The sequence below is a fragment of the Cupressus sempervirens genome, chromosome 10 (genome assembly GCF_028749045.1).
Source record: "Cupressus sempervirens isolate cs-2001-9-10 chromosome 10, ASM2874904v1, whole genome shotgun sequence".
Classification (NCBI taxonomy): domain Eukaryota; kingdom Viridiplantae; phylum Streptophyta; class Pinopsida; order Cupressales; family Cupressaceae; genus Cupressus; species Cupressus sempervirens.
Genome location: NC_143127.1, coordinates 737,050,189 through 737,122,277, shown reverse-complemented (window position 1 = coordinate 737,122,277; position 72,089 = coordinate 737,050,189). Strand labels below are relative to the sequence as shown.

Sequence of the window (72,089 nt, the reverse complement as noted above, 5' to 3'; positions counted from 1 at the left end):
TTGCTAATAATGGCAATATAGGTCGATCCCAAGACTATTTTATATTTTATATTTTAAATATCATTGAACTCACACTTATTAAATATTTAAAAAAAATATATTTCTCATATACAATATATTTAAACTATTGGGGTTAGCAATAAAATGGTTGAAATATGGTACTATTAATGGTGTCAATAAGTTCAAGTCCCTCCTAATGGGCACTTGGCATTTTAAAATAAAAAAAAAAAAACATTTTTAGGTTATTTATTTATGTGAGCGCTCTATATTATACAATATAAATTTGTATAATGCATTTGAAATACGTTATATAAATGATTAAATTTCTCAATATGTTATAACTTTATGTATAGTTAAAAGAATTAGGAACTAATAAAATAGCAATAAAGTTACTAACATATATGCATATTACAAAATTAATCTAGGAAAAATAAGTGATGTAGATGGTGATTTAAAATTAAAAAATGACTCCTATTTTAGAATCGGATCAAATTAATGTAAAAATAGAATGATAAAAATAGAAAACAAACCAAATCCAACATAAATTATAAAATCTGATTTTATACTGTTCAAATTATTTTTACAGTAGATGTGTTAACCTATAATGTTGCACTTGTAATTTCCCACTAGGTGATGAGGAAAAAAAACTTAGAACATTCCATAACATAACTCCAAAATGTATCCCAACGCTTGCAATTCCTTTGCAATGGTAAGCACCAAAATAATGTCTGGAGTCTAAGTTTGTGTATACTTAAAAGAATTACCCTTACCCAATGTTAAGCCATATAATTTTTATCAGCAAAGAAAAGATTAACTTTAGTCTTTACTTTAGAGGAATATCAGAAATCTTTCTTATTGCTCTCATTTAATGAGAAAAAAATCATTGTAAAATAAAAAATTATAATTATATGATTACAACTTCATCGTTTAGCATCTACAGTACAAATCATTTTTTAATTTAATTAATATTTATGATTGGGCATTTAATTGCTAATAATGGCAATATAGGTCGACCCCAAGACTATTTTATATTTTATATTTTAAATATCATTGAACTCACACTTATTAAATATTAGAAAAAATATTTCTCATATATAATATATTTAAATTATTGGGGTTAGCAATGAGATGGTTGAAATATGGTACTATTAATGGTGTCAATAAGTTCAAGTCCCCCCTAACGGGGACGTGGTGTTTAAGAAATTTTTTTAAAAAAAAATTCAAGTTATTTATTTGTGTGAGCGCTCTCATGTATTCTCAAAATGACTTGAATATTATACAACATAAGTTTGTATAATGCATTAAAAATACCTTATATAAATGATTAAATTTCTTAATATGTTATAACTTTATGTATAGTTAAAAGAATTAGGAACTAATAAAATAGCAATAAAGTTACTAACATATATACATATTACAAAATTAATCTAGGAAAAATAAGTGATGTAGATGGTGATTTAAAATTTAAAAATGACTCCTATTTTAGAATTGGATCAAATTAATGTAAAAAGAGAATGATAAAAATAGAAAATAAATCAAATCCAACATAAATTAAAAAATCTGATTCTATACTGTTCAAATTATTTCTACACTAGATGTGCTAACCTATAATGCTGCACTTGTAATTTTTCGGTAGGTGACGAGGAAAAAAAAGTTAGAACATTGCATAACATACCTCCAAAATGTATCCCAATGCTTGCAATGCCTTTGCAACGGTAAGCACCAAAATAATGTTTGGAGTCTTAGAAAGGTCTCGAGTGACCTGTTCCATTAACATTAAAGGAAAATTCTAAAAACATGAGGAGGGTCTTGAAGATTGAAAAGTGCAAAGCAGAACACAATTCCTCAAATGTTGTGGTTGATAACTAAGTACAAAAATATTAGTTACTTTTGAAAAAAGGGAACCTAAAATTAGCACGTATATCATACCAAAAGCTATATAGATTGTCTAGGGTGATAGAAGGCATAATGCAACAATTATGACAGTAAAAACAAGAAAAAAAAAAGTATTTTCTAAATGTCTTCAACATGACTGACTTTGATATCTTATTACAAGATGGTGTATACAAATGTTAGAGTTGACTTCATCATAGAGCCAACCCCATATGTTTTGAAGAGTGACTCTAACTACCATTTGAATTGATGCATAGATAGGATACAGGCAACCAAGAGGAATTTAGGCTCCTGAACTACCAAAGCTAGCAAAGCCACTTTTTGAAGACAAGTATAACAACAATTAATTTTTTCTAGTTGTAGAAGGTGATAGTGAAATAAGTAGAGGATTGAGAGTATCTTTTCCCTGTAAAATTAATTGGACAACTGTAGCACACATTGTGTTACATTCTCCAAAATAGATTCTTATAAAATTCAACGTTTAGGATCAACAGGCAATTTGCCACAAAGTGGGGAGTACCCCTCTGCACCAGTTGTTGCTAAGAGGGTTAGCTCGTCTTACACAATGATGATAGATAATGATGTTGAGGAAGCGCTTGGACCTTATCAAGATAAGCACAGGACATTCCCAACCATGTGGAGAAAATCTAAAACACCATGGGTAAGATTCAATGAATATACTCTGGTATTCTAATACTATTTCACATTGTGGCTACAATTGTCAATAACAGATTTACATAAGAAGGTTGTGACCATATTCTTGACAGATTTATGATCAATTTATTACAGATTTATGGTGCTTTAGCAGTACACTACTTACCATAAAATGCTAGTATAAATATATTCAATGTTCTTAAAATAACCAAAACCTCGTTAAATATCATAACTGAAAACAATCGTGATGTAACATACATAAGAAAAACAACATAGAAAATCATCTTGTTGAAACCCGTAAAACATGAAGCTTTCATGGATTCAAAATCTGCACATGTCATGTTCAAGCGTTAAAAGTGTGTAACCGAAAAACATTGCTTAGCACAGGGTACCCCATATAACGATTCATAAATTTTACCTATTCCTATAGCCGCTCGCACAAAAGGTAGCTTGCGAATGCACCAAAACGCCCAGCAAATGAAGTAGAAACAACATAAAAGTAGAGGGGAAACTGTTCTTCTTTGCTATCTGCTCAAGATGTCAATGCCAACCATTGAAGAAAATCATGCTGCCCCAAGTTTAATATAGCATACGACATCAACTAGAGCCATTAATGGATTGTTTATCATTTTGGGCAAACATTAATAAGGCTCTAATCACTTCCACCGACCCAATACAGGTGAAAAAATTTAGGCGGTCCAGGTATCCAACAGAGCACAGAGAGGAAGCAGCATATGAAGTAGCAGAAACCAAATATTAGTGATCATTTATTACACAGATATATCTGACAAAGATTTTTGGCACCACCTTCTAATTTCAGCCTAATTTCGATTGAAGAAAAAATATTTTTTTCCTTGCCAAAATTCTTGAGAACCTATGACATGGTAGAAAAACTGTATTTTAATATGTTTTAAATATAATCTAATTGCTAAAATTTTAATACAACTTAAGGTTAGAGAAAAATAATCAAAATTCATTGGTTCAAAAAACCAAACTAATAGCATTGAATAAATGCATAAGTATTCTTGCCTTTAGGCAAGAACTAATAAATTGAAGGGTTTAGTTTCAATTCTACATTCATTCTTTGTATAAATTTAGTGCAATGTTTTATATTAAGAAACTCTAGATCAATATGAGATTCAATTAGGCTCAACTCAAGACATTCTAGATGAGAGGGTAACAACTTATCATTGTACTATAGGTTGTTTTTCAATTATCTTTATTATATATACTTATTAATGAATTAAGTATATTTAATATTTTTAAATGATAATTTTTTACTAAAAAATAATTATGTTGTTTTATTTAGTTTTTATTTTGATAAAGTAAAATATGTTTTCATTATGATTTATTAATCTTTATATAAAGTTCAAATATGAGAGTCTCTAGCACTGGTGTTAGCTCTTTGGTGAAGCAAGTCTTAGGGCTAACTCCAATAGTTTTGATCATCCATGGTGTAACGAGTTTTTACTTAAATTAATTATAGAAAATTACCTATATAAAAATCGTGTATGAAATTAAGTTCCTTTAACTGTACTTGATTAGAGTGTGTATTTAATAATATTATAATTTCTACTTTAGCTCTCAAATTGTGGATGATTAGAATGAATGCATTATGAGTATTTAAATAAAAGGAAATAACATAATATCATGTAAACTTGTGTTTACTTCAACTAAAGCATCAAAAGTAAAAATGGGATGTTAGTCAAAGTAAATATTGAAAAGGAGCTCATTATTACCATAAAAATGAACTAGAATAAGGTTTTAAAAATAGGAGATAGTTCACAATAGACAAATGTTCGACCAAACACGTGTGAACATAGAACTAATAGACAACTAGAGTAGAGGACCCATCAATTGACCACCATAAATCTGCACTTCTCAAATTCCTTCATAGAAATTTCAAATCACTCTCATTTTTACAACTTACGTGGAAAGTCCCTTGCACTTCTCAAATTCCTTCATATAAATTTCATATCACTCTCAATTTTACAACTACTTACATGGAAAGTCCCCTATTAAAAGGTAAGATTTGGAGGCCACATCATCAAAGGCAATGCTACATTAGTATTCATTTTACTAAAATGGTGGTAAATCATTTTATGCGCACTAAGTGACATTGAATGATACACACACACACACACACACACACACACACACACACACACACACACACACACACACACATATATATATATATATATATATGATTCAATTATAAATAGACATTGTTAAGAATGACAACTTTAAACTTATAACTATTATTATTATTATTATTTAAAATGTAGTCAAAATTATGTTGCATTAAATCAACAAGTGATGTGAGACACCACTTAGGTAGTAAAAGTAAATAGAGTAGACTAGCACTTGCACCAGAAGGAAGTGCAAGGGGTACATCGATAAGTATTATTAAAAAGGTGAATTAAAGATATTGTATAATTCAAGAAAATATTTATATTTGATAGCATAGGATCAAGTTTTTATTATTAAAAAGGTAAAAATTCACAAGTAAACTTATAAAGTTTAAAAATAAAATGAAACATTTAAATTAATTGCTCTATTTTTTTATTATGTAAAATTTTTATCATCTTTTCATATCATAGAAATTGCAATTAATTTTATCATGGTGAATTATAATAATTTAACCATATTCAAAGAAAAATTATAAAAATAATTATTAATTTATAAAAGTATTATAAGATAATGAATATACTTAATACTTTTTAGATTACTAAAAAACCTATGTTATTACAATAAGATTTTTATGTATTATTATAATAGTTTAATCTTGAATTTTAAAAAACATTAAAAAAATAAGTAAATATAAAAGAAACTCAGTATGTTTAATTAATTTTTCTATTAAAGAAATAAGAATAAAAATAATAAAGTATAAAATAGTTCAAAAAGTAATACAACTAAATTAATAATTATCAAATATTTGTATAGAAAATAGACAATTTAATTGATCCTATTCTAAAATTAACAATTCTAAGTTTTCAAATAGATCATTTGGTTTCAAAATTAAATCACTTTGTTTGAAAATTGAAAAACTATTAATTATATAAGTTCTCAAATAGATAATTTGGTTTGAAAATCAAATCTCTTGGTTTGGAATTTAAAAAAAAAAACTATTAATTCTCTGAGTTCTCAAATAGATCATTTGGTTTGAAATTCAAATCACTAGGTTCAAAAATCAGAAAAATATCAACAAAAAGTAATATTTACTAATATTACTTCTTTTTCAATTAAGTGTCATGCCACACTGGTTGAGCACTTGTTGCCGAAATACTTAGAAATCGAACAAATATACTCTATAGATTGAAATTTTCCTTCCCTTTCTTCTAAACCTAGTTTTGGTATTTTCGCAAGTACTTGGATTGTTTGGGTAGTTTTTAGCAATGAAAGGAATGGGGAAAAGCAAAGTATGCATGGCCCCAACAGCCACAATAATAAATGTATGGACTATAACAAAGGCAATAATGGTCATTTAAAAGCTCACCAACATTCAATTAATTTAGTATATCTCATTCGCAAATCATACTAATAAATTGGGTTCAGGAACAACAATCTCAGAAATTTCATTTTTGATGGAGTGTAAATATCTTCTATCGAGAAACTTAATCCAATTAAACATGTGAGTGCTAAAGTGACTTATACGAAAGAGATAAACATTGGCCAAAATACCTAAGTTGAAGGTTGGATACGTGTGAAAGAGTTACATTTGGTCAAAATACCACATCCAACACCGTGGATGTGATCTAGACCAACAAACAAGGCTAGTTGTAGGTACCAAGTGACTCCAACAAAAGAGAGAAACTGGCTGCTGCGTCTAAGTGGATGACATCCTTAAAGAGTTAAAGTTTGTTAAAATACTTCATCCAAACATGCTAAAATACATACAAGAAACAAGGACGAATGCAAGCACACAAGAGTTTGTGAAGGGAACATCAAAAATCAAAGATCAAGTATGGACCATTCCTTTACATCTAAAATTCCCAAATTAATATTAAAACAAATTTCCAAATTAAAAAAAACTTACTGCAATTGAATTATCCCCAAATACGAAAGACCGAATGGGGGACATTAACCTATACCTAATTTTACAAATATTTTAGAAATTATATAGACATATTTCTTCTCACAACACATTTAACTCAAAACAATGAGTGGGATATAAGTACTAATAAAAGCTTATATGTTTTAATTTGAGATATTTAACTTTATTATGACATATCTTTTTGACTAAATACTCAAAAAATAATAATCAACATCTTAAATAATGACTTCAAAAATTTGCTTCTATATTAAAGTCACCAATCTAAATACATTTTAAAATATTGAAATAACTAAAAAATTAAAAAAAGAAGCTTTGAACAACCCAACCCAACATCCTTTTGACACCATTTTAAGTTCAAAAGTCATCTCATCATTTCAATTTCTCCTTCTAAAAGAACATATTGTAAGAAAAAATAAGAATGTTGAGATTGATTTGTATAATAAAACAAGGAAGAAACATTTAGATCTCAACTAAGATGTGACTTATAGTTGCCATCTTCTGAAACTTTGAAACTTCTAAAAACCAATGATTGAAGAAAACTTAATGCGATCTCATTTTAACTTAATATAAAAAGTACATGAAACATCACTTTGGAGGAGAGCAAGTTCAAAGTGTAAAATACTGAGTAGGTATTGCAAAGAAGAATAAAGAGGCTATCATTTCTTAGGACTAGTAGCTTATGATAGTGGATTCAACATTGAGATCTCTGGTGAACATTGGCAAGGGACATAGTTAGACAATTTAAATCGTTTCCTATGCTTTCCCCAATTTTAAGTGTTGTAATATTGATCTCCCTAGAGTAATACAATAGGGTTTAGGGTACTATGCTTATGTAATAGGCACCATCATTCTACTTAAGCCTTAAAGCATTAAGTGCTCTTGTCAAGTTCAGTTCATACATAAAAAAACAATGGAGTAAATGATGGTTAGGAGGTAATGACAATAGCCAGTGGCTAACAACATTGATCTCACCACCAATTTTGGGCAAGTCCTAAGACTTTTTCCATGCATCTAACTCTCTACACCTTCCACACAAGCAATTCCAGATGACAATTTTGTTTATTTTCTATTGCATTTTTGTATTTCTATAATCTTCGAATTCATGGATAGCAACAACAAATATTTCTCTCAGCAAATTAATACCAACGAAGTGATTTTAAAAAAAAAAAATTTGGGCAAATGTGGACGGGGCCACAAACTATATATAAAAATAGCTAGTTTGATAACTCCATGGGGAAAGAACTAGGAAAAAAACCCCATTTCCTTGTTGAAATACAAAAGAAATAAGCAGAAGAAAAGCAACCCACAAAAGATTTCCCCTATGACAACACAAACTACAAAGGGCTGCAATTGGAGACATTAATTTGAGTCCTGGATAAAAAGTTCTGCTAGAACAGGAAGGGCAGACAGAATAATTGGATGAGAATTAAGATTGGGATGTGAAGCCGAGGCAACAAACTCTACATGTTGATCATCACATCCCATATTTGCTAAATAGTCGGCCACAGAATTACCTTCCCTATATATATGAGATATCTGATACTCTCGAAACGAATCCAATAACCCCCAAATCTATTTTAGGATATAAGTAATTTTCCAATTGAAAGAATTTTTTGAGAGACATGCTTTAATTATAATCATTGAGTCACCCTCAATATGAACTGAATGAAAACCATTTCTTCTTGCTAGTATTAAGCCAGCTAGCAAAGTGTGTGCCTCTGCCATATTATTTGTCCCTGGAGGTAAAGGTTGAGATTTAATTGCTAAAACCCTTCCACACTCATCTCTAATGCAAGCTCCAATTCTTGATTTGTCTGGGTTTCCACGTGATGCATCATCAAAGTTAATCTTAACAAAATCAGATAACAAAGGAGTCCACTTGACATTTGATCTATCAACTTTGCCGGATAATTTTGGATTTGAATGAGTACCCATAGGAATGTGAATAGCTTTCCAATCATGAATAATACTACTATCCCAAGCTGATAAATAGTGATTAAAACTAACAGAAGCAATTGAAGAATTAATGCTTTCAAATATAGATTTCTCAATCTGATCTTGCACCTTGCTCATATGTGAAGAAACATGATGAAAGATATGCTTGTTTCTTTCCCACCAAAGTGCCCAAACAATAGCTGAAGGAGCACACTTCCAAATACCATGAAACATTGACTTAGGATAAAACAAGGGCCATGATTGAAAAATATTCCACAAGCTGTTCGGAAGTGGCATCTCATAATTGAGTTTCTTGAGCACATGTAACCAACACTGTTGCGCATAAGGACATTGTAATAGTATGTGATCTGCAGTCTCCCATGTTTCTTCACACAAAACACACTTAAATGGCTGAGCTATTGAAAGTCTAGACAATTTATCACTAGTTAAAATCCTTTTTTTTAAAGCAAGCCAAGTGAAACAGCCTGCTTTGGGGAGCACAACATTATTCCAACAAAGATTGAAAGCACGATGTGGGGGCCTAATTTCAGCCAGATTTTGTAATGCTTTATAACCTTCTTTAACATAGTACCTACCATCTTTAGAAGGAGCCCCTCTCACTACATCCTTATCTCGAGAAAAATAAATATTTCTTTCCTTAAAAACTCCCAATAAAAAGGAACATTGATTATTGTCCAACTGTAAGGATGTTGGATTCTTCCAAATACCCTTGCCTGAGTGTAACTCAATTGCAACCACAAAATCAATCAATTTTGAGCCCCAATGTTGGTTAGTGATATGCATGATCTCTAAAGCATGGGGAGAGTTAACAAGAGGTGGGAAGCCCAACCAAGAATCTAACCAGAAAGAAACAGATAACCCGCTATGTACTTCCCATGTGATGTAGTTGAAGACCACCTCTCTTGAAGCCATCATAAAATTCCAAATTGCTGACCCCTTTGGAGGATTTGCTAAAGTGAAGATATGCAATGGGTCATCAATATCCAAATATTTCTTACGCATAATAGAACACCACTTGCTATCTAGTTTCTCATATATAAACCAAACGAGTTTGCCTCCAAATGCTTTATTTCTACTTAGAAGTTCATACAAGCCCACCCCTCCTTTAGACTTGGAATGAGACATCTCTTTTAAAGATATTAGGGGAATCTTGTTATCCCCAGACATATTATCCGACCAAAGAAAACTTCTAACTAGTTTTTCAATTTGGCTAATAATAGAGGCAGGAGCATTCAAGATAGCAAAAAAATAATTTGGAATTGCTGTTAACACTGTTTTGACTAATAGGATTCTCCCTGATAGTGATAGCCATCTTGCTTTCCAAGCTGCAAGTCTATGTTTTATCCTCTCAATGATGTTGTTCTAGTAGACAACTTTGTTTGTTCCCACAAAAAAAGGAATTCCCAAATATGTTGATGGAAGTTTACCCACTGGAAATTGTAAAATATTTTGGATTTTGCAAGCCAAAACAGACTTTGTGTTGAAATTTTTTTTTTTTTAATTTGAGCTGATTAACTTTCTGACCTGAGGCTAGTGTGTAAGCTTGGAGGGTTCTCTTTATCTGTCTCGCTTCTTGAATGGAGGCATAACCAACGAAGTGATTGTTATTCCAAAGGGAGCCATTCATTTTCTTCAAAATTTGGGTGATAGTCTAGCGAGTTTGATAGCTTCTTTTAATAGTCAAAATCCAAGGGTTGTTGTGACTCCATTTGTTAGCTTCCGTACAAATTTGGGATTCCTCTGATGATTCTTGCCAAGGTGTTTCAGATCAGTGAGGAGGATGTCGGCAAAATTAGAAAAAGTCTTGGTGGCAGCTTAAAAGATTCTATTTTTTAACTCAATTTTTTTTTTTATCGTTGATAATTTAGCCATTAATAAGTGATATTGTAGCAATCCTGTGATTCCGCTTGGTTTAACAAATGTCAAATACATAAATATATTTTCTCTTTTGATTTGGGTATTTCTTTTAATGATTGTTCAGTTGGCTGAAAATGACAAGATGGTTGATAATATAAATGATCTTAAACTAATTTTTGATATAGGTTGTGGAATCATGGAGAACTATATAAAAAAAATTTATCTAATCTTTTCTAATGAATAGTAGCTAAATCAAATCTTTTCTAACGTTATATTCTATAAACATATTATATGAGGCAATTGATTCTTTATTGCTTATGATTTTTGCGAGAAAATATTGTGCAAAAATGGCGAAGGGAAGTGATAGAAACAAAATAATTCACTATTTAACGACCTAGTATGTAACCCAAATATATTTCCCAAGTGCAAACCCGTAGAATCATAGCTGGTGTGTTCATTGAGATTAGATATGTCTATAACACTTAAGTGTATTATTAACTTTTCCAAATAACCAGCCAAATTGTTTTAAATGCTTAGATGACATCGAAAGCCACATCGTAGTGGTAGATCCAAAACAATCTCCAAATTAAAGCACACTATCCCTATCTAAAAACAAATTTTGGTTAGATTTTGTTCAGTTGATTATAATCTAAGAATTAATGGCACTAATTTCAACAGAGTAAAATTAGAGGGAAATATCATGACAGAGATGACCATCAAATTGGAGATTGGAGAGATATAATAATTGCAGATTGGATTGGATTCACCTTGATTTGATTGGCAAACCTTGATTTGCCTGGCAAACCATGACCAGAGAATAAGATGGTTTAATGGTGTGAGACAACTTCCGACTAGAGGCAACTCTAGAAGGAAAGCATAAACCCACTTAGTAAAAATAAAAACAAATAGAGTAGGATAGGAGATTGCATAAATTAAAGAAAACAACTTTAGTGCAAAATTTGACATTTGTCAAATATAAAACTAAGGAGGACCGTTTCTTGCAAGCGAGAGCCAGGGAAGCTTCGAAAATTTATTTAGTTATAATTAATGTCAGCGAAGGTTCAGTTTTAATGAAGGCTTGAATGGATATATTAAATTATATTAGTTTTGTTTCCCTGGAAGGCTTCAATTTGAAGGCAGCGGCTATGCAGCCACAAAAACCGTTTTGCCGCTTGATCTATTTTCATAAAGTCTTATTAAGCCAAGAAAATGGTATCCCCCTCAAGAGTTAACTAATTTTAAACAGCCGGCGAAGGCAGGCTGTGTTGTGGGTTGACTTAATTTTTAATCGGAGTTTTAAGGGGTTGCTTAGGCCCTTCCAAGTGTGGCACTTCCATAAATATTTGCCCCTCTCTAATTTAAGATCATCTGAAAATGAGGAAGCTCAGAAATGGTGAGGAAACGATGTGGTCAGATTTGCCTGAACATCTGATGGAGAGAATATTTGAACTCTTTCCAGTCGAATGCTTCTTCCGTTTCAGGGGTGTTTGCAGGGGATGGAATGCTCTGTTTTCATCAGAACACTTCAATTCCATTGCAAGAAACAGCCAGCCATTTCTCATTCTTTGCCCTTCCAAAACTCAAATGCCCTCGCTGATATATTCCTTCATCACCAACACCTGGCGAACCATTTCTCTGTCTTTCATTTCAAATGATTCCCCCATCAATTTCAGAGGATCTGCTTCTGGACTTCTCTTGGCGGACATTAACATCAATTCCTGGTTTGGCTATAATTCTCCCACACTGTTTGTTTGCAATCCTTTTACCCAAACGTACTCCACGTTGCCACAAATGGTTTCTGTGAGTAAAATTATGGCCAAGACAATTTTATCAGCGGGACATAAGATGGAGGAATATACAGTCATGGTTGTGGGCACAAGCAGCAACGGTGCAGTTGTAGTGGAAGCTTATAATTCGACTACCAAGGCATGGAAAATTGCAGGCACCATTCTTGATGTGGTTATAAGGAGCGAAAGCCTGTTCTTCCTGAAAGGCTATTTGTTTGGTTTGACTGCAACTGGGGGGGTAATGGCCTACAATGTTGAACAGGGGATTACTACTGTCTTGTCTATGCCCACAGCAGACGCCAACACTTTGAGGGCTCGGCTTGTTTGTTGCAAGACTGGTGTGTTTGTAGTTGAGTCCATGGAAGAAAATCACTGCTTGAAAGGCATAATTGTGTGGGAGTTGGTCTGTGAGAAGATGGAGAAGGAAGATTATAAGTGGGAAGAGATTGGGAAAATGCCGAGTTGTTTGTGCGAGGAATTTAGGAAGAGTTCCAATTCAAATTGGTTTGAATGCGTGGGAGTGGGAGCTAAGATCTGTTTCAGAGCAAATGAGAGCATGGAAATACTTGTGTTTGATGTGAACATAGGCTCTTGGAAATGGCTTCCCAAGTTTCCCGCAGAAATGGCATATGTGAGCATGAGATGCTTTCCGCTGGAAATTATGCCCGGTACCGATTTCTCTTAACTTTGGTTTTGGTTGTATTTTGCTAATGATATGTGGGACTAAGTGCAGGACATGCCAGATGTAGTTTCTGCACGACTTTTTTTAATTATTTATCTTAAATAGCTGTTCAGCTCAGTGAATATAAGTGGCAGGTAAAGATAAAGTCCAAGAATATTCGAGGATTGGCTTTCCATTTTCTTGTGGGCCATCAAACCGGTGCCGGCTGCCCCAACTTCTGCCGGATGACCACATGTACTGAGAGTGTCCTTGCTGACAGTTTTAAAGTTTTTTTTATGGAGGTTATTCACAAAGACGTTTTAGGTATCCGATATGGGCTCACGTGTCTGAAACCTCTTTGACTAAGAGCCAAGGACTGAGGAGCATCCACGCTGCCAAATTCTCCCAGGACACGATCCTGGCCTTATCTCTTTTTGATGTCTTTGGACCTTGCACTCAGCAAAACTTGATCCTTGGTGGGCTCTTTGTATCTTTTAAGTTTTACTTGGGTATCCAATTAAATTCATGTTTTTCTTAAATTCATGTTTTTCTTAAGTTTTAATTGCATATCCAATTAAATTCATGTTTTTCTTATGGTTTTTTTACTCTTGAAGAGTAAGTGCATATTTTGATAGCCAAACATGATTTAGTAAAAAAACCATAAGTATAGAGTTTTATTGGATTATAAAAATTGGATGGTTATACGATTAAGTTCTTCATTAGTGTGCATTTTTTTATTTGTGTCTAGAATTCTTTTTAAGATGCTTTTACGCATGTTTTTATATATTTTTTTAAAATTAAATAATCGATAGTTCAAAAAGATAGGTACAAAATCAAGAGAGGGGAGGCGAACCTCAACCTCCTAGTTCAACTGGTAATCCATGATCAATCAACTAGCACAATATGTAACAGTTTTGGCGAGATTACAAAAAAGGAAATTAGATAAGCTAATCCAAAGTATCATCACGATCATCAATCCATGTTGTCCATTCTAGCTCTCCTTCCATACAAACAGCTTTCTTCCGTTCAAGAATATGAGCAAAAAAATCAAGTCTATCAGAAAAAGGGCCTCTAGTATCTCGCATCTCCTTAATCAGCTACTTAAGGGTTTCTTCAAAAGCAGCCTGGTCATCAATAATGTTGGCCCATTCCAGCCCATGCTTCATTCCGTAGATGAACATCGTAGCGTGCCCATCACGGAGAAATCTTTTCAGTTTGTCTTTTTCAAGTTTCATAATGCAGCACACCTACGAGACAATCTTAAAGCGTATGAGTTTCAAATGAAACAAAGTAAGGGATCTACCAACATATTGGAATTTGTCCTCATTTCTACTTTTCCAAATAAACCAAAGAATATGAGAAGAGAGAATATTCCAAAAAAAATTAGCACCCTTCTTAAGACCGGATATGTTTCCAATAATAGTATCTAGCATAGAGACATGATCAGTTGTAGATATTCCAAAAAATTTCCATATAATCCTAGCAAAATGACAAGTAAAGAAAATATGTCTTAAATTTTCAGGAACCCTATAAATAGAACAAGAGTCAGTATCACCAGTTTGATTTTTAATAGGAAGTCTATCAAGAAGAAGTTGCCATTTAAAATGTAAGATTTTGGGAGGAATACGAGACTTCCAGAATCTGTCAAGGATTTTGTGCCATTCAAGAGAGTCCAAATTCATATACCAGGTGGTATTCAGGTGTGATAAAATAGAGTGATCTTTATTAAGCACCTTATATATATATATCTTTAGCTTTGATTTTATGTAAGAGGGATCCATCATCCCAACGAAAATATAAGAATTTATGGGAATCCACATCACATCTACGAGGAAGATTGAGAGGGCGACAGGCATTAGCTATCATATTATAGGTACGTTTATGAGAGTCAGGAAGATTGAACTTAAGCCTAATATCTTGCCAACTGGCAAGGTTGTCATTCTGCAAAATATCAATAAAGCTCTTGATACCATGATTGTTCCAATGTTTAGCAGAACACCCTTGAGTCATGGCAAGAGGCTTGCCATTATGTTTCAGATTCCACCAAATAGAGCGTTCACCGTGGATAGAATTATTGCTATCGAAGTTAGAATTATAAATAAAGCCCCTCACCAACTCCCAAGCCTTCCAGATAGACTTAAAAACCATGGAGCCTTGAACAGAGACAGGGAACGTCCCAGCAACAAGATCAGCAAAGGGAAGGTTCTTCCAGTATTTAGCTTGCTTAGAAAATCCAAATTGAATATTATTTCTAAGAAGAATTTTCCAAGGCTCATGACCATCAAGAGCCTGAAAAATCCACTTAGCAGCAAGAGAAACCCCTTGAATCCTAAGGTCTTTAAGGCCTAAACCACCTGACTTCTTATCAATGTGACACCAACTCCATCTAACAACATGTTTCTTCCTATTACCTTTACCATCAGACCATAGGAATCTCCTGATGGCCTTCTGAATTTCAAACAGTTAGTAATTACTAAACATCCAGACAGAAGAAAAGTATATACTGTAGGATGACAAGATTTTTTGGCACACCTGCACTCTACCAGCAAGCGAAAGCACCCTATTATCCCACTTGTAGAGTTTCTTCATAATTCTATCCTTAACCCAATTCCATATGTCTTTGAGGGAAGGGGAGATGGAAAAAGGAACCCCCAAATATCTAACAATCTTATGAGGTTCGCCCCATGAGTAACCAAATTGGAGAAACCAATCTGGAGGTTCCTCTTTCCATCCAAGCATGATAGATTTGAGCTTAGATATACAAGCACCTGAGATGGTTTCAAACAACTTGAGTTTCAGATTAAGACGTTGAATATTAAGACAAGATAATTCAAGGAAGAGTGAGGTATCATCTGCAAATTGGATATTAAGAAGCTTAGAGTTGTCAGGGAGGGAAATCCCATTAACTTTGGGAGAGATAGTATCATCTTTGAGGATATAATACAAGGCATCAGAAGCAATAACAAAGAGAGCAGGAGCAAGAGGACATCCCTGTCGAATGGATCGAGACAGGGGTATAGGATTAGATAAAAAACCATTAATTTCAATTCTAGCAGAGGAATCCTTAAACAACACTTGAATATATCTAGCAAATTCATCAGGGAATCCAAAGGCCTGAAGGATAGAAAGGATGAAATCCCATTCGACCCAGTCATAAGCTTTCTCAAAATCTAAAAGAAACATAGCAGAATTCTGATTTGAGGACTTAGCCCACTCCATTGACTCCTAGCTAGTGACAAGGTTTTCTAGAATATAGCGTCCCTTGATGAAACCAATTTGGGTGGGACAAATGAAGTTGGACAGAATATTAACAAGCCTAGAGGCCAAGGCTTTGGCCAAAATTTTGTATGAAACGTTAAGCAAAGTAATTGGCCACCAATTCTTGATTAGAAATTTGTCTCCATCTTTAGGGATGAGCTTAATAGTCCCCATATTGATAGAATTACCAAGAGTGTCATGATCATAAGCTTCTGAATATAAATCAAATAGATCCTTGGCAATCCAATCAATATTGGATTTGTAAAATTTAGTAGGGAGGCCATCTGGCCCAGGAGCTTTATCCTTTTTAAGAGCAGATATAGCATCAGAGATCTCCTGAACTAATATCCTAGCCCTAAGGATGGAGACATCACCCTCAACAATTTTTTTAGTAATGAGCTCCTTGCATTTATTCCTAAGATCTTTGGCATTACTGTTGTCTTCAGAATTGAAAAGAGCTTTGTAAAACTGCTCAAAGGCAGCAACAATGTCATTGATATCACTAAGCTCCTAATTATCCATAACAATTGTATCAATTTTCTCTTTTCTCTGTTTTTGATTAAGGTAATTAAAGAAGAATTTGGAGCCTTTATCCCCATATTTCAACCATTGTTGACGGCTTCTAATAGAGGCTCCAATGGTTTTAATATGTTGATGCTTCCTCTGAGAATTTCTAGCAGCAGAGACACATTCAATATGTGATATAGAGGAGGGATTAGCTTGGGCATCTAATTCAGCAGATTGAAGGTGATCATTCAATTCATTTTCCACTCTTCTGTAATTTTTAGCCTTTCTTTGACCTAAGGTTTGAAATATTTTCCTCCACGAGGAGACATTTCTATTCCATCTATCAACTTGAGAAGAGAAATTATTAATAAGATTGAATGACCTAACCATCTTAACAACAATATTAGTATCTTGATCATTAAGCAAGGATGTGTTAAGAATAAACTTTTCATTATGATGAGCACTAGGAGCCAGAGCATTCCTTATGTTAATAAGAGCAACTATAGGAAGGTGATCAGAGAGAGTAGAGGAAGAAGCAAAAATAGGGGATTGTTGTTGGTTAGGAGAGAATGAAAAAAAGTCAGAATTAACATAAAATCTATCAAGCCTGGAGTAAATCCTTTTAGACCCTTGCTGAAAGCTACACCATGTGAACCACAGGCCAGAAGTATCCCTTCTACGCCCTTCCATAGGATCAAATAGATTAAGTTTATGTTTACAGCGATCCCAATAGAACTTCTCTTGATGTTTCCAAGCAAAAGGAAGACCACAAGACTTATCATCTTGATTCTCAACCATGTTAAAGTCTCCGGCTAGAATCTAGGGTATGTTGGCTAGATTATGAAGCCAATCCCAAAGAATGGTCCTTTCTTTAACCTCATTGGGAGCGTATATGGAGCAAAATCCAAAAGATGTGCCATTGAATTCAATTACAACCCAAGCCACATGGTTACAAGGGGAGCTTCCAGCGGAATTAATATATCTTCCCCAGTAGGGATTAATAAGCAAGGCGACACCACCCTTCCCTTTAGGATGATTAGTGCAAATTTTAATAGCATCCCTCCAGATGAAATCCAGAGAGGAATTAAGAAGAAAGTTAACAACTTTGAGCTCTTGCATCATAAAAAAATCTATGTTTTTATGCCCCAACAAAAATCTCTTGATGATAGATTTCCTATCAGGAGACTCGAGGCCTCTTATATTCCAAGATATGCACTTCATGATGAAGAATGCATTAAGGGGCCAGTAAGAGGAGTCAAGATTTCTCTGTTCTTCTTTTTATTTTTAGAACCTAAGGGCCTGCCCTTTTTCTTAGAGGCATTAGGTCCCATGAGGGGAGCATCCTCATCCTCACTAATATAAGACTGAGAGTATTTAGACTGGGATCCAACTATGTCAAAATCCCCAATAACATGTGATCCATCCAAGTTTTGGGTCAACATGCAATCAGGGTTTTTGTGGTTCCCAATAATACTAGAACCAATTGGGGTTTGAGACTTGGCATTGTTAGAACCATTGTTAGTGAGAATAACTTCAATGTAAAAATCATCATCCAACTCTTTAAGGGCAGGGATGGGGGGGCTGATGATGTTATCATCAGAAGGGGGGACTACATTCAGGTTAGGGCACTCCTTACAACTAACCATGTCTGTAGGGACTTCACTCATGGTAACATCACCAAACCTACCATTGCTTAAGCTCTGACCTTCCAAAATATTTTTACCAAGGAACCTTTCATCTATAGAGTGTCTATCTTCAACCAACAGCATAGGAGATGCCAGAGCAGCAAAGGGATTAGATTTAGAAGTAGCACGGATTTGATCAAGGGCCAATTGTTGAGCATTCTTTTTTCTTGGTTTCTTATTTTTCACTGTTTGAAATCCCTCATTATCCCTCAAATCAATTTTCTGGTAAAAAATGGCAAGGTGTTGAATCTTGCTAGATTGATTAGCTATAGGGTTATTAATGCTAGGTTTAACAACACCCTATCCAGTGTGAGAACTAGAGGATTTATCAAAGTTTCAAGTGGAAATCGAAGCATATGGGATAATAGCTAATTCTTTGTTGTTAGGGTAACCGTTAGCTATGTCCCCCTGATTTGGTTCAGCATTTTTCCTATTAATGATAGGACAATTCTTTCGGATGTGCCCTTCTTTTTTACACAAAAAACAAACATTGAGACCCCCTAGAATTTCAACCGGCCAGGAAATAGTTTCACCATGAATTTTCAAGGTAAGTTTTTGGGGAATATCAACCCCTGGTTTAAGAGAAACTAAAACCCTAGCATCAAGATTAGCCACAAGTCTGGAGGTTTCATCGATTATGATAATGGTACCAAAAGGAGCAAGCAATTGAACAAGGAATTTCCAAAGGAATGGTGGAACTTCTTTTAAAATGATCCATCTGGGTGAAGACAGAGCAAGGACTTCTTCGCATACGACATCATGAGACCGAGCCAAAGCCCTAAAGGAGGTTTTTTCGACATTCCAGTACTGTCATTTTAGGGCTTTGACCTGAGCCTCATGATTATGAAAAATAATAATGAAAAGCCCTTTCTGAACCTGTCTACAAAAGGAAATTTTAAGCCCTAGTTTCAAATTCCATAAATTATGAAACCAATCGTCTACAAATTTTCTAGGAGGGCATTTCTCAATGTCAATGCATGCAAAGAAAATGGCAGTGTCACAGAGCCGAGACTTCTCCAGAGCAATTTCCTTAAGCATAGCATCATTTGGCGAGACAACAAATTCACGCAAACGATTGGGAGATTCCCTACCTTCCTTGAATGATCTCTTCCCTCCAACCACCTACACAAATCTTGCATCAATGGAGACCCCATGATTACTGGGTGCCATTGTCTCTGCAAAAGTCTTCTTTTGAGGCAAGGTTGAAGGGCTACGGCTAGGGTTAGAAGCCAAGGGTCGGGTTTCAACACCAGAAGACAAAGTGGAAGAGCCAGAACCCAAAGGCACATTTAAAGGCGATGGAGATAACATAGTAGGATTGGGATTAATGGCGATAAGGGAGCCATCGGAGCCCATCTCCATAAGATAGAAAGAAAATGCAGAGCAGAGGTAAACAAAGAGTTAAGGAAAGAGAAAATCAAATCGAGGTGGAGGAGCGTTCTCCTCCACAAATGATCACCACGCCCCCAGGGTAGGTGCTGCCAAAGACAAAAAAAAACTTGCAAATCAAGTCTCTGTAATTTTCTTTGACTACTTTTCGCTGCAAAGATCGCTACTTATTGCTGCTAATTACGCTGCAATTTGCTCCTGTTCGAGATCATTTCCTTGATAAATATATAATCTGGGTGTCGTTGCCTGACTAAATCAAATTCGCTATTCAAATTCTACTCATTACCACTAAATTCGCAATGTCTGATCCATCAATTTCCAATGACATCGTTTTACTTTTGGAAGTTGAATTTTCTTTATATTATTTTTTGATGGAAATATGTTCACCAAATAAAGAAAAGAAAATATTTCATATCTGCAAATTAGCAACCATAGAAGACTTATATTCTTTTTAATCTAAAAATTAAAATAACATTTGAATTCATGTTAATAAAATTTAACAAATTGAATATGAATGATATAGAATGTTTATTAATTGTTCAATAAATTATATGAAGTATCTAGTGTTGTACATTTGCCAATATATAGCCTAAAGTTCAATTTTTTGTTTAGTTTTTTTTCTAATGTAGAATATTTTAAAATTTTAATAAATAAAATTTGTAAGACTCTATTCAGAATGTTATAAATGAAGTAAAATTACATAAAATAAAATTTTCACAATTCAATCCAAGATTCTAACATCACCATTAAATAATTATCTTAAAATAAACAATTGCACATCAAATGCCTTATCTTACACATAAATCTTGAAAATTAAAATGCACATTTCATTCACACAACATTGTTTTAACTACATGTTAAAAAAATTCAACAATGTACTTATTTCATAGTAAAATAAAAACATTAGAATATGACTCTAAATGTTGATTAGAATGCTATATTCAAAATAATAATAACAATATTTTAATTATTGTACCACTATTGAAGTAAAGACACAAAATAAAATTCAATAATAAAGTCTATTATTATAATAAAAATAAACTACAATATTTTTAAAAATAAAATTTAAATTCATTTCAATTGTAAAAATAATGAGATAATTTATGAAATTAATCTTTTTTTACTTTCAAAATTTTATTCTAAAAACATTTCTTCATATTCAAAATTCAAAATATAAAATATGATGTAATTTATTAAAAATTATGAAATGCTTGAGTTGTTTCAGAGTAAACTTTATAGCTTTCAAGGTGAAAAAATATTTATAAGTATATATGACTCATTCAAGTTAAAAAAACATTTAAGTATTGGGAATATGATTTAAAACATTTATAAATAGTAAGCTCAACGTTAACAGAAATTGATTTGGGGATTAATCCTGACATGTTCGTCCCATCAATCTGACATGTCTGTCCCATCACTATGAACTGTCTGAAAGTTGGCAGAGAAGTTGGGGCAGCCGGCCGGTGCCATCAAACCCTCACTTGAAAACTTCGTGAAGGCCCAACCGATGGCTGCAAGTATTTTCTCTTAAAAAAACATTTGATTGCTTATGATATCAATTCGTGGTCAAAGATATTAAATGGGATTAAAAACAAATTGAATTTATGTATGTTGTGCTTGTGAACAATAACATTTATGGGAAATGAATATGTATTTTTTTTAAAAAAATGGTTTACTCACATGGCTTTACAGCAACAATATCTATAAACTTACCCAATATGCTCTCACATAATGCAATTGCATGGCATCACATTGTAAGTTTGCTCGAGCAACATAATCTTCACTGGTTATATATAAGATTATGCCTCTTTCTATTTATAACCATACTAAAGTAGTTACACTATGGTGATTACATTACAAAACTTGGAGTATACATCATTGGGAAGATAAGGATGGATCAAGATCGTACAAGTTTCTCACATTCTTTGTAGAGATGACCATAAGGATAAATATTAGAAATTGGATTGGAATAAGGATTGTATTGCTAATAAAAAAAGGTTGGTTCTAGCAAGTTGGAGTTCATTATGTTGATAAGTTGGTCGATGAGAGAAATTACTTCCACCAGGGTGGGTGTAAGAAATTAGATTGAGAGCAAACAAAAAGAGTTCCTGATTGCTAAGGAGGATGTTCTCTATCCAAACCTATATTAAAATTAGCAATGTAACACTTGTGAGTCAAATAAGAGCATTGGAAGGTTCTGTTTAACTAGAACTTGTATTTGACAGGTCCAAGGATCACGCCGATTATTTCCTTGTCGAATCAATTTAGAATAATTTGAAATTGGAGAATCAGAGATGATAACAAGGTTTACAAGTTTATAGATTCAAACATGGCTAATGTGAAGGAGAAAGAGCAGGTTTGTCCATCAGAAACATAACTTCTTAACATTATGAATTGTATATTTCTTAAACCTTTATATAATAATAGCATCAACAAATCCCTTGATGTTCTGAGTTAATTTTTCATTGAACCAATTTTTTCCCTTCACCTTTTTATTTTATTGCATCTTATTGCAGGCACTTCGTCATTATCACAAGGGTGATGACAATTCAAATTCAAATATCAATGGCACTACTAAGAAAAATGAGGTTTTCCCACCATTTTGTTAAACTATTTTATTATGTTCTCAATTAACTTCTTTTGTAATTTTTGTGTACGAATTCCTCTAACCCTTTACTGTAGAGAGCTATGCAGGGGACCAAGTCTAACACAATTAAGTAAAAGGAAGTTTCTGAACTACATTTAGGAATCAATTATGTTTGTTACTGGAAATGAAAACTAGAGTATCCAAGTGACAATAAACTCGGCAGGTGAAAACTAGTGCAATAATGATAGTTAAATGGTAAATGGGTGATATTGGATATGGTCAACTAATTCACAAAATTGGGCTCATATGGATGGTTAATATACATGTTGGTGCCCTCCTTCCAACTCTTGATCAATATATTAATGAATTAAGTTGAAGAGATTATTAAACTTTAGTTCCCAACATTTTTATTGCCATGAAACAATGCCCATTTATGCTTTCTTGACTTTTGTTTTTCCCAAATACATCATGAAAGCTATTGAATGTAAGGCATTATTGATTCTACAATTTCCATATTGATTTTAACTATCCAAAACAACACTTTTAGATAAAGTGGTGATATGAATCCAAGGTTGTGCAAGGGATAATCATATCTTAATGAAATACATAACTATAAAGTTTGGAAAGGAAGAAAAAAAAATTATCAACCAATAAAAATTTGGCACCAAATACATTTGCAAATTTATGCTAAATCTATTCAATGTAGAAATGAATAATGTACAATGAGTGTATACATGTAAAAAAGTTGAAACTGAAGATTCCCCAGAAAGGGTAACACACAAATTGGTTTTCCTAGACTTATGCATCTCCTAGATTGTTCTCTGAAGGTTGTGTGGTTGTGCTTGGATCATTGAGTTAACCACACTTGGGTCATACATGAAGGATTGTCAATGCTTGTGTGGAAGTGCAAAGTGTTGCAAAGGGTTGTTAATGCATGTGCCAAGTCTCTGAAGGTTGTGTTGATGTGCTTAGATCAGTAAATCATCCACAATTGGGCTAGTTTATTAGTATACCATAACAATATCCTTCAATTAATATCTCTTCTAATGTATGAAACATAATAGGAGCATAACCAAAATTTTAATAAGCCTTAAAAAATATTCAGTGTCAAGCATAAAAGCTACCAAAACCAATGTCTTGAGTTTGACCATCTAGATAAGATAGTTGTATGCGTGAATATGTGGCCTCTGCTAACACACACACTTCAACACGGTCTTTATTTGCGGATTCATCCCAGAATGAACATTGGATTGTTCATCCAAAAATCAGCCGGCAAGGCGACCTGTTGCCTTCTATCTAAAGGGAATTGCTTGTTAGATATCCTCAGATTTGAGGTGTTAAGCAACCAGACCCTCTACGAACGAAGGATTTGAAAGAGAATGCGACTAATCTATATGAGAATGCAAATTAATCTAAAATGGAGTATGCACATTTAATCTAAGAACATGTAAAAGAAAGCTATGCTAAAATGTATGCATATTAAATCTATATGAGAATTAAACTAACAATGAAAATCTTATGAAAATAAGGAGCTCAAATGAATGCAAAATCCAATAGCAATTCGATGCAAATTCTCATTCAACCTCCCCTAAAATGAAGAGATGAGGATCTCTTAAATAGACTTTCCTGGAATCCATCAACGGTTGAGATCGATTTCAATCAACGGTCAGGATTGAAGATGAAGTTTAGTCTTAAAGGAAGATTCCCAAATTAAAGGGAGTTAACTGATTTAATTCCTTTTTGATCAATAATGAACTGGAAATTTTCCTTTTTGAACTGAAGAAGGATTTTGGAGAGATATTTAATTTAATAAAAAGAGATATGCTCTCATAATTACCTTTTCTAATTAATTAAATAATCCTTTAATTAATTAGAGACACTTTTCTTATTTAATTAAATAACTTCATTTAATTAATTAGGAATGGCTTCCCATTTAATTAAATAAATTTGTTTAATTAATTAGGAATGGCTTCCCATTTAATTAAATAAATTTGTTTAATTAATTAGGAATGGCTTCCCATTTAATTAAATAAATTTGTTTAATTAATTAAAAGTAAGTACTCCATTTAATTAAATAATTTTCTTTAATTGCTTAGAAATAACTTTCCCATTTAATTAAATAATTACATTTAATTAATCAAGATAGGTGTATTTATAAAATTAAATAAATTTAATTCCATAGTACATTAGCCTTAAGATATAATTTAATTTAATTAAAGTAGAAATACTTAGTAATTAAATTAAATATTAATCAATAGTTTTAATGTGACTAATATGAGTGAATACTATAGGAATTAAATAATAAGCATGATGAATGCAGATTAGGGTTTTCTGCATCTGACAATTAAGTCAAGTAGTGAGTAGTAGAATAAGAATTTGCCTAATGGAATAGGACTTTAGGATTGATCAGAAATAGACCAGAATTGGTTGAGATGGCAATGAGCCAATTTTGGGGTATTACATTTTGCCCCTCTTTAAATGAATGTGCAAGCAGCACATTCAATTCAAAGATAATCATAAAGCATGATGCGAACATGAGATTGGTTTCGAAGTTGATTACACAGAGACCAATTGATAAGCTTTTAAGGATTATCTCTAGAACAGAGCTTAATCCCAAGGAATCCAAGTAGAGCACTTAGATACCTAAGATCGATAGCATGTAAAAGACTATCTTCAGAATGAAGCGTAATCTTTAAGGATCCAGATAGAATGTCTAGATACCTGAAATTGATAAGCATTTAGAAGATTATCTCCAGAACGGAGTTTAATCTTCAATGATCCAGATAGAACACCTAGATACCTAAAATTGAAAGCATTTAGAAGACTATCTCCAAAACGAAGCTTAACCTTCAAGGATCTAGATAGAACACCTAGATACCTAAGATTAATAAAAGATAACAAGGTCCAGTCATGAGTCATAGAATCATCCCTAGAACAAGGCTTGATCCTCAGGAGTCAGGATTTAGACTGTCCCAATACCTGTCCATCGAACTCTGAGAAGAGTTGTTATAAGGTTGATCAATTGATGAAAAGATAAGATATGGCAAAGATGCCAGATAGAAGGGAACAAGATGCCCCAAGTGATAAGGACATAAGATGGGAACCAGATGCCCCAAGCAATAGGTATTTAATGATGTTTAATCATCCTGCCCCCTTAGGATCCAATTCAAAATCTAACACACCTAAGAGCCTCAAAAATGCATTTTAAAATTTTAGGGACCGACGCAATTGAACGCTTGTACAACCCAAATCTCCCTGCTACAAATGCCAACAAATGATCTCCGACTCGAGTTCTTGGTGGAAGCGTTACATTACCCAGCCTATGACACACCTGATTCCAGGATGATCTGTTCTATTATAGGACAAGAATCATCTTGCTACCATCACATCTATTCCTACCTTCATGATCAAACCATTCCAAAAGGTCTGATCCGAAACAAGAAACGTTACTTAATCCGTAATGCTTCACATTATGTCATTATTGCTGACGATCTATCTAGGAGAGGTCTCGACAGAACACTCCTTAGGTGTTTAGAACCTGACGAGTCCAAACACGCACTAATTGACGTTCACAAAGGAATTTGTGGATCTCATTCCAATGGCCTGACATTAGCTCGCAAACTCCTTCGTGCTGGTTACTACTGGCCTAAAATGGAGCAAGAAGCTGTTAAGTATGCTAGGTCCTGCAAGAAGTGTCAGCTACATGGGAATCTCATTCACACTCCAGCCAGAGAGCTTATTCCCTCTACTACAACATGGCCACTTCAACAATGGGCCTTCGACTTGGTGGGGTAGATTCACCCAACCTCTTCCAATGGACATAAGTTTATTATCACGGCTACAGATTATTTCACGAAATGGGTAGAGGCAGTCCCTCTCACAATTGCTGATGGCAAAACTGTAGCACTTTTTATCACAAACTACATCATCTGTAGATATGGTATACCGTCCTCAATCATTACTGACAATGGAGGACAGTTCAAGAATAAAGACCTCAAGGAACTGTGCAAGAAATTCAAGATCACACAACATTGGTCTTCCATTTATTACCCCCAGGGTAATGGCCAAGCTGAGGCATCCAATAAGGCGATCCTCAAAATTCTTCATCGCACAGTCAGTAAGTCAGGAAGAGACTAGCATCTCCAGATCAATCTAGCCCTGTGGGCATATAGGACAACCATTAGAACTCCAACGGGCATGACTCCTTTTACGTTGGTGTATGGGGCGGATGTTGTGCTTCCAATAGAGGTTGAGATTCCTACCTTGAGAATCTCCATGAAAGGCCTTATCTCTGATGATGACTACATGATAGCTCAGCTTCAAGAGCTTGTGTTACTAGATGAACGGCGACAATTGGCATGTGATCATCTACGAGCATATCAACAAAGAATGGCATGAAGCTACAATCGGAGAATCAGGTCACGTGACTTCCAGCTAGGTGACCTTGTCCTGAGAGAGAACCCTAAGAATCAACAACAATGAATGCAAAAGAGAATATGTATGCGTGAATATGCGGCCTCTGCTAACACACACAGTTCAACACGATCTTTATTTGCGGATTCATCCTGGAATGAACATTGGATTGTTCATCTGAAAATCAGCCAACAAGGCAACTTGTTGCCTTCTATCTAAAGGGAATTGCTTGTTAGATATCCTCAAATTTGAGGTGTTAAGCAACCAGACCCTCTACAGACGAAGGATTTGAAAGAGAATGCGACTAATCTATATGAGAATGCAGATTAATCTAAAATGGAGTATGCACGTTTAATCTAAGAACATGTAAAAGAAAGCTATGCTAAAATGTATGCATATTAAATCTATATGAGAATTAAACTAACAATGAAAATCTTATGAAAATAAGGAGCTCAAATGAATGCACAATCTAGCAACAATTCGATGCAAATTCTCATTCAACCTCCCCTAAAATGAAGAGATGAGGGTATCTTAAATAGACTTTCCTAGAATCCATCAACGGTTGAGATCGATTTCAATCAACGGTCAGGATTGAAGATGAAGTTCAGTCATAAAGGAAGATTCTCAAATTAAAGGGAGTTAACTGATTTAATTTAAGTAGAAAAAGGAGTTAACTGATTTAATTCCTTTTTTTATCAATAGTGAACTGGAAATTTCCCTTTTTGAATTGAAGAAGGATTTTGGAGAGATATTTAATCTAATAAAATGAGATATGCTCTCATAATTACCTTTTCTAATTAATTAAATAATCCTTTAATTAATTAGAGACACTTTTCTTATTTAATTAAATAACTTCATTTAATTAATAAGGAATGGCTTCCCATTTAATTAAATAACTTTGTTTAATTAATTAGAAGTAAGTACTCCATTTAATTAAATAATTTTCTTTAATTGCTTAGAAATACCTTTCCCATTTAATTAAATAATTACATTTAATTAATCAAGATAGGCATATTTATTAAATTTAATTCCATAGTACATTAGCCTTAAGATATAATTTAATTTAATTAAAGTATAAATACTTAGTAATTAAATTAAATATTAATCAATAGGTTTAATGTGACTAATATGAGTAAATACTATAGGAATTAAATAATAAGCATGATGAATGCAGATTAGGGTTTTTTGCATCTGACAATTAAGTCAAGTAGCGAGTAGTAGAATAAGAATTTGCCTAATGGAATAGGACTTTAGGATTGATCAGAAATAGACCAGAATTGGTTGAGATGGCAATGAGCCAATTTTGGGGTATTACAATAGTTACCAAAAAAATCCCCACCATCAAACCAAGGAAGATGTAGAAATCAAAATCAAAGTTGTGCATGTTTTTGACAATGATCTCATGAAAATTTAGCTTTCATTTACTTTCTGCATGCTCCACTTGAATCCTTCAACTCATCCATAAAATTATATTACTTTGCAAGTCTTTGTTCTACAACTTATGGTAGACAATTTCAAGGAATGGAAGACAATACTTTTCTATGTTATAAGTTACACCATTAAGATATCAAAACTTCAAAGAGAAAATTGTCCATATCAGCTAATGGTATAGTAGGTTGCAAATTGGAAATATATTCTAGGATGCAAGACACCAACATAAGATAAAAAGAGGCTTTATCGGGACTATCTAACACGTTCTTGTTAAATTTTTAGATGAAGTAGGTCTTTAAAAGTAATGCTAAGTTTGACTGAGTCAAGTATATTGATCTTACTAGAAAGTGAATGCAACAGCTTAAGGAGTTGTCCAATATCATGCACACATAGATTACAAAACTAGTCAAGTTAGTAGATGACATGGACGGAAGAAAAGGTTGTCGGACATGCAAACCAAGTGGACCAGAGGAGCAAGATGTTCAAATGTTTTCAAACCTCACAATCGTCCTCTATTCCATCTCACACAAAATTAGGCACAGATCAACTCACATAGTTTCAAAGACTACGCTCTCTACAGTTATATTTTCCTCACACCTATAACTCACTCTAACTCACTCTTACATAATACTCTTGAAATTTTGTACATGAAGGCTTCAGACATTGTTCTTGTAGATGCATTCATTTTTTAAATTAGATCATGATTATAATGCATGTTTGGTAATAGTAGAATATTTTCAGAATTGATCGTGTGGATGAATGATCACTCTGAAAAAAGTGAATCCAAAGTGAAGATGCTAATGTAAAAGTTCATTAAAAACTTATTAGGATTGTTGATTTGTGTCAATGAGTTTTACTATGTTACACATTTAAAATGTTGATGTTATTAGCCTATTGAATTTTCTCTTGAAACCATCTTGGTATTTGAGTTTGATAGGTGCCTAATTTCTTGGAGCTCATTTGTTCTTATATTCATATTTTGGCACCATTTCACCAAAGTCTCGGAGGATATGAGCCTCAGACATCTACCAAGGAAAAACTCCATAGAGAGAAGAATCAAACATCACTCCAATTTCCATCAGATATTATTAGTGGAGGAAGGAGACTTCTCATTTTCTTTAGCTTTGGCCAAGGCATTTGGGTCAACTAAGTGTTGGAAATACAATAGGGAAAGTAAAGTCTGAGAGGGGGGCGTGAATTAGTCCTTCAAAACTTTATCCATTAAAACATTCACCACATATCCATCTCACAATTTGCATGTAAACTAAAATACCAAACTAAACATATTCATCCATAACATGAAAGCAAATAACATTCAGCACATATGACACAAGATATTTGGTTACCCATAAACCCTCCAACGAGAAGGTAAAACTGGAGTGGGGATTACACCCACAAATATTCACTACTGTAGTTGTATAGTGTATCTAATGAAGGTTACAATTGTTTGATCATAAACTTGATCTACCTTGTGAAAGGGCTACCCTATTAAAGGCTTACAAAGATTGTTAGGTCTTACCCTATTAAATGATTTCAACACCTTATTAAAAGTGTGATTGGTTAAAGGACTTCAACTTACAATGAAGTAAGCACCCTGTTAAAGGATTTACAAAAGCCTGCTAAGATTACTCAGTTGAGAGATTTTTACTAAATCACCTGTTAGAATGTCTCAACCTTGATCCTTGGGTTAGCACCTCTCTACTAGATATCAGATCACCTCTTTCTTGATGTATACTTGATCATCTATGATCATATGTATCACTTCTATCCTCTCTCTACTTTCCTCTATTCTCTCTAACTAATTCTGCAATTCAATCCTTTGTCACAACTCCTTAGTCACCATGAATGCACTGTCTGCACATGCAAACTTCTCTCTTCACTCATAAACTCTTTAGGGTTTGTCCTCCTTAAGAAGACTTAGGTGACCCAAGGTTAGGTAGGAATCAATGATTGTGATTCACCCATTTTGCTACTTAGAACATCCCTCAATCTGATTGGTTGCATGTATTGCATATGGATTCTTAATGTAGATTCATTCTTATCATCTAGAATCGCAAAACAATCCTTAATTTGGCCCAAAAATGGTTTACATAGGAATTTGTGCCATTACAAACAAGTATGTCCAAAACTGTTTACTCGACACTTGAAGCCTTTGATGCTTGACATCCACTATATCTTCAATGTTGTAACTCGGCCTCTAAATGACTCAGCATCCACTGTTCACTCGACATATACTAGCTTACTTGGCACTAGAGTGACTCGACACTAACTATCTGCTTGACACATACTGGTGCTCGACACATACTATATATCTTGCTCGACATGCATTATATGATAACTTATGCTCGACATACACTACTTACTCGACATGCACTAAATATTATTAAGAAATGACTTAAGTGTATTTTCACTCAAATGTCAAAACTACAATGAGATCAACAATCTCCCCCTTTGATATGAGTGGCAAAAACACTTTGTCGTGCATATATAACCTTAACTTAAGCATCACTTAGATAATCTATAATCTTTACTCGGCTCACATACAAAACTTCAAAAATATCAAAATTTTACAAAACTGATGACTTATCAGGCATACCTCAAAACTTCATAACTCCCCCTAAGTTGATTATTTTGTGTTGTATCTAAATTTGATACTCCTGCTAAGTAAATTTGCTTCAACTATTGGCATACTTTGTTTCTACATGTACTCCCCTATTGTGTATTCTCTCTTTTTCTTCAATATCCCCCTTTTTATCCAATATACCCCTTTTTTTACACTTATGTCATGGGGGTACACGTATATCATGTTTGTTCAAAGATATTTGATGGACCTCCATTATAATCTTGAGTGTTGCATCCCAATTATTGCATGCTACCTCTAGAGATTGAATTTGAACATCTAGCTTAGCAGCAAGGTCTACTAGGCCTTCATGAGTAGAAAGATGGGAATCTTTCTTCATCAGTGTTTCTGCAAAGACTAGTTCCATGTGAAACACCTCCATGTGTGGGGTCAACATGGCTTGAATATTTATCAAGGTAGCCCTAGTATTTGCATCTTGTTCTTGTAATGCAGCTAGTTGACCTTTAGTAGATAACAATCTTTGAAAATGAGTCTGGCTATGACTAGGAGACAACTTAAGAATATTACCTCTTGTTTTTAAATCTCCCTATAACTGGTCAATAGCCCTTTGTGGTTCTTGTGTGAATAAATTCACATCACAAAGCTTTGTTTATAGAGAAATTATATTCTCTAACACCTTCTTTACATATTCCATCTTGGTTACTAAGTCAACCTGTCTTAGTTCAATGGCACTAGAAGTATTTTCATCAACCTTTGTTTAGTGTCTATGTCCAGGTCTACATCATTGATTTTATCAACAATATTCTCTAGTTGCTCAATAATAGGTTTATCCTCATTAGGTTTTGGGAGGTTGAATGCATCAAGAAATATTTCTTTGATGTCATATAGAACTTGTCTTACCTTGTGCTCCCTTTTGAGTAACTCTTGGTTCTTCTTCCTTGCTAGAGCTTCCTGCAATATGCTAATTTCCTCTATGGTGATTGTTGCTAGATCAAACTTTGGAAGTTCAATCACCTCATCTAAGTTGACATCTCCATAAGATGTGCCTTCTCCAACCTAATATGTATCATGACTAGGCCTTGATGATTGCAATGGTGTAGCATCTACACTTGGCCTATGAAGAGTTTGACTAGGAATATGAGATGTAGAGATTGGTAGGGTAACCAATGTTTGAATTTCTATTTGTTCCTCTCGTTTCATAGTCAAAATTGACTCTTCAGTCCTATACTTATCCTTCTTTTTTGTCTCTTCTTCACCTTGTGCATGTGAGTTAGGTGCAGGATTGCCTTCCTAACCTATATGGGCTTGTGTCCCATCATGCTCAATTGTTGATATTGCTTGCACTAAAGCACTTGGCACTAATGTGCCAAAATTTGATGTCACTATGTCCTTTCTTTGATATACCACAATGGGCATTGAAACATGAGTGTCAGTAGTGACACCCTATAGTACTTCTAGACCTCTTATCTCTGTAGATGTGGGGGGTACACTAGATGTGGCAGTGTTCTATTTCTCCCCTGCTGATACTTTGTTAAATACATTTGTCCTTACTAATACAAGATTAATGCATAATTTTGCAACTAAAGTAGAATCCTATAGTATCCTTTTCAAATCATCCTTTGCCAAAGGATTGATGTTATATATTATGTTGTCAGAAACATCCTTTATCTCAATTGTGTCCTATTGACTAGTTTGGTCCACATGAGGGGGACTGGCACTTAGGATATGTACCTCAGGTACATTTTGATCTTGTTGCTGCTCTTCTTTAGTTGTAGCTTCTGCATTTTCTTCCTTCTTTGTGCCTCCATCATGTCCATATTTGACAGATCCATCCTTGGTAATCTCTACCTCTTGCTCATCATTTTCCTCACCTACCTCCTTAGGTGCTTGTTCAATTGCCTTTTTTTTGTTGTCAACTCATAGATAACTTTCCATATTTTTGTGCTTTGTTTGACAACCTCTTCAATGTTATTCTATAAGATGTCAAAGGCTTTGTATTTGGGAGCAAATCACCCCTTTTATTTTTTTATGGCCTTAGTCATGGATGACTTGTCCAAATATGGCATTACTCTGGCTAGAGTAGTCTCCCTTATATTTTGTTCAATTGTTAAATTGTATTGCCACCTTTGTTCAACTCTATCATATAGACCTTTGGGTAAAGAGTTGGCAAGATCAATGAGTGTGTTCTTAAATGTGGCCATCATATTATATATAGACTCTTCCAACTTATTCATTTCTATCTTTCCAAGTTTATCAAATTCAACATGTGTGAACCTAGGTAAATTTGCATTATTCTCGATATTGTCACACAAGTTGTCTAAATCAGAAGACGGACTGTGGCTTACCACTTGGAATTGATTGTTTTCATCTAATTCAATCCTCTCCTCATTTGATTCATTTGAAGCTAAATACTTCCTCATCTTTTTTTTCTCTTTCTAACTCTCCTCTATAGTAGCAATAGTTCTTTTTCCTTTGGGTTTGTCAACTTCATATTTATTCTTCGTAGTTTCCCTTGTGCTAGCCCTAGAAATAGGTACTGTTGGCTTTTGTTGTGTTAGCTTCACAAATTTCCTTGGTTTACATACTACTAGCTCCTTGTCTTTTCTTTTCTTCTTTTCAATTGGCTTAGGTGCTTCATTGTCTTCTTCTCCCTTAGTACCTCCTTCATGTTCTACTTCTTCTTCTTGGTCCTCTCCTTGACCTTGTGTAAGTGTAATAGGAGCTTGAGTTGATTGATCATCCTCATCATCCTCTTCTTCTTCTTCTTCCACTCCTCCTTCACTAAATCTTTCCTTTAACTTCTTCACAATTTTGTTTCTCTTTCTCACCACAAAAGTTGTCTCAAATCTATTGTGATTCTTGATTTGGCTTCCTCATAATTGCTGAATGAGGTTGCACTTTTGTTAATTTCTTCTACTAATATTGTTGTGATGGTTGTTGATGCCTCATCCACATTGATTTCATAAGCCAATGGCATGAGCCATTTAACCCTAGGAGCAACTGCTTGCACATAAGTATGATCAGCATCAACTAGAAAACAAACATCATCATAATATTTCTCTACTAGTGACACTGGTATCCTTAGTCTCTGCTTCGTAGACTTCTTAAAGTATTCAAAATAGCTTGTCATTATTGACTCAAAGTTGTCCCCAATTTTCTCTATGAACTCTCCAATCTGAACTGCAATTAGGGGATCTGAAATTATGTCTATTGTCATTCCTCTTTTGTTCCATACAACCCCTATATTCTTCTCAATTACCTCCTTAGCATCACGTCGTATGGTCTTGGGTCTATCTAGGGTAGGATACCTTGTTACTTGTTGAATAATCCTTTTTGTGATCTTGGTAGGGCCATTTTCCAACCATACAGAGTTATCATGTATTTTTCTTAATACTATCTTAATCCATTCTATTTTGAATACATTAGGAAAATCTAGGGCATAGGTTAACCCTTTTCTCTCTACAATTTTTTTCCTCCTTTAACACTCCATTTATGCACAATTTTCCATATAACTCTCTAATTTCCATGTCTCCAATACTTCCAACCTTACAAGTGTAGCAACATCTTACATCTTATATCATCAAAACCTGTGGTGGTATCATTGATAACGCACCAATAGGATCTCCCTTGTATGTTATCTCAAGAATATCTCAGAAGGATGGTTGATTAATCTCATTGCTTATCAATTGAACATTCAAAACCTCTTTTCCTTCCTTTATAACAACAATAGAAGAACTAGATGCCATATCAAATAATTAGGGTTTGCAATAATTCAGACATCATAACTCAACACGCGATAAATACCTTATGAATATGATGATTGGTGTCGAGTAGTAGCTGAATCTAGTTCTCAAGCTCTTGAATCCTTCACCTCAGTTCACCTTAGGCTCTTCATGCTCTCTTCAATCTTGAATGAATGCAAATGAGTCAAAAATTTACCATATAGCCCTTAAAACTCGGCAATAAATGCTCAATGCTTACATAATTGTAAGCTCAACTATCATAGCAATTTCAACTCACTTAGCTTACACATGATTTCTGCTATGCTTGGCAACCACAACAAGCTTGGGCAGTACTATCACTTTTCATAGCTTGGCATCAATTGAAACTTTTCATGCTCGACAACAACATGAAAACTAAAAAAACTTATAGATTTCAATTCAGGCATATATAATCTTTTCGGAACTTAGATTCTTGGAACTGATGTAAAATATATCATTGCAATATCAATCCCACATACCTTTTGATTGCCTAGTTGTGGGTGATGTGATCACTTGATCCACTGGATGAAGTGATCTCATCTGAACTTGATGTGCTACAATCTTCCTTTTTCTTCCATGTCTTGTTCATTTGCACTTTGACTTTCTCAACATCAACCTTTTCTTTGCCTTTGTTGAATTCATTGCTAGTTCTATTGACCTTGTTAGACGGTTCATGCTTATGTGACCAATCTTCAAACAACTAAAGCATGTAGTTTGACTCAACCATATACTATAATCACTTCCGAAATGTGTTCTAATGCAATTCTTAGCAACATGTCCATACTCTTGACAATAGGGACAACTATACCTTTTATTGTAATCCCAATTCTAGGATTTGTTAGTATGGTTTACCTTTGCTTGCTTGTTTGATGACCAATTAGGCTTGGATCTGCACTCATATGCTCTATGTCCATACTTCTTACAATTATAGCAGTAACCTTCAAGTATTTGTGTGCTTGAAGTCTTGGTCTTGCATTCATGTGCTTGATGTTCCTGCTTGTTGCACTTATGACAGTTACCCATGAATTTCTTCTTAGGGTTCTAATTTGGATTGTTGCTCCTACAAACATTTGTTGTATGACCTAACTTTCCACAACTATGACAAGTGGGTTTGTAGTTCTTACCTTTGTTGCTTCTTTGTTCACCACTTTTAGATGATTCTACTTCCTTAGTACTGGTGTACCCCAATCCAATAGTATCATCATTAGATATAGGATATTTCATCAGTTTCTCAAAGTACTTGATGGCTTCATTAGATTTGTTGAAACTTTAAAAAATTTCTTTTTCTCTTCTAAATCATTCCTCAGTTGTTCATTTTGTAATTTCAGGGTTGTGATCTCAATTTTCTTACCATTCAATTCATGATTAGAAATCATCACTTGACTCATTATTTCCAGTTGCATGTTAGTGATCCTTTGTACCTTAGATGTCTTCTCTTCTAGTTTGTTTGTCAGTATCCTTTTGTCATCTTCAATCATGACTTTGTCTTCCACAACTTTCTTTTTCCACTCAGTCACCTCATGTAGCAATACTAATTGGACTTCTTGTTCTATCTTAAGATTTTTGACCTCTTCAATTAGGGCACCATTCTTTTCCATCAGATCTACAATTGCACATCCAACTCACTCGAGTTTTCATTTGCAAACAATTCAATAGTGTCTTCCTCTTAAAAAAGTGTGTCATTCTCCTCAATAGCTATCTCTTTCTTTCTCTTTAATGAGTGCTTCAACTCATCTCTTGCTTCATTCAACTAATGTAGAGAAAGTTGAATTTCAATCTTCTAGTTATCAATAACCTATCCCAACTTGTATACTTTCATCTTCAAGATCTTTCCTCAAAGTTGTAAAGCTTTCCTTTCTAGAGAAAAAGGCTTTGATACTAGTTGTTGGAAATACAATAGGGAAAGTAAACTTGGGGAGGGAGGGGGGGTGAATTAATCCTTCAAAACTTTACCCATTAAAACATTCATCACACATCCATCTCATAATTTGCATGTAAACTGGAATACCAAACTAAACATGTTCATCCATAGCATGAAAGAAAATAACATTAAACACATATGACACAAGATATTTGATTACCTAGAAACCCTCCAATGAGAAGGTAAAATTGGGGTGGGGATGACACCCACAAATCTTCACTATTTTAGTTGTAAAGTGTATCCAATGAAGGTTACAATTATTTGATCATAAACTATGATCTATCCTATGAAAGGTTTGCCCTATTAAAGGCTTACAAAGATTGTTAGATCTTACCCTGTTAAAGGATTTCAACACCTTGTTAGAAGTGTTCTTGGTTAAAGGACTTCAACTTACAATGAAGTAAGCACCTTGTTAAAGGATTTACAAAAGCCTGCTAAGACTACTTGGTTAAGAGATTTTTACTAAATCACCTATTAAAATGTCTCAGCCTTGATCCTTCAGTTAGCACCTCTTTGCTAGATATTAGATCACCTCTTTCCTGATGTATACTTGATCCTATCTAATTAGATATATCACTTATGTCCTCTCTCTACTTTCCTCTGTTCTCTTTAACTAATTATGCAATTTAATCTTTTGTCAAAACTCCTTAGTCACCATGAATGCACTGTCTGCACATGAAAACTTCTCTCTTTGTTCATAAAATCTTTAGGTTTTGTCCTCTGTAAGAAGAGTTAGGTAACCTAAGGTTAGGTAGGAATCAACGATTGTGATTCACCCATTTTCCTGCTTAGAACATCCCTCAATCCGATTGGTTGCATGTACTTCATAAGGATTCTCAATGTAGATTTGTTCTTATCATTTAGAATTGCAAAACAATCTGTAAGTCAGTCCAAAAATGGTTTACATAGGAGTTTGTGCCATTACAAACAACTATGTCCAAAATTGTACTTGAAGCCTCTGATGCTTGACATCCACTATATCTTCAATGTTGTAACTCAGCCTCTAAATGACTTGACATCCACTGTTCACTCAACATCTAAATCACTCAACATTTACTAGCTTACTTGGCACTGGAGTGACTTGGCACTAACTATCTGCTCGACACATACTATATATCTTACTTGACATGCATTATTTGACAACTTATACTCAACATACATTACTTACTCGGCATGCACTAAATACTATTAAGAAATGACTTAAGTGTGCTTTCACTCATATGTCAAAACCACAATGAGATCAATAAAAGAACATGATTTCCACTTCTCTTGATAGCAGAGGTCTAATAGCTTGCATCCCTCATTTTATTCAACTTGTTTACCCTTTATTTTTACATCTTCAATAATTCATGTTATGGTGTTTATAGTTTTGTGTTGTTAGGATTAACCATAGATAGAAAATAAGAATTACATGCAAATATAACCAATATTAGAAAATAATAAATTCAATAGAAGAGAACACAAGAAACAAAGAGTTAATATGGTTTACCCAATCCTTGGGCTAGGCCCACCAAACAATGCATCCAATATTTTTATTATCCAGTGATTACGACTTAATTACAATCTGTAATCCCTTATAGCTCAATACCACCACAAGAAGCAATTTTTGCATCACACCTTATGATAAAACCCCTAACGCTAAGCCATTTTATACAAGTATTTTTTTCACTTTAGAGATAAACTAGTTACAACATGTCAACCCAAACAATGCCGATATTATATACCCAAAAAAAAATCTTGAGGGTTATGCCTCTGCTACCCAAAAATCCTAGCTCGAGGCCTAGCCTAGCCCCAAACCCCACTGAGGAATTATGGAGAATGTACAATACTTCCCTAATTAGTCATCACAAAGTAACAATCTCCAACTTAGGGACTGAGTAGGCTTCACACTAGACAACAATATCCCACTTGGAGACTGGTCCTGTGGCAATGTCGCTACTCCATGAGGCTCCCACTTGATCAAACCACCCTAGACTTAGTTTTACCTTTATTATTTTTAGTCGAGAAGAATAATTAAAGCTGAAGAGGAGTTCAACTTCTCCCTTGTCACTACCTTTATAAACATGTCAGTTGGATTATCATTTGTATGTATCTTGTCCAACTTTAATTATCCATCATCCAGAACTAGTTGAATGAAATGGTACTGAGTCACCTATGACATAATAAAATCCATCTCCTACATAAAGATCCTCTAGGTATACACTTACACAACCAAAGTTTCAGTACTAAGTGAAACCAAGATCTCCAACCCAAGAAGATACAAACCAAACCAAGAACTAATCTTGCACTCCCACTTCATCACTGTCACAAGCTCCCACTAAACCGTATATCTAAGCTATCCATGACATCATGATGAAAAAATATCCTCTAACCATGAGAATCAACCAATGCATCAAACCATCAAAGAACTCAAAGTGCACATCATGAGCTCCTCAAAAGAAACCAAATAACTATCATCCTCAACCAAGAAGATATATCACCATAACCAAATCAGGAATCCAAACCAATGAACATCAAGGATGTACCTATATATCAAATTATGTCATGCCAAAATCAATGGCACCATGATCACATCAATGGACCAAGCAACTAACTTTCAATGTGTCCAACAAGCGGGAGATTGTTGAGATAATGGGTGTTGCACACATTGCATAATATTGTTATATTGTATTATTTTATTTTATTATTAATGTTGCACCTAGATGGGCGTGCAACATGTAGAAATTCCCATGGGATAAACTTGATGAGTTATATTGTAACATTGTGATAATATTTGATGTAATTATTTAATATTGGGGAAAAGAATTAAATGTGGGGCCAATGGGTTAGGTAGAACATGGTTTATGTAATACCAATTGGTGGTTTTGTGGGACTCTCTACTATATAAGAAGCCGCAAGTGTAGTTTTAGAGATAATACAAAAGGGACAAAAATGCCTTCAACTCTTTATTCATAAAACAACTGATTACATGCAATGTGTCAAGCTATAAGGCCTTCTCGATTACGACCAAATATAAAGAAAGTAATAGCTCTACAAGATCCCTCAAGATCCAACCCAAACCCTAGCTAGTCTAGATCTGTAACAAAATAGCACTCTAGTAGAAACCTCTATGAAGATCTACACTTGTGCTCGCAAGCCACCAAGCAATCTCCTTATTTCCCAAGCTGCAATTACTAACTCTTCTACAGTTTTCTCCTCTCAGCTACTCCATGTTGAATCCATAATGACTCAAGACTCCCTAAACCCCCTTAAGTATACCCAACTAAGCCATAATTCAACCTAGCAAGTTACAAATCAAATAAACCTTTACATTAAATGTGTATTTAAGCCACAACTCATCTTACAACAACATTAAATACAAAATATTAATCCTCATGTTAACCCATGATAACCACATGAAAAATACTTAGGACAAACCCCCAAGTTTACAACATTGATTAAATACACATAGGAGAGATGACCAAGACCACACATAGGTCCTCACACACCCCCAGATCAATCCATGTCATGATCACATATTACATGCATTGAATGCACCAAGTTGGCCAATCTAATCCTGAAGAACTCAATCCCGCAAGACAAACTATGACACCCTTCAACCCATATGAACGATTCTAATATGTCCCTAGGGGTCCTAGGACCCCTAAGGACACATTTCATCATGTAATGGGTCGAAGGGGGTCATAGGTCACCTATGACCCCCTTCGACACATAAGAATGATTCTAATATGTCTCTAGGGGTCTTAGGACCTATAGGGACATATGTCATCATGGAATGTGTTGAAGGGGGTCATAGGTCACCCTATGACCCCCTTCAACCCATAAGAACAATTCTAATATGTCCCTAGGGGTCCTAGGAACATATGTCATGTAATGGATCGAAGGGGATCATAGGTCATCCTATGACCCCCTTCAACCCATAAGAACGATTCTAATATGTCCTTAGGGGTCCTAGGACCCCTAGGGACATATGTCATCATGGAATGTGTCGAAAGGGGTCATAGGGTGACCTATGACCCCCTTCAACACATAAGAATGATTCTAGTATGTCCCTAGGGGTCCTAGGACCCCTAGGGACATATGTCATCATGGAATGGGTCGAAGGGGGTCATAGGTCACCCTATCACCACCTTTGACCCATAAGAGCAATTATAATATGTCCCTAGGGGTCCTACAACCCCTAGGGACATATTAGAATCATTTTTATGGGTCAAAGGGGGTCACAGGTCAAGGGGGTCAAAGGATGACCTCTGACCCCTTTCAACCCATTAGAATGATTCTAATATGACCTGTAACCCCCTTCGACCCATAAGAATGATTATAATATGTCCTTAGGGGTCCTAGAACTCCTAGGGACATATGTCATCATGTAATGAGTCGAAGGGGGTCATAAGTCACCCTATGACCCCCTTCCACACATAAGAACAATTCTAAAATGTCCCTAGGGGTCCTAGGACCCCTAGGGATATATGTCATCATGGAATGTATCAAAGAGGGTCATAAGACACCCTATGACCCCCTTCGACCCATAAGAACAACTATAATAAGTCATTAGGGGTCCTAGGACCCCTGGAGACATACTTTGTCATGTAATGGGTCAAAGGGGGTCATAGGTCACCCTATGACACCCTTCGACCCATATGAATGATTCTAATATGTCCCTAGGGGTCTTAGGACCCCTATGGACATATGTCATCATGTAATGGGTCGAAAGGGGTCATAGGGTGACCTATGACCCCTAGGGACATATGTCGCCATGGAATGGGTCGAGCCCCTTAGACCCATAAGAATGATTCTAATATGTCCCTAGGGGTCCTAGGACCCCTAAGGACATATGTCATCATGTAATGGGTCAAAGGGGGTCATAGGTCATCCTATGACCCCCTTCAACCCGTAAGAATGATTCTAATATGTCCCCTAGTGACATATGTCGTCATGGAATGTGTTCAAGGGGGTCATATGTCACCCTATGACCCCCTTCGACACATAAGAATGATTCTAGTATGTCCCTAAGAGTCCTAGGACCCCTAGGGACATATGTCATCATGGAATGGGTAGAAGGGGGTCATAGGTCACCCTATGATCCCCTTCGGCCCATAAAAATGATTATAATATTTTCCTAGGGGTCCTAGGACCCCTAAGGACATATGTCCTCATGTAATGGGATGAAGGGGGTCATAGGTTACCCTATGACCCCCTTCGACACATATGAACAATTCTAATATGTCCCTAGGGGTCCTAGGACCCCTAGGGACATATGTCATCATGTAATGGGTCGAAGGGAGTCATAGGTCATCCTATGACCCCCTTCGACACATAAGAACGATTCTAGTATGTTCTTAGGGGTCCTAAGATCATTATAGACATATGTCATCATCTAATGGGTCGAAGGGGGTCATATGTCATGCTATGACCCCTTTTGACCCATAACAATGATTATAATATGTCCCTAGGGGTCCTAGGACCCCTAGGGACATATGTCATCATGTAATGGGTCAAAGGGGGTCATAGCTCATATGTCATCATGTAATGGGTTGAAGGGGGTCATAGCTCATCCTATGACCCCCTTCGACCCATAAGAACAATTCTAATATGTCCCTAGGGGTCCTAGGACCCCTAGGGACATATGTCATCATGAAATGGGTTGAAAGGGGTCATAGGTCATCCTGTGACCCCCTTCAACCCATATAAATAATTCTAATATGTCCATAGGGGTCCTAGGACCCCTAGGGACATATGTTGTCATGGAATGGGTTGAAAGGGGTTATAGGTCATCTTATGACCCCCTTTTGACCCATATAAATGACTCTAATATGTCCCTAGGGGTCCTAGCCGTAGGGACATATGTTGTCGTGGAATGAGTCAAAAGGTGTCATAAGTCACCTATGACCCCCTTCGACCCATATAAAATGACTCTAATATGTCCCTAGGAGTCCTACGACGCCTAGGGACATATGTCATGATGGAATGTGTCGAAAGGGGTCATAGGTCATCCTGTGACCCCCTTTGACCCATATAAATGACTTTAATATGTCCCTAGGGGTCCTAGGACCCCTAGGTACATATGTTGTCATAGAATGGGTCGAAATGGGTCATAGGTCATCCTATGACCCAATTTGACCCATATAAATGAATCTAATATGTCCCAAGGGGTCCTAGGATGCCTAGCGACATATGTCATCATTGAATGCATCGAAAGAGATCATAGGTCATCTTGTGACCCCCCTTCGACCCATATAAATGATTCTAATATGTCCCTAGGGGTCCTAGAACCATAGGGACATATGTCATCATGGAATGGGTTGAAAGGGGTAATAGGTCATCCTATGACCCCCTTCGACCCATACAAACGATTCTAATATGTCCCTAGGGGTCCTAAGACCCCTAGGGACATATGTCATCATGGAATGTGTCAAAAGGTTTCACAGGTCATCCTATGACACCCTTCGACCCATATAAATGATTCTAATATGTCCCTAAGGGTCCTAGGACCCATAGGGACATATGTTTCCATGGAATGTGTCGAAAGGGATCATAGGTCATCCTATGACCCCCTTCGATCCATATAAATGATTCTAATATATCCCTAGGGGTCCTATGACCCCTAGGGACATATGTCATCATGGAATGTGTCAAAGGGGGTCATAGGTCATCCGATGACCCTCTTCAACCCATATAAACAATTCTAATATGTCCCTAGGGGTCTTAGGAGCCGTAGAGACATATGTCATCATGGAATGTATCGAAAGAGGTCATAGGTCATCCCATGACCTATATAAATGATTCTAAAATGTCCCTAGGGGTCCTAGGACCCCTAGAGACATATGTCGTCATGAAATGTGTCAAAAGGGGTCATAGGTCATCTTGTGACCCCCTTCGACTCATATAAACGATTCTTAAATGTCCCTAGGGGTCCTAGGACCCCTAAAGACATATGTCATCATGGAATGTGTCGAAAGGGGTCGTAGGTCATCCTATGACCCCCTTCGACCCATATAAACGATTCTAATATGTCCCTAGGGGTTATAGGACCCCTAGAGACATATGTCATCATGGAATGTGTCGAAAGGGGTCATAGGTCATCTTGTGACCCCTTTCGACCTATATAAACGATTCTAATATGTCCCTAGGGGTCCTAGGACCCCTAGGGACATATGTAGTCATGGAATGTGTCGAAAGGGATCATAGGTCATCTTGTGATCCCCTTCGACTCATATAAGCAATTCTAATATGTCCTTAGGGGTCCTAGGATCTCTAGGGACATATGTCATCATGGAATGTGTCGAAAGGGCCCTTTCGACCCATAAAAATGATTCTAGTATGTTCCTAAGGGTCCTAAGACCCCTAGGGATATATGTCATCATGGAATGTGTCGAAAGGGGTCATAGGTCATCCTATGACCCCCTTCGACCCATATAAATGATTGTAATATGTCCCTAGGGATTTTAGGACCCCTAGAGACATATGTCATCATAGAAGTTATCGAAAGGGGTTATAGGTCATCCTATGACCCCCTTCGACCTATATAAACTATTATAGTATGTCCTTAGGGGTCCTAGGACCCCTAGAGACATGTTGTCATGGAATGTGTCGAAAGGGGTCATAGGTCATCGTATGACCCCCTTCGGCCCATATAAATTATTCTTATATGTCCCTAGGCATCTTAGGACCCCTAAGGACATGTGTCATCATTGAATGTGTTGAAAGAGGTCATAGGTCATCCTATGACCCCTTTCGACCCATATAAACTATTCTAATATGTCTCTAGGGGTCCTAGGACCTCTAGAGACATATGCCATCATGGAATGTGTCGAAAGGGGTCATAGGTCATCCTATGATGCCTTTTGACCCATATAAACAATTATAATATGTCCCTATGGGTCCTCAGACCCCTAGAGACATATGCCATCATGGAATGTGTCAAAAGGGGTCATGGGTCATCCAGTGACCCCTTCGACCCATATAAACGATTATAATATGTCCCTAGGGGTCCTAGGACCCCTAGAGACATATGTCATCATGGGATGTGTTGAAAGGGTTCATAGGTCATCATATGACCCCCTTAGACCTATATAAACTATTCTAATATGTCCCTAGGTGTCTTAGGACCCCTAGGGACATATGTCATCATGAAATGTGTTGAAAGGGGTCATAGGTCATCCTGTAACCCCCTTTGACCTATATAAACAATTCTAATATGTTCCTAAGGGTCATATGACCCTTAGGGACATATGTCATCATGGAATGTGTCGAAAGGGGTCATAGGTCATCCTATGATCGCTTTCGACCCATATAAACAATTATAATATGTTCCTAGGGGTCCTAGGACCCCTAGAGACATATGTCATCATGGAATGTGTTGAAAGGGGTCATAGGTCGTCCTATGACCCCCTTTGACCCATATAAACGATTCTAATATGACCCTAGGGGTCCTAGGACCCCTAGGGTCATATGTTGTCATGAAATTTGTCAAAAGGGGTCATAGATCATTCGGTGACCCCTTTCGACCCATATAAACGATTCTAATAGAAATAATATAGTAAAAATATAATAATATAGTAAACGTAATAATAATATAGTATAATAATCATATATATATATATATATATATGTTAATATATATATATATATATGTTAACATATATATATATATATATATATATATATATATATATATATATATATATATATATATATATATATATATGTTAATATATATATTATATTTATAGATTATAATAATAATAATCACATAATATATTATTATATATTAATAACATAGGTCATAATAATAATATATTATAGATTTAAACTTATAGATGACAATAATAATGATATATATTAATTACATAAATATATAATATATTACGTTATTATATTTAATAAAAATATAGTAAAAATAATAATAATATAATATAATAATATATATTATATTTATAGATAATAATAATAATAACATAATATATTATTATATATTAATAGATTATATATAATATCTTTGCGTTATGTTATTGTATATATATTATATATTATGTAATATTATATTATTATATAATATATAGATTATATATTGTACTTTTACATACTTCATAACTCAAATTAGTCATATAACTCACAAATTCATTTTTCCCTCCAATTTTTTTGCCGCCAATATCGGATATCCGATTTGATATCGGATATCAGATATGAAATCAGATATTGGATATGAAATTGGATATCCAATCTCAGATCGGATGTCCGATAAGGCTTGGGCCTTACTTTCCAGGTTTGGTACCTGGATAGGTGAAAAAAAGGCAAAGCAAATTTTGAAGCACTTTTAGACATCTTCAAACTCTATTTTTTTCACATCACCACTTTTTGGCATACCATGATCTTGCACATACCCTTAAAATAAAATTGTAAGAGGCAGGTCTTACTAAGAACCCTATAAGGAAACATGGATTTTTTTTGTCTGGTCATTTCTTCCCCTTTTTAAAGAATATTTTAGGAACTTAAAAGTTCAATTCATGCATCTCAATTGAAAATAGTAATATACCCAATGGTGTATTGTTAAGGCATAACCAATGAGGTGATTTGAGCTTTTGATGGGTGTTCATATTTATTAATCATAGATTTCATATAGATATTAGAATGAAGAACCTCAATACATACCAATTCTCTTGGAGGCATGCTCAGTTAAATTTTTCTCCAAGCTATATCTCATTTAATTACTTCCTATGAAAATGTCCTAGATGAGAAAAATTGTACAGTCAGAAAGTGCATGTATAAGAGTTTTACAAGTTCAAATATTCAGAGTAGAGAGTTCATGTGTAAGAGTTTTATGAGAAAAAGTTTAGAGTATTAAATGCAATGGATGAAGGGGAAGATTATTCAAAATTGAGAAGATAAAAAATTTAGATAGCTGAATGCTAGGCCTAGCATAAAAATATCAAATAGGAAATCTATAATTTCAATCTTTGAATGAAATATATTGAAACTTACTCAAGCACTCGACATGACATTTTACATAGTCCAGAAAAGAATGCACTGCGCTCTTGGAAAGGAAATACTATGATAAGCATCAGCACCTATGATATTCATCTGCGTTAATGAATACCCTATTGCCTTCTATAAGGAGTGTTAAAATTCATGTCAGTCTAACTATGTAAGAAAACTAAGAAATATTATCTTTGCTCTTTTAGAAATGTATATGTGAACCTCAATGAATGTTTAATCCCTAAGCAATGAAAGACGATATTGATATCTGTAAGTTTTTCTTCATAGTTATAATTCCTTGTCTTTAGAGACAAAAACCTCCCTATCTATAATTGTCAAAGAATTTCTATTTTGAATTTTTTTTTTTTTAATTCACATTCTTAAAGTCTTTATATAAAATAAAATAAAGGCTCTTATGTGCAATTAAATTGAAATCATTAATCCTCATAACAAATGAAATGCAGCCAAAAATCATATCTATTGAATCATTTTTGAAGCTTACATTTATACTCGAAACAATTGCATATTAGTAAAATACTAAAATATTGTTACACCTTTTCAAAAAATCTTTTTTTTTTCCTTCCTTACCCTAAATGTTAAATCTGTTTGTTTATTAGAAATCAAAATAAGGAGGAAAAAGTTACTTGAAGGCTTCCATGATAATAAGGTGGAATTATTTGTAATAGAGATTCAAAACTTGTGAATAAAATGGACAATGTAGGAAAAAATAAAGAAACAAAGAAATCAACTCCCTACCAAAATGTACCCTCATCTACAGTGCTAACATAAGCTCCCTCACTAACACCTAAAACCAGCTACACTCATGTCAACAATCATCCCTGTCATTTCCACAAACACTCCAAAATCAAAACCCACATATTCAAATAAGCCAAATATAGATTATGGAAGAAAAATACAACTACAAATCATATTGTACCCATGTTAAGTGGTATTTCTAAGAGAGAATGAGTTTAACCATATCCTGCCAAAACATGGTTGCACTACATATTCTCGAAGCCATTTTTAGTTGTGCAAAACCTTCAAAACCCACCATTTTTGTGTTCACTGTATCTGGCTTATCGGTTGAATTATTGCATTCAATTTGAACATAATGAAATCATTGCATCAGTGAATTAGTCTAATCTATACACATGGAATCATAAAACCACAATTAATTGTCTATCATGGCTTGGGTCTTAAAAAATGATGTAAGAATTATTAATATTTCATTTAGAGAAATTATTTGATAATTTTTTTAAAATTAAACATATTAGATTTATAATAGTATTGTCTCATATTTGTGTAGAGAAAAGAGAATAAATTTATAATTTTTTATGTTTAAATATTGTTTTATCATAAAAATTAAAAATATGTTATTCAAAGCTATATTTCAATTCAACAGTAATAATTATTTCTAGTATTTTATAATGAGTATATACAATCAATAAATATAAAAAATGCATATTATTCTCATAAATTTAATAACCAATATGGTACAATGGAAAGTGTCCTCCAAACTACCAAACCTTAATCCTTTAGTACATTAATTGGGACAATAGTAAGTGATTTTCTTTACATATTATCAAGTAAAATATTTACAATTATTCAACTCCTTATCAATTTGAAAGCATAACCTAACTAAAAGAACCAATTTGCTTAAAGGTGCAACATTGCCCTGATTTTAAGTTTCTTCTCGTGGAGAGACAATAGTAAATACAAATATTGATGGGCTTATGCGATTTAATAAGTGTAAATTGTAGTTATTTTTTAAATCATTTTTGGAGCTTCATGTTAAGCTTTAAAAAAAAAAAATTGGTTGCAAGGTTGGAGTATGATATTTTTGTTTTCCTATCTAAGGTTCATTGCATGATTGTTCAAAAGAAATTTGAGTTTTTGAAACAAACTCAAAAGAGCATAGGAAAGAGACAAATATAATGTATGCATACAAATAAATGATAGAAATTTGAGACCACAATGGTTTAGTGCAACAAATCAAATAGTTTTCATTTAGGGTCCATTTGGTTTGTGGAATTGTAGAAATTGAGATTTCTACAAATCTTGATTTAGCCAAACCAAGGTTTTGCAAATCTTCATTCCTTATTTTGGGATTTTACTTGAACCATTTGTTTCACAGAAGATGAGTGGGAAGATACATTTTTATGCGTAAGATTGGAGTTGCAAGAAGATTCCAAAAAATAGTTGAATCTATTAATTTTACACTCCTCAAAAGTTGTAACCAATTTTTGATTCTAAATTCCTAGATACTAGCGAGAAGTCTGATAACATGGTTTTGAGACAAATCTAATGATCCCATCTTTTGGCCTTCACATTCACCAAAGTCTAAGTGGAGGATAAGAAGAAATTAAATTAATTTCTTATAATGTCATTCAATTAAAAATTAAAAGGTGACTTTGTATTTAATTAATTTAATTATTAATTACAAGGGTGTAGCTTCTAGTGTATGTATTAATTATTGGAAGCACGGAAGCCTCTCGTGATTTAATTAATTATTGCTAGGGAGAAATTTCTAGGGTATGCATTAATTATTGGAAGGAGAAGCTTCTAGCTCTTGCAATTAATTAATGTTTTAGTTCCTTCCAGAAAGATGAAGAAAAGGATAAATAAGGCTGAAAGTTTCATTGCTGATGAGATTGGATGATTATGACTTGCATTTGATAAGAGCTTAGATGTGTGAATCACACTCCTTTCTTTTGGAAATAGAGGACATTCATTCTCTGTTGTAACATTCTAGACGTCATTCCCTTAGGGTTTGGCCTTTGGAATACATCTCTTTGTACTTGATTGCAACATTTTTAGAATTAATATAATTTCAGACTTGGTTCAGCTTTTGGGCATTCCTGGGTGTCCATTACAGTAGTATCAGAGCTATAAGTCCTGCCATCTTGTGGAGTTCTTATAGGGAATTTGGAACAACGAGATAAAGGGAAAAGTGTTTGATAACATGTATATCAATCCAAATCAAGAAAATGTAATATTCAGATTACTGGGTACATTAGAGGAGGGGCAGCGAATGCAACAAGAGAAAAATAGGCAAATGGATATGATGCAACAAGAGCAAAATAGGCGAATGGATATGATGCAACAGAAGCAGAATAGGCGAATGGATATGATGTTGCAACTTATGGCTAGAAAGATGGGCATCAACATTGACGATTTGTATGTTGCTCCAGAGAAAAAGGTAGTTGATTCCTCAGGTGGGATTGAGACACATATAGAGCCACTAGCTATGGTGCTGGTGATATGGAGTCCATGGATGTGGGATTAGAAGAATGCAAGGATACTATCATATCAGCAGCCACTTCTATGTCAGTTGAACCATCCAACGAGGAGTTTGGCAGTATGCATGCAGTTGTAGATGTGTGCTTTGATGATAGTACACCTGTTATTGCTAATGAGGTGAGTGATATAGTGATAGAGTCATATTATACTATCGATCAACAAAGTGTTGATGTTCACTTCTGCAATAGTACTATGTTCAACATGGATGCCACATTGTCTTATGACAATTTGATGTTTGCGGTTGATATTGATCACTCTCTTGAGTGGAGTTGGGCATTGTTTTCACCATCTACAAAGATTCAGTTTTGTGTTGCAGCAGTTGGGAAGAAGAGATTTCATAGATCTTCTACGGAGTTGCCTTCTGGTGACATTCTGATTTCTACATCGTTAGCACAAGTTTTGGGAGCTAGGCTGCAGAACATGTGGTTGGTCCTAATGATGCTAACTTGTAGTTGGTTTAATTTCCACAAGGATGTCACATACTACTTCAATTGGGATCCAGGTGGAGGTTGGAGTTCATTGTTTTGTTGAATTGCTTGAGGACAAGAAATTTCAAGGATGGCGGATTTGTAATGATCCCATCTTTTGGCCTTCACGTTCTCCAAAGTCTAAGTGGAGGATAAGAAGAAATTAAATTAATTTCTTATAAAGTCATTCAATTAAAAATTAAAAGGTGACTTTGTATTTAATTAATTTAATTATTAATTACAAGGGAGTAGCTTCTAGGGTATGTATTAATTATTGGAAGCACGGAAGCCTCTCGTGATTTAATTAATTATTGTTAGGGAGGAATTTCTAGGGTATGCATTAATTATTGGAAGGAGAAGCTTCTAGCTCTTGCAATTAATTAATGTTTTAGTTCCTTCTAGAAGGATGAAGAAAAGGATAAATAGGGCTGAAAGTTTCATTGCTGATGAGATTGGATGATTATGACTTGCATTTGATAAGAGCTTGGATGTGTGAATCACACTCCTTTCTTTTGGCAATAGAGGATGTTCATTCTCTGTTGTAACATTCTAGATATCATTCCCTTAGGGTTTGGCCTTTGGAATACATCTCTTTGTACTTGATTGCAGCATTTTTAGAATTAATATAATTTCAGCCTTGGTTCAGCTTTTGGGCATTCCTGGGTGTCCATTACACAAAGTTAGAAGTCTGGCATTATAATTCCATTTTTCTAATTTTGAAACACATGCAAAAAATTTCAAATCCAAATAATGAAAAAGACAATTCTCATCATCTTCCATGAACCAAACAGAATGCAATACATTCTTCCCATAGTTATATGTGTCAAGTGGATAATGATAAGTCCTATTCATAAGGTTTCTTATTTGTTGGGTTTTCCATACTATTTCCAAGAATGTTTCCTCAAAAACACTTATATTATAATATAATAATCTACTAGTATTAGGTTCTATATGGGGAACTATGATACATGCATACAATATCCGATCCTATATTGTATATGAAATAGTATCAATGATAAGATTTCAAGAATGCACTAAAAATAGAATAATATAAGAATGGAATTGTAATATGCACAAGTAACAAGTTTGGTAGGAGAAATATACCCCTTCTTGATTGATGAGACACTTCGTGCATTAGTAAACATTGAAATAATCTCAATGATTGGGTAAGAAGATTAAATGAGTATTGGTTGATTTCATGGTGAGGATATGGGAGATGGAGAAAGCTATTAATATGTAACAATATTTTTATCAACTCAAATATTATTGTTGGAATTTGGTTACATGTAAATGATAAGAGGAATGTGATTGGCATGTTTTTTGATGGAGATTCAACTTTTTTCACCTAATCTCTTTGGTTAAGAACCAAGGACTGAGGGGTATCCATTTTGCCAAATTTGCCTGGGACATGATCCCAACCTCATCCCTTTTAGATGTCAGGGGCCTTGCACTCAACAAGACTTGATTTTGTTTATGACCACTAACTCTTTTTCATTACATGACAACGTTAAAGATTCCTTTTATTTAATAAATATTCATAGATCTAAAACTTAAAGATTTGTGAAATATTATCTTAATTCTTAATTCTAATTTGTAGTTTATGATTTATTATATCATATTATTCAATTACCATATTTTTTTCCCTTCCATATGCTTTAGGTAAGCCATTTCTTAATAGATGTAGACAATTAAATCCCACTTATTCTATTATAGTACATAAAAAACACTTATTGAATTAGTATAATTAATAATTTAGATAAAAATAATAATAAATTCAAATAATTAGATCATTACTCATTTAATCAAAATAATTAAATAGTTAGATTTAATTAATTAAAATGAGTATATTTTTAGTTCAAAAGCTTAAAATTTAATTTAGAAATCATAAATATTATAATAGTACCTAATAAATTGGTCAAAATTAGCAAAAATAATTTTAAAAAAAAAGAGAAAGGAAACCTATTAGGAAATAACTTTATTAAATAATTATAAAACATAAAGAACTAAACTAGGTAAATTGGCTCATAATAGCAATCTCATGCTCATCATCTCATATAATCCATAACCACATCAACCAAATCTATAAATTAGGATTAATTATCAATTTCCAACTATCTATAATTTTAGTTGATCATGTAAAGGGTGTTCTAATGTGAAACAAACAAGCATATAAAGATGTTATGAAAGATTTCCTAAGGCTCACATGTTATAGTAACTTGGTTAATTTATCTTTACTTAATTTTTGTGCTATATTTGCATTACATGAATAGTTGAAGTGTAGTCGTGTTTGTAAAAGGATTGGGAAGGCTACATACGTTGAACTCCTGATATTTTATTTAGGAGTTCTCTAAATAGAGTTCATAAGATTTATAATATACTTCTTTGTTAAGGTCTTAGACTATTTTTATTTGCATGGTATCTATAGACTTAGTAAGCATATTAACACTTTGATATGATTATGAATAGTTATGTGTAGCTTTATGTGTAGCCATGACTAATTTTTTTTCAAAAGTTGTTATATATTGTCAAGTTGTTATTGATCTTCAATATATTTATTTGTTCAATCTTAAAATTACAAGTTATTGAGAACTCATTAGATATGTGATTTCAATAACAAATTGTCGCTAAAAACATATTTCAGAATTTGAATTATAATTTTAAATATTAAGATGACCAATCATTAATAGTTTATTATATTTTCAATCTTATTAATAAAATAAATGTCAATGGGCCTTTGGTCCACTTGTAAATTTCAATGGTTCTTAAGGAGACCATGAGGAATCAATTCTCAATCTTGTTGAGTGTGTGTCTTTGACATTGGAAAGGGATAAGATAGAGATCTCCCATAGACAAGAAATAATAATAATAAAATAATTCAACATAATAAATAAATAAATGTTACACATTTTTAAATTGACTAGCCATGGGAGGGCCAAAACACACCCCCATTGTTGGGCTTCGCATGGCCATGGGATGATGACATGGAAAACTCCATCCGTTTTTACTACCCAACTCTTCGTCAATTTCTTTAAACTCCAATTGAAGCGTCCATAATGTGAAGTGTTGTCACTATTTCCATGTTCCTTTTAATCCAATATAATTTTATGAAAGATTAATAATATAAATATATTGTTATTTATGATGATTAACATTTTATGATGAGTTTCCATTTCATCAAGCGCAACAATGTGGGGTGCATTTTGGCCCTCCCATAACTAGTGCCCTTGCTAGCAGCACTTTGTCCCACAAATGATTGACTAATGAATTAAAGTGAAAATATTTCATATATAAATTTCTCCGTATCTGTGAAAACACACTGATTTTTTTTCAGATTTAGTGTTGATTTCTGCTTTTAACCATTGAAATCAACACCAATTCATACAGAATTTTCAAAAAAAAAAAAAATGTTTTGCTTATTTTTAGAAGAAGTCCAAGATGCAAAAGGGTACTTTGTCTCCATAATTTCATACCAGACTTGAATCTTCAAACTTACTGCGTGGGCGCAAAATCACAATCAAACTCGGGCAACTTAGTAGTCCAGTGGAAAGCTTCTCATACTCACATATCTCATCTCTGCTGGAAACTTTGGCAGCCATTTCCAAGAGTTTCTCGTGCTCACATCAAACACAAGTATCTCCACACTCTCGTGTGCTCTCAAACAGATCATATCTCCCACTCCCACGCATTCAAACCAATTCGAATTCGAACTCTTCCTAAATTCCTCACACACACTGCTCGGCATTTTCCCAACCTCTTCCCACTTATATTCTTCCTTCAACTCCCACATAACTACTCCTTTCAAAATGTGATTTTCTTCGATTGCTCCAACCGCAAACACGCCACTCTTACAACAAACAAGCCGAACCCACAAATCGTGGGCATCTGGTACTGTAGGCATCGCCACAACTCTGGCGATCCCCTGTTCAATATTGTACGCCATTATTCCCCCACTGGCTGCAGTCATACCCACCAAATACCCCTTGAAGAAGAACATGTCTTCGTTTCTAATACCCACATCAGCAATATTGCCTGCAACTTTCCATGTCTTTGTAGTTGAATTATACGCTTCTACTACAACTTTACCAGTGCTGCTCATGCCCACCACCATGACTGTGTATTCCTCCATCTTATTCTCTGCTGGTAAAATTGCCTTGGCCATAATTCTACTCACACAGCTCATCTCTGGCAGTGTGGAGAACACTTGGGTAAGGGGATTGCAAAGACACAGCGTTGGAGAATTATATCCAAACCAGAAATTGGCAGTTATGTCTGCCAAGAGCAGCCCTGAAGAAGATCCTCTGAAATTGATGGAACAATCGTTTGGAATGAAAGAGAGAGAAATGGTTCGCCAAGTGTTGGTGAAGAAGGAATAGAGAAGGGAGGGAAATTGGGTGTTGGAGGGGCAAAGAATGAGAAATGGCTGGCTGTTTCTTGCAATGGAATTCAAGTGTTGGGATGAAAACAGAGCATTCCACCCCTTGCAAACAGCTCTGAAACGGAAGAAGCAGTCGACTGGAAGGAATTCGAATATTCTCTCCATCAGATGTTCAGGCAAATCTGACCATCTTGTTTGCTTAGGGATTCTGAGAGCACCCATTATCAAAACTAGAGTCTTTTATCCCAAATATGAGACGGCTAAGTATTTATAGCAAACGAGTCGTATCGCAAGCACGAAAGTTTTGGTCAAAGAATGTTTGGATAAGACTTAATCAGGAGGATAATTATGTTCAGAGTTGGCGGTAATTTGATCATTTGATCGAAGCCGATCCGAGCGATTAAATTATGGTTTCCTCTCCTGCTATTTCTTCATTCCGCCTATATTTAATTATCGTGCGATACTATTTGGCTTTAAAAATAGAAACACGTTTCCAAAACGCAAAGAGAGCTTTTTGACTACAGAGATGATACATTCCATTCTGACATCAACACGAATAATAATAACAATACATTAACGAAGATTAAGGGAGGAAAAATAAGTCAATTTTAACTATTTAATACTTTTAGTTTAAGAAGAAAATTTATTGGAATTGAGCAACCCATATCATGCTAATCCATTGGAAGCAGTTCCATTATTATCTAGGAAAATCTTCTCTTGCAAATTCTGTATGGGCCCATTTGTAGGATAACATAAATAACACCTACGCTTTGGCTCGTTATATTAATACCATGGTAATGAGATGTTTTTGTTGTTAATTACGCCGAGAGGCGTTATACAATCACAGCACGAATCCCTAATTCTCCGTCAACAAAAAAGAAATGGGAGCCATTTCACATTTACGTTTCGATTTGCATTTTCTTTTTCTTTTTCCAACCGATGGAATGCAAATCGGTTTTCAATCTTCTAACGGCGGGAAGGCATAAAGTCATTCCAAAATGTTAAATACGTTGCCCTTGCCATAATGAACATACACAGAGATCCGACTTCTGCTTCGCCATAATCCAATGCTTCCCGTGGAGATCTGAAGAAGGTGCCAATTCGACTGCATAGCATTCAGTCAGGTATTGTTCATGCATTCAGATTTTTTATGTTTTTTATCAACGGTTTGTATGGTTGTAACTTTTTTATGCTGGTTTTTCGAAATTGCACTTTTGTGGTTTTCGTATTCAATGATGTAAATGTCTTGTGGCAGATTTCTGTTACATTTTACTCCATATCTGCACAAGATGCTGAAACATAAATAACTCGGATAAGGTTATTTCATACTTAGTCAAGGTTTATTTACAGGAAAAGATATGAGATAATATCTGATATTTATGGAAATAGTCAATGCCAGAAACTCAATTTTGAGCAACTGGTTTAATACGTAGGCTTAAACATGAAAGAAATATCCTTGATTGAAAGAGATTAATGATATTTGAGATAATATATTTCTTCTTCAATGAAAGGAACTTCTAGTAAGCACTTTCTTTGTATTCTTATTGAAGTGATGAATATATCGAGACCAATTTAGAAATAGAACAAGGAGGTGCAAATGGTAGACTGTAAGAGGGCTGTTAGAATAGTAAATAACATCCGTATCATTATAAATATGTTGGGTGAAAGGATATTTATAAAATTTCATAAAGTGGAAAAGATTTTTCTTTTCAACAAATGCAAGTGATTCTTGTTACGCTAAGAGGCGTTATACAATCACAGCACGAATCCCTAATTCTCCGTCAACAAAAAAGAAATGGGAGCCGTTACACATTTTTTAAGATCTTCAATACATTCACAATGGAATATAAAAATATAATATCTATATAAAAATTAAATGATAACTTTAGTTGAGGTTTTTAATTTTTATGCATAGATAAATTTTACAATGTAATTTTTTTTAACACATTTTTCAATACTAACTATTCCTTTATAGAGATTGTGTAACATGATGTATTATTTTCATTTATAAGAGTCCTTTTGTTTACAGAACTATTTAGATTTTCAATAATATTTAGATTTACAATAGTATTTTCATTTACATTATTGTTTACATATTAATTCTATTTAACTCTTTTATTCAAATATATTTTATGCATAAATTAGTTTAATGTTTGAAATGTGGAAGGCAATGCCGCCATTTTCAAACATTAGAATGTAATTTTTTTGTAGAATATTATAATGCAATTTTTTCGTACAATATTACAATGTAATTTTTATCCATAAATAATGTTTCAAAAGTGGAAGGCACTCCCACCATTTTTCTTATATTATATTGCTAATTCTTTTATTCAAATATATTTTATTCATAAATTAGTTTAATGTTTGAAATGTGGAAGGCAATGCCGCCATTTTCAAACATTATAATCTAATTTTTTCGTAGAATATTAGAATGTAATTTTTATCCATAAATAATTTTAATGTTTGAAATGTGGAAGGCAATGCCACCATTTTCCAACATTAGAATGTAATTTTTATGCATAGATAAATATAATAATATTTATTGGTTAAATATTTCTCATGTATATATAAATAAATGTTACTTCATTAATGTTTTTTTCCTACTAGCTATGGTGAGACCTAGGTTGAATTTTGAGACGGAGGAGGAAAGGAGAGAATACCAAAGACAATATCAAAGAGAGTATCGTAGAGAATATCGTAGACGTCAACAACAACAACAGACAGAACTTGAAAGAGAACAAAAAAGAGTAATAGAAAATCAAGGGTGCAGGCAAAGATATGCCAGAAGAAGAGTAGAAATAACGGTTGAACAACTAGAAACTGAAAATCGAGATCTACAAAATGTAGACAGAAACCATCGTCGATGTACTTTTGAGAGGGTCCTTCCTCAAAATTCACAAAGCTACCAAGTTCAACATCCTCAAGCAGAACCAAGCCACATATATGACCATCCTCCAAATACAAATAATCAACTAAATATTGAGAATGGACACTCACCATCCATAGAACGTGTACCAGAAACACCACAACATGGAAGTCACATACATGTTGATTTAGAGTTGCAAAATGATAGACAAAACATGACCAACCCAAATGGTACGCTTCAAAATGATACAGAAAACATGCCCAACCCAAATGGTATGCTTCAGTCCAAATTTAGAAGATTCCAAATGCAGTTTAGATATCAGATAGATAATTTGAAAACACCAAATATGTGTTATGTTTGTCAGGAGTCGTATGTAGGAATGAAAGTATATCGCACTAGTGAGGGTCCAATATGCAATAGGTGTCGTCAAGAGACAGGAATTCACAGGTTTTCATTTGCAAATAATATGGATCCTGGATGTCAACCACCAGAGCTTGGAAATTTAACTCAGGTTGAAGAGATGTTGATTGCACGTGTAAACCCTATATTGCAAGTTACACATGCAACTGGTGGTCAGTATAAGTATAAAGGACATACCATTAGTTTTCCCCAGCATGTTGAACAGCTATCAAAAGTCTTGCCACACACAATTGATCATTTACCAATCATTATTGTTCGAAGAAGGGATCAACGTGGTACACAATATAACTTTACTGTGAATAGGGATCGTGTTTATAGAGCATCGAAATACAAAGTTGAAAATGATAAATTCTATGCAGATGTCAGGATAGATGAAAGTGCTCTTAATGACTTGCCTACAAATACGGATGAGAATATTTTTCATAGATTAAAGACAATGCACATGGAGTTTGATTCAGATGCAAATGAAGTTGTATTCCTAGGTCCTCTCATGGAGACAGATGAAGGTAATATAATTGAGCACACAAACTCTATGGCTTCAAGGCCACCTAATGCACAAAGGTAAATGGAATTAATTCATGCATGGGTTAATAATCTTGATGTCGTTCCCTCTGCTTTAATTGAGTGGCCATCTATAGGTGCATCACCTATCAATGAGTATGTCACATCTGGGTTGTTGGATATGGCTTTCCCAACATTATTTCCAGATGGAAGTTGTGATTGGTTAGAGCCTAGAATGAAATGAGTATACTTGCATGAATTTTTAAAGCATTTGATCAAATACAAGGATCACCGCTTTGGAAAACATCCACGGTTTAGGTATTTTGCATATAACATGGTAATGAGACATCGCGCGCAAAGTTCAGCATCTATTTTTTGTAAAAAGGAGCTTTCATGAAATGCCAATTACTATTAATGAATTGCATGAACATATGGAGAATATGCCATCTAATAATCTCGCAGATAGGCTAATGCGGTTCGGAACAAGTCTAAGAGGAACAAGATCATATTGGGCAAAAAATAAAGCAAAATTAATCGACTTGCTTGACCAGCTTGGCACACCTACGATTTTCTTTACATTAAGTGCAGCCGATATGCAATGGCCTGATTTACATGCACTAATGCCTGGTACACCACCTACTGATCCACGAGAGGCTCAAAAATGGAAAAGGAAGAATATCATTGACTATCCACATATAGTCACTTATTACATGCACTTAAGGAATACAATGTTTAGGAAAGAAATACTTGAAAAAGGTATGAAAGTAAAGGACTTTTGGGGTAGATATGAGTGGCAACATCGTGGTTCACCTCATGTTCATGGTTTCTTATGGCTTGAAGGGGCACCAAATATGGACACTATTAATTGGTCAAATGAGGATGAACGAAAAAGTGTAGAAAGATATTTTGACTCCATTATTCATGCATGGAATCCTAGACATGATCCGCATCAAAGAAATATACATGTAAGTTTCATATTATAAATCAATTAAATATTATTATATGTTTCTCACCTCTATCCAATAGAATAATATATAAATTATCATTTTTAGGTCTTCCAGAATTTTGGTCAGCATCCATGCCTGAAGAATACAACACAACTCGCTGAGATGGATATAGATCAAGATTATGAACAGATACTCAATTGTGTTGAAAGACACACGGTATGTAAGGAGGGAGCATGCCTTCGTAAAAAAAGAGGATGCATGGTTTGTAGGTTAATCAAATTCAAAAAAACTTATATCTAAATTATCTATTTCACCTTTTTCAACAAGTTGGATTGACAAGATATCTATTCATCAATGTTTCAGGTATAATGCTCCTTGGAAATTAAATTTGGATGGGTCAAAGTTATACACAGATGCAGATTCGGGTGAGAGACAATTTGAACCAGCAAGAAATGATGATAGAGTTAATACACACAATCGGTACATACTGCAATTGTGGAGGGCCAATGTTGATTGGCAACCTATCCTTTCAAGACATGCAGTTATCAAATATATTGCAAAGTATGCAACAAAAGCAGAGAAAAGTTCTGAAACATATCAACAAATGTTGATGCATCTTTCAAATCTTGAAAATCCTGATGATTTAACATCACGGGCATATAGAAAGCTTTTAACTGAGACAGTTATAGAAAGAGATATTGGAGCTCAAGAAACATGTCATATGTTATTACAACTTCCATTGGTGGAGTGCAGCAGAAAGTTTGTTAATCTAAACGTCTCACGTGAAGTTTTCAAACTCGTGGTAATCAATGATAATGGAAATGAGGAAGAACTCACAAAATCTTTTGTTGATGGTTATAAAATAAGACCACTTTCTATGGAAGGTATTAGTTTGATTGATGCAGCAAGGTCCTGGATATATAATCCCAAAAGAAGAGGAGATAATAAATGGAGCCCAAGAAAGAAAGCAGCTATTGTTAGAGTTTTCCCTAGGTATTTTACTATTCCTTCGCGAGATTCTAATAAATGGGTGGACTTTTGTTTGTCTGAGTTGATACTATACAAACCTTTTCGTAATGTTGACAGAGACATTGGTCATGATGATGATACTATAGTAGCAAATTGGGACTCATTCAACTATAATCCTTGGCATGTCCAAAGGCAAGAACATGCACAAGATGATGAACCTTCAACTGATTCAGAGATGGAAGATAACAGAGCCATTCAGGAAAATACTACAGAACATGAGTGGGAAATAATATTTGGGTTACACCGTGGTCAACATATGCCAGTTTCTGAAATTGACATGTTGGGAAGGAGAGATATTGATAGAAATACAAATTGGTCCAGTCAATATCAAACTGAAGAGGAGACAATCCGAGCAATAAATTTCATACCTGAAATGAAAAAGCATGGATGTCTTATGTACGACGACATTCCACAATGCATCAACTTTACAACTCTTAGTCACAAGCAACAAAAGGCAGTTGACATTATTCTGACACACTACTATACCAATCAAGTGCAAAATCCTTTATTTATGATAATTCAAGGAACACCAAGAATGGGAAAGTCTTATCTAATTGGTGCCATCAATCAAGCACTTCAGATGGCATCGATGACAAATCCTTCTCCACTTCTATTGCTTGCACCAACTGGAGTTGCAACTTTCAATATAGGAGCATCTACCATTCATTCAAAGTTGCGGATTCCAATTACAGATTTTTCCCAATTACAAGGAACAAGACTTTCAAGCTTTCAACAAGAGATGGAAAATATCAAATATATTTTGATTGATGAAATGAGTTTCATTGGCCAAAATATGCTGGAAAATATAGATAGTCGACTTAGAGAAGCCTTCCCACATAAAGCAGACATAAGCTTTGGAGGTATCCCTTTCCTTACAACACATGGTGTTATTAATGTCTCTCAATTCTTATTAACATTGGTCATATAGAATGTATATCTTTTGATTTTACTTTATGTACATAAATTAAAATTTTGCAACTATCTTTCAGGTGTCTCTATTATTTTAGTTGGTGATTTGGGGCAATTACCTCCGGTTAATGATAGACCAGCATATGATAGCAACAGGCAGGCAAAGTTATTATGGCAGGAATTCAAGATAGTGGTTACACTAGATAAAGTATTTAGGCAAGATGGAGAAAATATCCAACAACAAAGATTTCGTCAACTTCTCACAAATGTCAGAGATGCGAATCCACAAATAGATGACTGGAACTTGCTCATGACAAGAACACCTATAAGATTAGATGTTGCAAGCAATGATGAGTTTGATAAGGCAGTGCATTTATTCTCTACAAATGTAAATGTTCATAACCATAATATGAGGATGTTGTATTCTTTAAGACATCCAGTTGCACGTAGCCTTACAACCAAGTCAACGAATGGTAATAGAAATGAAGATTTATTAGGTGAGGAACTTGAAACAGAGTTATTGATTAGTCACAATGCAAGAGTAATGTTGACTACAAATCTATGGATAGAAGCTGGTCTTGTGAATGGATCATTGGGATATATCAGAAATATTGTCTACAAACCAGGAACTGCTCCACCTCAGCCACCAGCATATGTTACAGTTGAATTTGATAATTATTCTGGAGTACCATTTGATGATCATCATCCAAACATAATACCAATAGCTCCATTTCAGAGGGGTAGGACCTTCCAACTACCATTGAGGTTGGCATGGGCGTTGACTATTCACAAATCTCAAGGGCTAACTCTTTCAAAAGCCACAATTGACATAGGTCCAAGAGAAAGAGCAGGATTGACATTTGTGGCCATATCTCGTGTTAAGTCACTGGAAGCTTTGAGGATAATGCCACCATTTACATATGACCGCTATGAGAAAATGAAAAGTGGGAAACAACTTTCAAAGAGAAAAGTAGAAGAATGTAGATTGAGAAGTCTTGAAAATCATTGATGTTTTCAAACAGACTATTTAATAATAAAGATTTATTTGTTCTACTACATTATGTTATTATCATCGTCAACTATTATGTTGTTATTCTTATTATTACATTGATAGTTTATATTCCACAGTTAATGACAACTATAATTGGATATGCACAGTGCAACATTATAACCTTATTATTTGCACTTTTTAATGGTTGCAAGTACAATTACGCTAAAATTCAATTTTACTAATTCTGCAATTTCTAATTTTAACTATGATCATCAATTGGGTCCTCAAATTAAGGTAGCTATAACATTAATTCAAATTATAAAGACCACCTTCGATTGAAATAAATCAAAATGATTATGCTTCATGACTTTCAACCAATACATTGCTATTCAATATTTGAAAAGTATGTTTGTATATTCTTCACTATCCTTCAAAGGTTATAATATTACCATGTTTCCATACCCAAAATTTCATTACCAATTCTAATACAATTAGGTTTTTATACTAAGTGACCTATTATGTTTTTTCAAAACCATTATTGATATAAAATTTATGTCCCTCTCATTAACTATGCATTTATTATTCTTTTTTATTGGTGCTAATGCTTACTACATTGTTTTCCATGATTTGTTTTAGGCATGGCAGCCTCTGATACACAGTCAAGCATTCTCGACATGAGCCCAACTTCTTCTGTAGGATCAAATCATTTTTTTGAGACAGAGTTTCAGAAGTGTGCACGAATAATTAAACAATGTTGTGCAACTATGGTAAAAGCACTTGAGAATGCAGCTTTATCAATTGATCATGTACAAGAGATAGAGATAATGGAGATGGAAGATGTTGCCAAATATGTACACAACACTTCTACAAAAGTAGATGCATTTCCACCCATGATGGAAAAGGTCTATGATGATCACATTACAAACAAAGGTCGTAATACGATTTTAATCTCTGAAGAATATGTTATGTACTTACATCATTATTGAGAACTCTACACATGGCCCATATGATGATTTCTCATCTTTCATTTTTTCAGTTATTACTTCATCTAAATAATTGTATTAGGAGATATAGTTCTCCTTTCATCTATGTATCAGAATAATAAATAAATGATTTAACTTTTTAGCTCAAATTCTTCTCGACTATACTTGCAGATATTTGAAATGTTTTTCCTTCACCTTTGTGTTTCTACCTACACTATTCATGCTAAGCATAATTAACATTAACCAATGGTCTATTTATAAATGTAACTAATAAAATAACTAATAAAATTATAAAATTACTTAAGGAACATTGTAATCCTTATATTGCTCTTTAATTCTAAGAGGCATGTCTAACGACAACAAGCTACCCTCCTAGATATAATTGTAAATGCAACATTAATTGTAACTCTAACCACAGTCCTACTTTGTCCCCTAACCTTAACCCTAACCATAATTCTAATGCTTTGTCTACCCTAACTCAAACTATAATCCTATTTGTAACTTAAATTCTAACCTAACTTATATTCTAACAGTAAACCTAACCCTCACCTTTACCCTACCCCTAATCCTAACCCTTTATTTACCTCTATCCCTAACCCTAACCATAACTATAATCCTAATACTAACCTTAACCTTAACCCTACCCCTACCCCTAACTCTAACCCTAAATATAATTAACATTAACCAATGGTCTATTTATAAACCTAACTGATAAATTTATAAAAATACTTAAGGAACATTGTAATCCTTATATTGCTCCATTATGCTAAGAGGCTTGTCTAACGAGAACAAGATTCCTTCCTAAATGTAACTCTACATGGAACACTAAATGTAACTCTTAACCACAGTCCTAGTTTGTCCCCTAACCCTAACCATAATTCTAATACTTTGTCTACTCCTAACTCAAACTATAACCCTAATTATAACTTAGACTCTAATGTTAACTTATATTCTAATAGTAAACTAAACCCTAACCTTGACCCTAACCCTAACCCTAAACGTTTCTCTACCCATATCTCTAACCCTAATTGTGATCCTAATCTTAACCCTAACCCTAACCTTAATCCTAACCCTGATCATAACCCTCATCCTAACCATTTCTTTACCCCTATCTCTAACCCTAACCTTAAACCTACCCCTACCCCTAACTCTAACCCTTACTCTAACCCTAATTATGATTCTAATCTTAACCCTAACCCTAATCGTAACCCTCATCCTAACCATTTATTTACCCCTATCTCTAATCCTAACCCTAACCCTAACCTTAACTCTACCCCTACCCCTAACTCTAACCCAAACTCTAACTCTACCATAATTACACTCTAACCCTAGTCCTAACCGTCATCCTAACCTTAACCCTAACCCTAACCCTAACCCTTATTGTAACCATTTCTTTACCCCTATCTCTAACCCTAACCCTTATCCTAACTCTAATCCTAACCTAACCCTAACTCTAATCCTAACACTAACCCTAACCTTAACCCTACCCCTACCCCTAACTCTAACCCTAAATCTAACTCTAACTCTAAATCTAACTCTACCATAATTAGACTCTAACCCTAGCCCTAACCCTAAATTTAATGTTGATTGAAACCCTAACACTACCTTTAACTCTAACCTTAACCTTGACTCAAACTCGTACCCTAACCTTAATCCTTATGTAGCTCTATATATAACCCTACCCCTAACTCTAACCGTTAATCTAACTCTACCATAATTGGACTTTAATATTATACCCAACTCTATATATAAATGTAACCCTAACAATAACCTTAAGCCTAACCCTTTCTCTAAGTCCAACACTAAACCTAACTATAACTATAACACTACCCCTACCTTTAATTGTAGCCTTAAATCTTACTTTACTGTAATTGGACTTCAACCCTAATTGTAATGGTAATCCTAATGCTAACCTTAACCCTGACTCAAAACTCTAACCCTAACCCTAACTGAAACCCTAACTCAAACTCAAACCCTAAATTTAACCCTAATCCTAACCATAATTCCTATGCTCTGTCTACCCCTAACTCAAACTATAACCCTAACCAGGCTAACTCATATTTTAACATTAAACCTAACCCTAACCCTTTCTCTATAGCTATCTCTAACCCTAAGCCTAACTCTAATCCTAAACTTAACCTTAACCTTGACTCAAAACTCTAACCCTAACCTTAACCCTAACCCTAACCTTAACTCTATATACAACCCTAACTCTAAATATAAACCTAACCCTAACTCTAATTCTAAACCTAACCCTAACTATAACCCTAGCCCTAACCCTAATGCTAACTATAACTCTACTCTTTAGTATAACATTTTATGTAACAATATGCTTAAAATAAAACTAAACCAAAGTGATGCAAATAAACACCATATATAGAATTAAAAAATAAAATGTTCAAGAATAATTTTATAGTAAGTTTACACTATTACAATTTTATAGTAAGTTTATACAACTATATTTAAAAAGAAAAAAATTTAAAAATTTAAAATATACTTTTCATGTTGCGCCGCAATTGCCACTAGCTTATATATACCTATATATATATTACGCCGAGAGTAATCGTTCTCGAGGCACCTATTTTCATTTAATCCCAATGTTATTTTAATCACAGTTGGGATTTATGAAAATGAAAATAGGCACCTCGAGAACGATTACTCTCGGCGTAATATATATATAGGTGTATATAAGCTAGTGTAGTTGTATTCATAATGAGATGTGTTTAGTCATGTGCCTGATGGTATTTGATATTTAAACATTTATTATTCCAAAGCCACGTGGCAAAATTGAAAAAGTGGTTTAGCCGATGTACTCTATCCAAAGCTATGCTGAAATCAGCAATAAAGCATAGTGAACCTACGAAAGTAATGACAATTAGAGAAGAGCATTGGAAGGTTTCTGAAATAAAATTAAAATATTATATATTAAAAGGATGGAATGTTCTCTAGAGATTTATTCAGATCTAGATAAGTATTCAATGAATGCAATACATGTAATAATAATAATAATAATTTCATTGTCTCTTCATAGATTTTTAGATCTTTTATAATGATACATAGTTATCTGTCTCTTTTAATAAGGAAGAATATTTTTAGTGTTTATTTTTGGATTTCACTTAAAAGGTTTTTTTCATAAAGTTTCTGATTTCATTATCATATAATTGATTTTAGTTTTCATTATCTGTTCTTAAATCATATTTGTTCTGGCAATTAAGTTATGGTTTCTTCATCCTAGTCTAATCCAATCCACCTGTATTTAATTATTTACTGGATATTTAAATATATATCATTCCAAGAAAATAAATAGCAAACAAAAAGATTATTTGACCAAAGAGAGATTTTGTCTTCCATCCCAAGTAATGTAACACAGTGAATCTACTTTTCGTGAAAGTAATAACACTTGAATACGACCAATGGAAGGTTCTATTTATAAATGATTCATTCACACCATTTCATATTATAGACCCTAACAAAACATATAGAGTTGGCTAAATACATCTTTGACAATTATTTTAGAAATTTTAGGTAACCCAAATTTGGAAGGTCGTAACTCTAGAATCGTTGCTCTAATTGGTTATTATAACCACTTTTCAGAAATGCCAACTCTCGATCTATAGGCTCAAAACTACACAAGTGCCCTTTCATTGAGTTTTCAGACCTCATCTGGGCACTCTAAGGCCTCCAACGGTAAGCCTAAAGATTTTTCTCCTAAATTTTCCACCGAAAATGTGCAATAACTTCTCTAATACTTAAGTTGGAGCAATGATATTTTTATGGTAGGCTTATAATTCTGAAATGAACCTTCATGTAGAAAATGAGAACATTCCAAGCTCGTATGAAAAACTTACCAAAAATAGTAAGCTCCTAGAAATAATAACCACCGTATCTACTCGTCCTTAATAAAATAGAAAATATTGAAAAGAAAATATTTTTGGGTGATGCAAGATTGCTCTTACACCTAGGATGCTCCTACATTAGATCCTGACTTCATCCCTTATGATGTTAGACCTCGCACTCAAGAAGACTTGATCCCTAGTGGGTTCTTTGTGAGCCATACCAAATATCTTCCGATCAATGCATTTTTAGGGAAAAGAATCATGTTGATGATAAACTTACAGATGAAGGTCATTTCATGAAAAACATTATTATGTGGCATGAGTTTCATATTCTCCCCAAGGTGGCTCATGTGGAGATTGATAGAAATATTTCCAATCTAGACAAATATGGTAACAATACTTAGGTTTTTTATGATTTTTTATGGAAAGTACATCCCTTGAGTCATGTGTTTTGGGTTCTCAATCCTTCATATTTGATGGGAATTTTGAATACAATTACCATATGCTAAGGCTGTGTTCTTTGGATCCACAATTTGAATTAAGTCTCTAGTTTTATGGGTGGGTTTGGCTTTACATATTCTTCACTTATCTATTTGTGGTGAGAACATGGAGGGAGGGAATTAAACCAAGTTGAGGCCAATAATTGTGAAGAGTACAAGAAGGATTAAATTTGGAAGATCATTGTAATGCAAAGATCAATAAGTATGTTAAAGGGAGGGTTTTAACCTTGACCTCTCCTAAAAGTTTGATTTTTCATAGGATGATGGAAAAGTTTAAGCATTGGTAGCATTTCTTATGTGGTCATAACGTAAATGCCATGTTAGTTACTAGGCTTAGATTGGAAGGTGTCTAGATGCCAAGAAACTCTAAAACCAATTACAAAGAGGATTTGTGTCACTTCATGCACACCATGAAAAAAGAGTCAAGGTTGCAAAAAGGGTTCAATAGGGAACAACTTCTTGTAGAATGGAAGGTTGTTGTGGTGTTATTGCTCAAGTTTATCATGGTCAAAGGAATGTATGCACTTTCAATACCACTTATATCATATGCTCAATAATTTAGAAAGGACTTGAGTTTTTCTTTCCTTTCTATAGTTTCTCTTCTTTATCTCAATTTGTGGCTAAAACTAAAGTGAAAGGTGGGTTTCCTCTATAGCAAAGCCTCATTTTGAGGCTATATAAATTCCATCTCATTCTTATTCCCCAAGTAGGCCTTAATCCTACCATGTCAATTAAGTTAAATAATTGCTCCTTTAGCCATAGAATATCCCACAGAAAAACTCATATAATTTCCCTTGCTATTGGTTCCAATAGGGTTAACTCAAACTACAAAGTTAAGCATAGAATCCTTCACACTAAGGACCCACAAGAGGACCTTCTAGAAAATGAAAACCTCCACTGTGAGTCATCTAAAAAGGTACTTATGGAACTTGCTAAGATATATGAGGATCCGACTTCTATCTAGTCCACCAATTATGGTAAAACTAGTAAAAATTATTAGACCAACTCCCTATAACATTTTATTTCCTCCCGGTTCTCCCAAAACCCAACTAAGCTACCCAAGAGACCTTAAGATTCTCTATTCCTAATCTCCCACTAAAATCTTGAAACCCCTTGTTGGGTGCGACTTAGATTCCATGAGAATAAAAAATTACAAGTTATGTATCTACCTTAATAAGTAGAAGGCATTGTTCATAAGTGGCTCATTTTCTAGCTACATGACGCAGTGCAAGGCAAGAGAGTCTCCAAAGGAGATGTCCTGTCCCCCAACAAATAATCACATAGCAGAATATAAATAATAACATAGAGATTTAGATCCAAAACAACACCAATTCTTATAATAGAATCATAATATTTACATCCAACATGCCTAGTTGTAAGGCCTTATGGGTTATGGCCAAATACAAAGAAATTATAGTAGTAATTCTACAAGAACTCACAAGATCTAATCACCTCGATAGCCCAGATCCACAATTTGGCAAAAAATCCTAAGAAGAATCTAAACTTGCACTGACAAGCCACCAAGAAACCTTCATGTTTCCCAAGCCCACACTTAGCTTCTAGCTCTGCTCGACTTCGCTCCTCTCAGCTACTCCATGTTGAATGATAATGACTCTAGACAAGACAAGAACCTATACTTATACTATATCCAAAGCTATGTTGAAATCAATAATAAAGCATAGTGAACCTACGAAAGTAAGAATAATAATTAGATAAGAGCATTGGAAGGTTCTTGAAATAAAATTAAAATATTTTATAATAAAATGATGGAATGTTGTCTAGATATTTATTAAGTTCTAGATAAGTGTTTGATGAATGTGATACATGTAATAATTATAATATCATTGTCTCTTCATATATTTTTAGATCTTTTATAATGATACATAGGGTGATGATGTAGAGATAAACTCAATGGAAGCAAAAACAAAAGGAACCAGCACCAGAAAGAGATAGATAACAATATTCTTTTAGTTGATTCATCAAATGAATAGTATATACAATTTGCTTTCCTACAGATTTCTTCTCCCCATAACTTCATATCCAAAAACTTGACCTAAACCTAAACCTAAAAACTCCATTTATACTTGCTAGGATGGTCTATGGAACATTCTAGATTATTAAAAAATAGGAAGAATAGCTTACAGAATACTCTAGATCAATATAGAATAGGGAAGAATGAACCCAAAATGGTCTGAACGAATCCCAAGAAAAGATCTTATCCTAATGACAAAATCAGGATAAATTCCTCAAGTCAGCTCATGCAAAAATCACATCCAAAATATTTTACGTGGGTGCTCCTGCACCATACTTCTGGGGAAAATAGAATCCAAGTCCCTTGGATTGTCCTTCCTCTTTCTTATCTTCCAATTCCTTGGTATTTGTTGTTTGTACTCTGGCCAAGTACCCAAGTCAACTTTCATATTTTCATAAACCTCTTCTGCATAAGAATTTAGGTAGAACTCCTGTAATCTTGCAATAAATGGATTAGAAAAAACAAATGGGACCTCATCATATATGAATTCATCAATTTGGTTCACTATAGGAACCTTTGCATCCTTTTTTTCAATGTCTTTATGCTACAATATCTCCATGCTTGGAGACAAATTCATCACTATTTGACCCTTATCTATCCTCTTAGCTTTATAATAAGTCTTCTTCCTTGCTGCAACTATTATCCTTTTGATAGGCCATACCACTTTCTTTCTTAACTTCAAATGCCATCTCTTGGTTCCATCAAGAACTAGTACATCCACCTCTTTTCCATCTTCACAAGCTTTTGTAATCTCAATGGATTGTTTCTCCAAATCACTATTTTCTTTCTTCATATTTTTCTTCAACTCCTCTTTTAGTTTCGCTAATTTTTCTTCCCTTTTTTTAAGTTCCCTCATTAGGAATCTCATTTTCTCTTCTATCTCTTGATTCATTCTAGCTTCCTCTTCTCTTTTCTTTTTTTTCTCTTCCTCTGTTATTTTGTTCTTGCCTTATTTTCAATTTGGATTCCACCTTCAATGCTAGTTGATAACATTTTTGTACTGTATCAGGACACAATAAATTAAGTTCTTCTTGAATGTTCAACCTCAATCCATTGAGATATCTAGCAATTTTTACACTTTCACATTCACCCTGCTTTGCCTTAGGCTTAATTTTTGAAATTCTTCAGTATAGGCTGTGACATCTAGCTCCTTTTGTCTTAAACTTTGTCTCCTTCAATGAAGTTGGATTTCATAATCCTTAGGTAAGTATGTTTCTCTCACCTTGCCACACATCCTTTCCCATGAAGTTATCATGTTCTTACCTTCTTTGACCCTTTCTCCTTGAGTGAAATTCCACCAAGTGAAGGTTGGTCCCTTCAACTTTAACTTGGAAATTTTTACCTTGTCATTTTCTACTATATTTTTACATTCAAAATGGTTGTTCAAGGCTTCTATCCAATCCATAATAGCATCAGCATCCATCTTTCCTAAGAAGATGGCTAGGTCACCTTTGGCATCCTTCTTTCCAACTCTTTCAAGAGCTTCTATGAAGTATCTCTGGTCTGTAGGTAAGTTAACCACCTCCTGCTTAGGGGTATCCTCTTCTTCCATTTCTTCATCTTGCTCTGAGGAATCTTTTGCTCTCTTTTCCATCTGACCCTTTAGCTTCTCAAATTCATCCAATAACTAAATGGTTTTCTTATGTTCTCACATCTTCTTTGCTAGTTTAGCATTGGTGACCATGTTTGATGTTTCAGTTTTTGACTCTAATCCAGACATAAAATCCAATTGCCTCAAGAGATTCCCCCAAGCTTTGATACCAAAAATGATGCAGAGATAAACTCAAGGGAAGCAAAAACAAAAGGAACCAACACCAAAAAGAGATAGATAACAATATTCTTTTAATTGATTCATCAAATGAATAGTATATACACTTTTCTCTCCTACAAATATCTTCTCCCTATAACATTGTATCCAAAAATTTGACCTAAACCTAAACCTAAAAACTCTATTTATACTTGCTAGGACGGTCTACGAAACATTCTAGATTATTACAAAATAGGAAGAATGACTTATAGAATACTCTAGATCAATATAGAATAGGGATGAATGACCCCACAATGGTTTGAGCGAATCCCAAGAAAAGATCTTATCCTAATGACAAAATAGAGATAAATTCCTCAAGTCAGCTCATGCAGAAATCACGTCCAAAATATTTTATGTGGGTGCTCCTGCACCAGGTGAGCCCACAATAATGGGTTCCATTTTTTGACCAATTTTGACACTGAAATCAGTATTTTTGAAACAAACCTTCACATTTGGGTGACTATATCTCTAAAAGTATTAAGAATGAAGATGACATAAACTAGTGATTTCTAGTACTTTGTTCCTACTTTGTTCAATATAAAGTTAACTTAGTAACCCATTTCCAAAGATTTTTCAAAAAACAATTGACCTAATTTATAATTTTTTCCGAAGTGTTGAAGTTAGTCAATGTTCAATCGTTAGTCAACCTATAATGAGTTAAATTCATATTTGAAAGTCTTAATGAATATAATATCTATTAAAATTATAGTTGTTGGAAAGCTTGCTCCGAGCAACAAAATTTGACATTTTTTA

General features: G+C 34.3%; 2 protein-coding genes across 2 annotated transcripts; one reads left to right on the top strand and one right to left on the bottom strand.

Moving 5' to 3' along the window:
• Positions 1–11,791: 11,791 nt before the first annotated feature.
• Positions 11,792–12,889, top strand: LOC149535966 (F-box only protein 6-like). The gene has a single exon (XM_089805290.1). The coding sequence runs from the start codon at positions 11,792–11,794 to the stop codon at positions 12,887–12,889; it is 1,098 nt and encodes a 365-aa protein (XP_089661416.1).
• Positions 12,890–53,615: 40,726 nt separating this feature from the next.
• Positions 53,616–54,737, bottom strand: LOC149535965 (F-box/kelch-repeat protein At5g43190-like). Its single transcript, XM_089806522.1, has one exon. The coding sequence runs from the start codon at positions 54,735–54,737 to the stop codon at positions 53,670–53,672; it is 1,068 nt and encodes a 355-aa protein (XP_089662648.1). The 3' UTR covers positions 53,616–53,669.
• Between the last annotated feature and the right edge of the window lie 17,352 nt (positions 54,738–72,089).

Bases quoted from the DNA above. Each gene is read 5' to 3' on its own strand.
- LOC149535966 (XM_089805290.1), top strand. From the start codon at position 11,792: ATGAGGAAGCTCAGAAATGGTGAGGAAACGATGTGGTCAGATTTGCCT.
- LOC149535965 (XM_089806522.1), bottom strand. From the start codon at position 54,737: ATGGGTGCTCTCAGAATCCCTAAGCAAACAAGATGGTCAGATTTGCCT.